The 62,852-nt window shown below is 47.1% G+C and overlaps 1 pseudogene; it reads right to left on the bottom strand.

The window, feature by feature from the left end:
• Nucleotides 1-11,750: 11,750 nt before the first annotated feature.
• Nucleotides 11,751-11,838, bottom strand: LOC133774037 (U6 spliceosomal RNA; annotated as a pseudogene).
• Nucleotides 11,839-62,852: the final 51,014 nt, after the last annotated feature.

Here is a 62,852-nt window from a genome sequence, read left to right as displayed (position 1 = left end):
GAGGAGTGTTTGGGTCCAGAGGAGCAGTCCCCGCCCTCGGGCACCGTGTGAGTCCCGTTCCTCCAGACTGGCCACTGCTGGCCCCACTTCTTCCCCCTGGATCTCTTCCGGCCATGCCAGTGTCCTTCCTTCAGGACTCAGCTTGGTCGCTGGGGCTGTCGTGAGTGACAACTGCTAAAGCAGCTGAGGGCTGGGTTTGGTCCAAAGGTTGGGGTTTGGCCTGTCCCCCAGTGCCTCCCGGCCTGAGCCATTTGACTTCCGGTCTCTGGAATTCAGCCTCCGTCTCTACAAACTGGAGGTCGTCACAGTTTCTGTCCCAATTAGATGAGGGCACATCAAAAAGCTCATGGAAAACAGAATGAAAAGATAAATTTATTTTTTGGTGTGAAAAATATTGACATCCAGGCATAGGTTTTAACTCATCTGCATTTACGTGAGCTTCAGGAAGCCCCCTCTTAGTGAAATCAGGAGTTTTTCTGCCCACCATTTGTAGCTCCAGAGCACCAGGTACCCCCAAGCTGAGGGGATGGGGACTGACATGGTAACCTCTGTGCTGTCTGTGAGAACCTCCTTGCAAATGCGCAGATCTGCAAACATTCCCTTTTATGACTTTATTAAAATAAGTGGCCCAAATGTCCATCGACCCATGAAAAAGCAAATCGTGTTATACACATGTGATGGGATATCTATTTTAAGTTTTATTATTAATTTTTAAAAAAGATTTCTATATTTATTTGAAAGTCAGAGTTACACAGAGAGAGAGAGTCTTCCGTCTGCTGGTTCACTCCCCAGATGGCCGCAACGGTCAGGGCTGGGCCAGGCTGAAGCCAGGAGCCAGGAGCTTCTTCCAAGTCTCCCATGTGGGTGCCAGGGCCCAAGCACTTGGGCTACACCACAGCCCTTCTTTATTATAATTTGAAAGGCAGAGAAACAGAGAGAGACAGGGGTCTTTCACCTACTAGATCACTGCCCAGATGCCCACAACAGCCGGAGCTGGGCCAGGCGCAAGCTAGAAGCCCACACTCAGTGAAGGTCTCCATGTGAGTGGCAGTGACCCGCGGACCAGAGCCATCACCTGCTGCCTGCCAGAGGCCACAGGAGCAGGAAGCTGGTGGGAAGCGGGGCAGGGAGGAGGCAGCCTGAGGATGTCTTCACTGCTGCACCCCAAGGCCGGCCGGGACTGAAGAGACTCCAGCCCGGAATGGAAGCAGCGATACGATGCGGACCAACCTTGAAACACGCTACCTGAAAGAAGCCAGACGCGAAAGGTCATGTATTGTTTGATTCCACTGACGCGAAATATTTAGAGTAGATAAATCCGTAGAGACCTAACAGCGATGGGCGGTTGCCAGAGGCTGGGGGTGGGGGCCAGGGCGTGAACCCGCGAGACAGGTGTGCCGTCTTCCTCTGAGTGGCAGAGGAAGTGGGTGTGCAGCACTGGGGATTACTAACCCCGAAGGGACTGTTCACTTTAAGATGGTGAATGTCATGTCCTGTGAATTCCATCTCAGTAGTTTTTTGTTTTGTTTTGTTTTTTTAAATAAAGAAAGCCAATTAAGTGATGGTGTTTTGAGAGTAGGGTTTGTCGTAGCAGTTAGGACCCAGGTTGGGACACCTGCATCCAACGTCAGGGTGCCTGGGTTTGAGTCCTGGCTCTGCTTCTGATTCCAACTTCCTGCTAATGCACACCCTGGGTGGCAGCAGGTGATAGCTCAAGTACTTGGGCCCCTGCCACCCATGTGGGAGACCCAGACGGAGTTCCTGGTTCCTGGCTTCAGCCTGGCCCAGGTCTGGCTGTTGCAGGCATTTGGGGAATGAGCCAGAAAATGGAAGATCTCCGTCCTCTCTCTCCCTCCCTGTCCTTATGAAATAAACAAAACTTAAATAGAAATTTGAAAAAATAGCTGCAAAAATGAAATTTTCAAAAATTATGAAGTTCATTAGTTGTGTCAAAAATGAAAACTCTGGATAAAATATGTTCCCACATAATTCACTTTTGTTTAAATACTAGAGACAAGGTTAAGTACGAAGACACCGTCATCTCAGATGCAAGCGATTCTCTGTCTGGAACAAAAGATTTCTGGGAACTCGTTACATAAACAGCACCATTTCTAAGCCTTCGGAAAGGCTGCTTGCATTAGTTTGGTGCAGGCCTGGTGGCAAGTCCCAGGGAAGCCCAGAGTGACAGTAGCTTAAGCTCTGTTCCCTTCTCAGACTTAGGAAGCCTGGGCTGGAGCTTCCGCCCACCATGGCTTCCTTGGTGTGGCCCTGTCGCCTGTGATTTCCATTTCCAAGGCCCAGGGATGGCTCCTGGAGCACCAGCCAATTCTGTCGCAGGCCAGGAAGCAGAGAAGATGAAGAGAAGGCCATCCCCCCTTTTTCCAAGGACACTTCGGAGAAACTGTGCCTTCTGCGACACCATACTTGTGAGAAGGGGCTGGGAAGGGCCATCTCTGTCCCCAGCCACGTGTCAGGGCACAGGGACTTGCAGCCATTTTGGTACCACAAGGTCTTTGGCACCCATGGGAAACCTGTGGATTCCCTCTCAGAACAATGCTTTTTAAATAATAAGATTACAAAGGAATCTAATTACATTAAAATATGGCCTTATTGACAAAGTCATGGAGCTCTGAGGACCCCAAAGGAAGACTCCCTTCTACCACATGGACAAAGGGGACCACGACCAGCCACTGGTATGCCGCAGAGGCACCCAAGCAGTGTCACGCCCACTGAGCATCTGAAGGCTGGCTGCGCCTTGCGGGCCAGGTGAGCACTCGGAAGTGGGCCTCTCCCCTCAGCCCGTCCTCCTCCAGCTATGCTAAATGCTTCATAAAACCCAATATTCTGCTCCTAACAAAGGGTAAGCAGACAGGCTGGGGCTGGTGGACCAGATCTGAGCGCGCTCAAGATAGGGGATTAGTTACATGTGGTGGACTTGGGGGAGGGGAGAGAGACAGGGCACAACCGATTTTGACAAAGTCGAGGGAACGTGCTTTGAGGAGGGGTAGGGGACGCAAGGGGTGGGGATGGGAGAGGCAGGACAGCCCCACCTCGGGCCGGGAGCAGCGGTTGTGAGCAGAGGGTATGGGTTTGACTGTTCAGAAGCAGAGGATTAGGATCTTGACACCAAAGGTATGGAAGACACTTGGGCAGTGTCTTTGTACGTAGGTTGGTGTGTAACAATATTTGCTGTCTTTTAATTGTTTAATTTTGCACAATGTGGCATTTCAATATCTATAAAAAATGTCTTATGATCAGACCAGGCAGAAAAAATATTTCAAATGAACTAGAAGGACAAATTTCAAAATTCTCACAGGGGTTTTTCCCAGCAATATGAACAGGGTGGTAGTTACAGGGACTGAAGTTTGTCTGTGATGCACTAGTTCCTTAAAAAAAAAAAAAAAAGAAAGAAAGAAAGAAAAAGACTGGAGGCAAATGTAAACCATACAAAATATAAACTATTTTTAAACGATTTATTTTATTTATTTGAAAGAGAGAGGCAGAGACAGAGAGGTCGGTTTTCCATCCACTGGTTCACTCCCCAGATGGCTGCAATGCCCGGAGCTGTGCCGATCCGAAGCCAGGAGCCAGGAGCTTCTTCTGGGTCTCCCACATGGGTGCAGGGGCCTAAGGACTTGGGCCATCTTCTACTGCTTTCCCAGGCCATAGCAGAGAGCTGGATCGGAGGAGGAGTAGCCGGGACTAGAACCAGCGCCCTTATGGGATGCAGGCACTTCAGACCAGGGCTTTAACCTGCTGTGCCATAGTGCTGGCCCCAACAAAATATAAGCTATTAAGGACAAGCTTCTGTTATGTAGTTCTTTGGCTTTTGCTTCTCTAGTTGAAAATATTTCAAGTTTCAAAATAGTAATTGCCACCTTTTTTTTGTCTTTTGACTTATTTACTTCTTTGAAAGGCAAAGAAACAAAGAAACAAGACAGAGCTCATATTCTCTGGGTCACTTCCCAAATGTCCACAACAGCCAGGGCTGCACCAGGAAAAAGCCAGGTCTCCCACGCGAATGGCAGGGACTCAAGTACTTGGGCCACCTACTGTGTCCAAGTGGCAGGACGTCAGACACAGCAGTGGAGCTGGAACTCCACCCCAGGCTTCCTGGTATAGGACGCAGGCATCCCCAGCGGCATCTTATTCACTGCATCACATGCCTGCCCCTGAAAACACTAGCTATCATTTTTAAAAGTTTAAATGGAGGCTGGCATTGTGGCATAGCAGGATAAGCCATGGCTTGTGATGCCAGCATTCCATGGCAGGGCACTCGTTCAGGTCCTGGCCACTTCGCTTCCAATCCAGCTCCCTGCTAATGTGCCCAGAAAGGAAGTGGAAGATGGCCCAGGTACCTGGGCCCCTGCCACCATGTGGGAGATCAGGATGAAATTTGTAGCTCCTGGCTTTGGCCTGGCCCGGCCCAGCCTATTTTGGCCATCTGGGGAGTGAACCCCTGGATAGAAGCTCTCTCTCTGTCCATCTCTTTGTCTCTCTTCCTTTCAAATAAATAAATAAATAAATCATTTAAAAAAAAAAAGCTTAAGTGCACTTTTATTCTATTCTGGATATGACCTGTCTGGATAGGACCTGGAAACTGGGAGTGAACTGGCGCTTTCCTTAAATGTCCCTTAGTCTGGGATGTGCTCCTGCCTCCTCCCTGTCCAGCCACTGTCCGGATTCCACCCTCATGGAATCACGCCCACCTCCTCCCCAGACGGCCCAGCCTGCCTTGATTTCTCCTTCGGGGGACTTCTATCACAGCTCACTCATTTTAGTGGGTATCCTGGGACTGAATTTAACCTGCCTCTCCCACAAAATTCCCCAGAACCCCTAAAGCCACAGGCACTCAGATGTGGAGCTCCTTTGCCCCCCACCCCTTCCATTCCCACAGCAAACATCACCAGTCCACCTCACCACTGCTTCACACTGAGCTCGGACACAGCCCCAACAGAGAAGAATCCGCAACTGCCAATTGCAGAACGAATCCTCTTCCCACCCTGCCTGTCCTTCTTCCACAGATTCTAAATACCAGTGTTGTTCCCAAGAGAGACTCAGAAGGACCCAGCGTCATCCTGAAAACCCAGGGGTTACAAAAACCTTAGGTCGCTGGCGCCACGGCTCATTTGGCTAATCCTCTGCCTGCGGCGCCGGCACACCGGGTTCTAGTCCCGGTTGGGGCACCGGTTCTGTCACAGTTGCTCCTCTTCCAGGCCAGCTCTCTGCTGTGGCCTGGGAAGGCAGCGGAGGGTGGCCCAAGTGCTTGGGCCCTGTACCCCATGGGAGACCAGGAGGAAGCACCTGGCTTCGGATAGGTGCAGCGCGCTGGCCGTAGCAGCCATTTTGGGGGTGAACCAATGGAAAAAAGGAAGACCTTTCTCTCTCTCTCTCTCTCTCACTAACTCTGCCTGTCAAAAAACAAAACAAAACAAAACAAAAAACCTTAGGTCAAGTTGAAGAAAGCTCAACACACCCAGCGACTGAGCCGAGGGTCTGAAAGTGTGAAAGACATCAGTGTGGGAGCTGGTAAACGGATAATAGGGCAAGAGACTAATGCGATCCCTAGCGCCCTGTTCCCTGGGAGAGCTGAAGCTCAGGTTCAAGGGCACAGACTCTTTGTCATCACTGGGGGAGGAGCAAGCTTTCCCTACGCTCTCTGGAGGCCTTGGGAAAGGCCCAGGGCAGGGCAAGAGGAGCTGGGTCAGGGTCGCTCCCTGGTGTCCTGGCGGGTGGGAGGTGGGGGTGGGGTGGCTGGGCTGGAACCTCAGGCTGAGACTCTTGACCTCTCACTGGACCCCAAGAATCGTCAGAGCCCTGAACAAAATATGCCAAACAAGGTGACTGCCAAAGCCTCTTCGTGACAGCGTCACCAGTGGGTGTCTTGTGTTTTGGTCCCAGCTTCGTCATTTTATCCCCCTACTTTTGAACATTCCCGCAACGAAAAGGGAAGGAAACAGGTCCCAGAGGACAAGCGATGTTTTTGAGAAAGTGGGACTATGGCTCTATATTTGGACTTGGAGGGGGAGAGCAAAGCGTATCACCCACCCAGAAACAGGACCTGGAAACTGGGAGCAAACAGAAAAGTTCTCCAACAAAGAAGCCCCCGCGGTGTCTGGTCACTCATTCATTCATTCACTCTGGCATTCATTTGTTCAGTGATCACGCACCGGGGGGATGAAAGAGAGCGAAGCAGACAGAACCCCTGCCCTCATACAGTGCTGGTCCCGGAGGAGGGGGCGCAGTGTTTAGCAGACGCCCACACAGAGCACTGCTCAGTGACAACAGGGCTCAGGGTCTGGAGGAGAGGCTGTGAGAGCCCCGTGCAAGCGTGGGGAAGCAGTAACTGCACCCCCAGTCCCAGCTCTGGGGCCCCACACCGTCCCTGCTCACTGTGCCCCTGCCAGGCTCTTCCTCCCCAGCCCACCCTGCTAGCCCTCCCACGGCCCTGCTTTCTGCATTCAGTAGCTCCGCCACACACGATTGCTCCCTGTTGCCAAACATCTCAAGGCTGAAGGCCTCCGGCTGGCTCGCCCTGTCCTGAGGAGCTCACCTCCCAGGGTGTTCAGGAGCCCCCCAGTCCCTTGGCTGGGGCTCCTGCCATGGCAGCTCTCTCATGCTCTGCCAGCACCCCCACCCTGCACCTGGGGTGGAGGGCAGAGCTCAGGGTGTCTGCTGCTTCCCTATTTCAGCTCCACAAGCCAACCACGTACCTGAGCAGGAATTTTCATCCACTCGAGCTTTAATTCCCACCATGCTCAGCTCAGCGCTGGCCACACGCACAGCGTCTTCCTGGAGCTCCTTGTGGCTGGCCCACTGCTTCTTAAATGACAGGTGTTTTCAGTCTGTTCCACCTCCGTGTTTGGTGTTTGTGCCGTGAGCTTGGAAAATGTCTTCCTTCCCTGCGGTCTCCCATTTCACCATAGGCAAAGTGGGAGGAACAGCGAGGCCCTTTGTGCACACAGCAAGCCAGGGAGAGGGCACGTGGGACCGTGAGGTAAGGGGCAGAGAAGGAGGTGGGGGCAGTCCCACCTGCCTCGGTCTCCACGCGGAACTGAGAGGCAGCTGGGACCCACGGCGCTCGGCGGCCTTCCTAACCTTGCAGGAGCTACCTGGGGTTGCCTGGAGTTCCCAGACGAAGTCTGGGCCAACCACACACACCACCCAGCCTGAACACTGCAGCCGGCCTTGGAGTGGGGAATAGTGTATGGGACGGGGGCTTGAGCAAGGGACATGTGTGCTAATGTCCCGTAGGGGAGGTTGTCTCGGAGTTGTAGGAGGGAGGTCGAAATGGTGGATTTCTTGACCATTTTGGTGGTTGATGAGGACGTCTGCAGAGAATACTGGTGTCCAGGGCCATCTTGGAAACATCCCAGAACATGTGAGATGCACCAAAGTCATCCGGATTGTCCCATGACCTTGGCCTCCGCAGCTCGGCAGCTCTACCGACCTGACTTCCTGTGCTCGTTCTGTTTTTCCAGCGTATCTTTCCGACAGCCCACCCTGGCCTGTGCTCTCTGACTCTTGCAACCTGAAAAAGGCAACACCTGGGCTCAGTGGCCCATGTCCACCCACTGTGAGAGCAGAGCGCCAGGTCAGCGCGGTCAGAGAGCCCGCCAGAGCTGTGGCTGGCCAACGTGGGAGCCAGGGGTTTGAACTCGGATCTGCTTTATCCCACCGGGCTGAAAACCCCGAGACCCACCGCGTGGAGGGTGCAAGCGAGTTCCACCTGTGACCTGGTTCTCGGCAGGCACACTCACTCTGAACCCAGGCAGAGAGTGGCGAACTGCTGAATCGGCTGGGGCGGGGAAGAGGAAGGGAGGGTGGGGTAGGTGTCAAGGTGAAACCTTCTCTGCTGGGTGCTCCGCGCCGTTTTTCCGAAGCGGAGCTCCGCTGGGAGAACACTTTGTGAAGACACTGTCCTCCAGCAAGGGAGCGGGGGACGTACTTATTTCAGCTCTTGAGAAAAAAACTTTGCAAAAGAAGAACAAGGGTAGTCAGTAGCTTTTTCTTACACACACACACACACACACACAAAACCTCAAATGGGTTCAGGTGAGTCAGGGTGTGTTTGAGGGACTTCCTGTACTCTGGCTCCCACAGCTGGGGTTGAGGGAGCTTCCAGCCTCTCTGAGCTCAGCGCTCATTTGCTCTGCCTGGGGCAGGGCTTAGTACACAGTATGTGTACAATAAATGCTCAGTGAACAAACCTGCCACCCGGTAGCCCGCTAGGCTCCAACAGCTTGCAGGGGTACTGAGGTCATGCGCAGTCCAGCCTAGCACCCTGCGTGGAAGGTGCCCAGGTCTTTAGGAGGTGCGCTCAGGAGCTGTCTCTCCTGGGGTTATATGGGCTGAGCATGGCCTGGCTTCTCTCTCTGCCTCCCTCTGCCCTCCCAGGTGGGGCTGCCTGACCTTCCACTGCAAGCTGAAATAAACCAGCAACCTTCCTAAACAGCTTCTTTTAATTAAGGGAAAGGAATCTGAAGAATACAATGGGTGCTCACTACGCTTGGTTAAAGGAGTGAAAGACAGGGAGGGGGACGTTTGGGGGAAGCAGGACATTTTCTTTTTGGAATTTGTCTCAGAAATATGTGACCAGTGCTTGTCCACAGATGGCAATTAAAGCCAGGATTCTATTTTGTGCACATGACTGCATTTCTCCACCCGAGCTGTGTCTGGGGCACGGAGGGCAAGAACTTTAGAGGGATTTTGGAGCCCCGTGTCTGAGGGGCATGTGTGTCTTAACGCATTTCTGAACTAAATATATGTCCTTGAACCACATGCAAACAGCAAGCATGGCCCAGCACGCCTCCCTGGAACTTAGCTCACTGAGACCACAGCCCACCACGGGCGGGCAAACGCCCCCTCCCTGGGCAGGGGCAGGGCGCTCCCTGTCTGGTTTACTGTTGGTAGCCTGGAGCCCAGGCAACCGGTGGGAACTCAGTCAATATTTGTTGCTTGATTAACTAATTGAGTAAAGGACCTGTGGGCGCCTGAACGCCACAGAATGTCTGCCACAGTGTCCTGAGCTTTGCTCACGCAGGAGCCGCCCGGGTTCTCACCCAAGTCGTCTTGCTGCTGAACTTAGCCATGGCTCCGTCAGACTTTCTCGCCTGATCTTCACCTGCTGCAGACGGGAAATTGGAAGAAAGAAACACTTTTTGCTCTAGCCATAGAATTATGTTTTCTTTATCTTCTAGGAATAAAGACAGGAAAGTAGAGCAAGACTCCCACAAGCATCGCAGACCAAGGCTGGCAGTAGCAGGTGGATGCAATTTTAAATAATAGAGTGTTTCCCAAGAGCACCCGGATGTTATGTAACAAAACCCTGGCCAAGACGTCAAATGCCAACTGATTCATGTCAATTCCTAAGTGTAATCCCAGAACACCTGTCTAAGAAGACAGGGAAGTAATAGTGTTTTTAAAAAACATCTCTACTGGCGTGGATAACATTGAGGGGGAAAAAATGGAGTCCCTAAGGGAGCATTTCCTGCAGCTGAGGCTTCGTGAGCTTTTATATATATATATATATATATTTTTTTTTTTTTTGACAGGCAGAGTGGATAGAGAGAGACAGAGAGAAAGGTCTTCCTTTGCCGTTGGTTTACCCTCCAATGGCCGCCGCGTTCCAATGGCCGCTGTGGCCAGCGCACCACACTGATCCAAAGCCAGGAGCTAGGTGCTTCTCCTGGTCTCACATGTGGGTGCAGGGCCCAAGCACTTGGGCCATCCTCCACTGCACTCCCTGGCCATAGCAGAGAGCTGGCCTGGAAGAGGGGCAACCGGGACAGAATCCAGTGCCCCGACCAGGACTAGAACCCGGTGTGCCGGCACCGCAAGGTGGAGGATTAGCCTATTGAGCCACGGCGCCGGCCCTATATATATTTTTTAAAGATTTACTTTATTTGTTTGACAGACAGAGTTAGAGAGAGTTAGAAACAGAGAGAGAGAGAGAGAGAGAGAGAGAGAGAGTCTTCCATCCGATGGTTCACTCTCCAAATGGCCCCAACGGCCAGAGCTGAGCCGATCCAAAGCCAGGAGCCAGGAGCTTCTTCTGGGTCTCCCAGATGGGTGCAGGGCCCCAAGCACTTGGACCATCCTCCACTGCTTTCCCATGCACATTAGTAGGGAGCTGGATCGGAACGGGAGCAGCTGGGACTTGAACCAACACCCATATGTGGTGTCACGCTGCAGGGCAGGGTTTTAACCTTCTTTGCCACTGCGCAGGCCCTGTCATGAGATTTTTGAGGATTTTGTTCTCCATATCACTTTGGGTGACCAAGGGGTGTCTGGCCATGAGGGGGTGGAGTGGGTACAGACCTTCAGGTTGGAGCCCCCAGCCTGAACCAGTCCCCCCCAGGGTCCCCATGAATGGGACTAGGGCCCTTATAAAAGAGGACTTAGGGTCTCCTCCTCCCTGTGAGGACATGGCACACAGGTGCCATCCCTGAAGCGGAGAGCAGCCCTCTGCAGCCCCCAAATCTGCAGACACCTGATGTTGGGGCAGCCCGACCTCCAGCACCGGGACTCCTGGCTGCTGCTGCTGTTTGTAGACTGCCAGACCGCTGGGGCCTGGCTGTAGCTGCCCAACCAGACTAGGAAACCCCTCTTCCCCCAGACCCCACTAGCACAGCCGGTGACAACAGAGGAGCTGTGACAGGCTGAGCAGAACCCAGGGAATAGGTGGGGCCCTGCGACTTGGCCTGGCCCAGCCCAGCAGTCGGGGACAACCAGGAGGGACGGGCACCACCCAGCTCCACAGGGACACAATGGAACATGCTGGAATCCCCCACACCCACAGGGTGTCCAGTGCCCTCCTGGGCCCCAACCTTCAAGAGTTCTGATGGTGCCCAGGGGACTGACAGCTCATGGACAGTCACCACGGGGGGCCCCCTCAAGGGGACTCCCCCATTAGGACTGGTAACCCATACAATCCAACTGCTCTTCTCCCCTGGAGGTAGACTCCGACTGCTATGGCTGGGGGACAGTGAGCCGCCATCGCTGGGTGGCTCAGCGGAGAAGGAAGGCCTGTCCCCCAGCAGCCTCTGTTTTCTGCTCAAGTGTCAGCATCGGCCCGGGCCCCCTGGCCTGCTGCCCCCACTGGCCTCTAGAGAGTCCTCTAAGCCGCAGGGGCCCAGGAAAGCCCACCTGAAAACTCGGCCCCCAGTCTCCCACTCCCGTCAGGCTCTCTCTCCAAAGGACCTGCCCCTTTCTTGAAAATCAGGAGGTGCAGGTGCTGTGGGGCTGGAGTGGGACCCCCTACTGCCCTTTCTCCTGGTGCTCCTTGCTGGCTCTCAGCCTGCCCACTGTTTGCTCACTGAGCCCACCTGGTCATGCAGCGGGGGAGCCTAGGCTGTGGGGCCCACGCCAGAGGCCAAGGCTTCCACCACCCCTGCAGCTTCCTCTGCTACTGGCCCACCCTGTTCCTGTCTGCCCTCCAGGTGGGAGCAGACAGAAGCCCTGGTCTGGGGACCGGCACTGTGGCACAGTGGGTGGAGCCTCCTCCTGCTGCGCCGGCATCCTTCAGGAGTGCCTGTTTGAGTCCTGGCTGCTCCACTTCTGATCCAGCTCCCTGCTAATGTGCAGAGGATGGCCCAAGTCTTTGGGCCCCTGCACCCACATGGGAGACCCTGATGGAGTTCCCAGGCTTCTGGATTGAGCCTGGCTCAGACCCAGCTGTTGCAGCCATTTGGGGAGTGGACCAATGGAAGATCTGTCTGTGTCTGTCTTTCTCTCTAACCCTAGCTTTCAAGTAAATAAATAATTTTTTTTTTAGGGGCCATGCTATTCTTCTCTGTATTATTCCAATTTTACTATATGTGCTGCCGAAGCGAGCACGTAAATAAATAAATCTTTAAAAATGAAAGGAAGGAAGGCAGAAAAAAGAGTGAACCCTAGTCCGACGTAGCCCTGCTGTTGTCGGGCCCTGAGAGGTCGCAGCTGTCCCGAGAAGCCAGTGAGCGATGTCAGAGGTTGGGATGTAGCAACTGTGGAGCTGGAGAGGAAGGAAGAGAGAAGGGGAGAAGCGCTGGTGGTCGGGGACTGAGGACTCACGAGGGGGTGAGTGTGGGCCACCCGCTCTGGTCCACGCTCTGCTCTTGTGGGCCTGAGGTTCCTAATACATGCAGTCAGCACAGGGGAGGAGGCAGGGCCCAGGAATGAGCCTGCTGTAAGAGGGAGCAGTGGGTAAAGTCTGCAGCCATCTGGGGCCCGGGCTGGGGAGCTGCTAGATGCCGAGGGCTGTGGACAGGGACAGCAGGGCGACAGGCAGCTGTCCCAAAGACGCTTGTTGTCGGTTCCTGAGCCATGGTTTGTGCAACTCATCCGTAGTTAGGTTCCAGGCTCTGCCTTGGGCATCGGGATGCAGCGGCAAACAAAGGCCCTGTCCTGGTGTGGTGCCGTCTTCCTGGTGGAGGAGTTGTGAAGCCAGCAAAGAGGAAGTAAGTGTGTAGAAGTCAGAGGACAAGGCAAGCCCGGTGTGCGCTGGGAAGTGAGATAAAGCAAGGCAAGGTGGTGGTGGCAGGAGGCAGGAGCCTGCTCAACGGGGCGTGGTGGGGAGGGCCTCGCTCAGGGAAGCAACTTTGAAGCAGAGGCTAATTATTATTATTATTAAAAAAATTTTTTTTAAAGATGTATTTATTCATTTGAAAGTCAGAGCTACACAGAGAGAGGAGAGGCAGAGAGAGAGAGGTCCTCCATCCAATGGTTCACTCCCCAGTTGGCCACAACTGCACTGATCCGAAGCCAGGAGCCAGGACCCAAGGACCTGGGTCATCCTCCACTACCCTCCCAGGCAACAGCAGAGAGCCTAATCGAAAGAGGAGCAGCCGGGACCAGAACCAGCTCCCATAAGGGATGCTGGCACTTCAGGCCAGGGCGTTAACCCACTGAGCCACAGCGCCAGCCCCTATTATTAAAAAAGTTTTAATCAGTTTTTAACAAATTCCATATAGTTAGTAGATAGAATTCTAAGAATATGATTCTCCCTCCCTCCCCCGCTCTCCCGTCACCCTCCCTCCCTCTCCTTTTCTTTGCTTTTTTAGTTTTTGTTTTTGACAGGCAGAGTGGATAGTGAGAGAGAGAGAGAGAGACAGAGAGAAAGGTCTTCCTTTTTGCTGTTGGTTCACCCCCCAATGGCCGCTGCAGCCGGCGTATCACGCTGATCTGAAGCCAGGAGCCAGGTGCTTCTCCTGGTCTCCCATGCGGGTGCAGGGCCCAAGGACTTGGGCCATCCTCCACTGCCTTCCCGGACCATAGCAGAGAGCTGGCCTGGAAGAGGGACAACTGGGATAGAATCCGGCGCCCCAACCGGAACTAGAACCCGGTGTGCCGGTGCCGCAAGGTGGAGGATTAGCCTGTTAAGCCACAGCACCGGCTGCTTTTTTAGTTTTTGAGATGACATCTTTTAAATTTAAATTACGGTGAAAATGCCTAATGCTTCACCAAGTGAAAAGCACAAGGGCCCTGGTTTAGCGGGGCTGTGCAGTACTGGAATGGAGACGACCATTGCTACGCTGCTGTTAATACGCTCCCGCTGACTCAGCGCCTAGCGTGCCTCAGGTCCTGTCTGTACGTGATGCCGCTTCTGGAGGCAAGGGTCAGGCTGGCCCTGGCTGCTCACGCCAGGCCCATCTCCGCTGACCACAGTGAAAATTCTGAAATTCTGCCGCCCACAAAGCTCCTTGTCGCCTGTGTCGGGGGACGCGGCTGCTCCTGCCCAGGTGCTCCCCGGGCCCTCGAGGAGGAACCCAGCTGCACCTCTCAGAGACCCGGAGTCTGGCCCTTGCCCTGGGCAGTCATGAGGCTGGGGAGCAGGTGAGACCTTCTGACTGCCCCACGCCGGTCAGAGGCGAGCACACAAGGGAGCTGCTGCCTCCTGCTGATAACAAACCTCTGTGGACGCCTCCCCTGTCAGGGGGCGCCGAGTCCCAGCCCAGCTGTCCCCGTAGGAAGTCACCGGGGCTCCAGGCATGTGGACTGGGATCTCTTTCTCATCCTGCATAAGCGTCTCATTTGGCCAGGCCGGGCCCGGCTCACTCACTAGACCACAGCTGGAGTATTCTGGGGGAATATGTTTTATGGCAAAATCTAAATCTTGCTTCCTTCTGTTTTATGTGGGACATGTTCCCTAAAGGGGAAAAAAAAGCTGGAATAACTAGTGTCATTACTCTTTTTCTACTTGTATTTTCCAGCCCAGAGCCATCTGTCATCAGAAAGCAGTTTACTTTTCCCCACTTGGGTGAGTTCCACATCCAGAGGAGGAGACTGGACAGGGGACAGCAGTGACCTCTGGATGCCCTCGGCAAGGGGTCTGGGGAGGGAGTGCTCAGCCCACCATGGCTGGGTGGGAGAGCCGAGGTGGAGCCTGCAGAAGGCCCCCTGGGCAGCGTGCTGCCGGGTCTGCCCCGTTTGCACGGGCAGTGAGCCGTGGCCAGGTGGCAGATGGCAATCTCTGCTCCTGCTCCCTCGCTGTGTGGGGGTAAGGGCGCACAGCAGGGGAAAAGACAGTGAAATTCTGCCGCTGTGGGCTGCCAATCTCATCCATGGCCTGGTGGATTGGGAGCACACATGGTGGGAGCTAGCACAAAAACGTTGCAATGGAGATTTTTTTTCACCCAAATGAATATGGAGTCCCCATGAGATCAAAGAGACCAGATTTTGACCTCGTTGCTCCGTAGGAGCTGAGCTGAAATCACTGCCTTGGACAGGTGAGAATGGGAGAGTGCACCAATTCGGGCTACTCGGCTTGTGCCATGCCAGGAATCACACCCTGGGACTTGGGGGTGGATGGACTTTACTGCAATACTCTGAGCTACATTTCCAGGTGACCCTGGTGGTTGTCTGTGGTCCTGGTGGCTGGAACCACAAAGGCTTCGTCCCCTGGACGGAGCAAGAGGCTTGGGCCCTTGTCTGGCACAGGGCGTGCTGATCAGAACTCTATGACTCTATGTGGGAGCCCACCGAGAGATTCAGGGCAGCAGCACAGGGTGGGCCTCCTATCTGTAGAAAGATAGCCCTGGATATGTGGGAGGTGGGTTTTCGGGGGGACACTGCCCTCCAGCTCACCGATGAGGAGCCTACTGCTGTGACCCAGACGGCAGGTGATGAGCGAGGTCGAAGTTCTGCAGCAGTGGGAGGGATGCCTGCCACCACAAAGCTCCTTGGAAAATATCCAGGGACCAGAGGCAGAGCAGCGGGGAGGAAGTACCCCTTGGGCTAAGTCGCCATATTGATTACTTTTTCCTCATGTTCCTTCCTAGGGCAGGGCTATCGATCCGGGCACTGTGCTGCCCTCTCTATCCTTGGCTGACTCCCCACAGTTGGCTGGACCGTGCCTCCAGTGTTACGGGAGCAGGGGTCTCCCAGCCTCCCGGCCAGAGGCCACTCAGGACCAGGGCTGATGTGCGGGGAACCTACTGGCACCCACTATAAGACACATCCTCCAGCATCAGCCAGATCGCTAACGACTGTGACAATTTGACTTCTACGTGCACATTCCCCCTCTTCTCTCTTTTAACTGGCTCAGAGTTAGATGAAGCAAACAAGGCTAAAACTTAGTAGAGCCCAAATTTAATATTATTTGGTGCCTCGGCCTCAAACCCCAGCCTCTAACCTCCATTAAACTGGGTTGAGTCACGGGCAATGTGGCTTTGGCCTAGGCTTGAGGTCAATGTACCCACCTTATTGCCCCTAAGTCCAACTCTGGAATCAGAGGGGTAAGGGTTAACGTGGGAGAAGGTGTTAAGGAAGCCGTGTCCCCTCAAAGGACGGCAGGCCAATGAGTGTCCGTAAAATTGATCCATTAGACAACATCTTCAGGAAGACGTGAGGGGAGGGAGAATCCTGTGGGGGGTGAACCAAGAGGGCCCTGGACAGGAAGGGACCGATGAAAGAGCCATTGGAGTGGAACAGGCTGGGGACACAGCATCTGGGTTCCCTGACTCAGGAACCGAGTGGCAGTGGTGAGTGCTCGGGAGGAGGGGACATCAGGCATGGCTGAGCCAAGGGAGAGACAGCTCTGGAAAGTTCTAGAAGCAGGTGTTGTTCGTGCTTTGCAGCACAGCCCCTTGCTTTGCCATCCAGGAGGATCCCTGGAGCTAACCAAATAGAAGAGACCAATAAAGCTGGGGTAATAGAAGCCATAAAGAGCTCAAAGTTTGATTTGTTTGACAAATACGTAATGAGTACCACTGTACATCAGATAACACGGTGATGAGCTGAGCGGCTGTGGCTCCAACCTTGGGAACTCACCAGAGCTTCTCCAGTCTTGTTCTGCTCCATGTTCCCTCTCCGGGGGTGCTTGTCAGTGCGGAGTGTGTCTGTGTTGACTTAGAAAAGTGAGCCGCAATGCTCTGATAGGGAGGCTAGACTCCAGCAATGAGAATTTGCTCCATTAACCAGGAATGGAAATTCTGTCTAAGCAGTGTCCTTTCAGTCTTCCTTTGGCCCGATTGCAAAAGCCTTTGAATACCTCTGTGTGCGTAGGCCCCCACAGGAGTGTGGCTACACTGGCTGTGGCCAGTGCTCAGCTCCTGGTGAGCGCTAGATAAATGTCACCTGTCATTTCCTCCCCCAGCCCTGTGCTCCTGAGGAAGACTCAGAGCCACGTGACAGCACACAAGGGCCTGACTTGGGCCCTCACCTCATTTGGAAAGGAAAGCACAGGGCCGCCGCTGCCAGCCAAAGCTTGAGTGACAGCAACGAGCCACCTGCCTTCCCTGGGCCTGTTTCCATATGTGGAGTCCTTGGGCTTGACCACGCTCGGTGGGCCCCAGCCCCAGCTGTGTGCCAGAATCACCTGGGGAGCTTTGAAAAGCAAAGGAACTGGGCTCTACCTCTGGAGATGCTGAGTCACCCATTCTGGCAGAGCCCCGAAGCCAGGTGAACCCCGGAAGCCCGTCCCCGCCCACCAGAGGGCATGGGCTCGCAAACAGAGCAGCTGCAGACTCCTCGGCAGCTTTCACACTGGCATCTGGACGGTTGCTGGGCTTTGCCCCCTGGAGAAGCCCAGTGGGCAGTGAACCACAGGAAGCACCAGCTTCCTCCGTCTGGGCTGAGGAAGTGGCTCAGCCCCGTCCGGGGATGCTCCTGGCACCTGTGTGGGGGAGCTGTGCACCTGTAGGGTGGCAGGGTCTGCGGTCCAGAGCCTTGGCAGAAAGTGCGTCATAGAGCTCCAGGACCGGGTCACCCCAGGACCAGGTCATCCCGAGGGCTTTGAAGAAGCATTTCTACACTTGATCTTAGCTGACAGGCCGAGAAGCGATGACGAAGCATTTCTTCTCCCAGCTGGCTGACCACACTTCACTCGGGATCCGGGGCCTTCCCCTGCTTCCCGTGGAGGCACTTGTGTCCCCTGTGCAGACTCTGCCTGGCAGTCTACACTCGCTGCCTCCCGGCGCCCAGCTCCCAGGCCTAGGTCCTCTGTGTGGTCCTCAGAAGGCTCTGGGGACCCTCTCGGAGCCCCTCTGCCAATGCCACTCTGCTCCAGGGAGGAGGGTGTGGTGCCTGCCCCAGCCCTGCAGGCCCCTCTGGGCTCCCATGCAGCCCTGAAGGCTGACACCCCCCGTAGCCAGGCGGGGAGCAGCTGGGGCCGTGAGCTAGCAGGAAAGCCCCATGCTGGCCTTCAGATAATGCAGGCAAGAAGGTGGCACCGAGGAGGCTCCAGGCCCCTGCGGAGGAAGCTGGGTGCTTGGTGGGCACAGAGTCCCACTCAACCCTGTTGGTCCCAGGAAACCGGGCTCCATTGCAGGGATATTTCATGGGGACCCAAGTGCAGGGAGATCTGTGCAGTTCAGCTTCCGAACAACAGAGCTCTTCCCAGAGATCTTCCCCAGAACCCCCTCCTGGGCTCAAGCTCCTACAATTGCTCTTCGGGAACCTATTTTCTCTGCCTCTCTGCGCTCTTTGATTTTTTTTTACCCATACTTTCTACCCCTGCTTAGCACAGATTCTGTCTTGACAGTGCCACTGTTCAGTCCCTCAGGCTCCAGCCAATCCAGTGAAATGTGAACAGCCCCTCTCCAGCTGGCGCTGCTGCCCCGACAGTCAGATGGCCTCGGGTGAGGTGCCCTGCTCAGTGCAAGCCCCTGGCTCCCTCTAGGAGGGATCATGGGGACAGAGCTTTTTAAGTGCTTGGTAGGCCCGATAGCATCCTCCTCTCAAGGGGTCTTGCAGCCTGCTCCATGCTGAGTGAGATGGGGACCAGGGAGGGCAACAGACTGAGTATAAACATCCCTATCAGGGATTCTCCTATGAGGTGAGCCAGACTTGCCTGGTGTTGTGAGGCGGGTCCCCAGTGTTGCCATCATGCCTGGCACAGGGGTACAGGTCCACCTGGCTTGTGTTGGAAGGTGAGTGGCCGACAAGAGATACCACAGAGGGCAGAAAAGTTTTCCTGTGACTGCTGCCTTGGCCCAGGGACTTCTCTGCAGTGCTGTGCACGTGGTCCCCGCTGGGCAAGGCTGGTCCGTCAGCAACTCCAGCTTTGGGGCCTCGAGCTTGGCACAGGTGCTGCCTCCCCTGGAAGGCAGTGCAGGCCCAGCTCAGGAGCTGCCCGGGCTGTTGGGCTGGACGGTAGTCTCTTTGAGGAGCCACGGGACAAGCATGAAATGGGTGCGGATTCCTGACTACTGGGGTGTGATGGGGGTGTTCCTCAAGCCGCCTCTGATTGGCTTGGCCGCATTCGCCGGTCAGCTTTATTTCCCCAGGGCCATTTTGGAAGGCCCTTGGCCAGAAGGCTCTGGGAGGTCATGAGGCTGTGCTAACAAAAGCTCTCCAGGAGGCAGGCCCCCAGCTCTGCCCTGCTTACACTGATGGAAAAACTCGGAGGTCATTTGACTCCTGCAAAATAGCCCTCTGAGGAGGCTGCTGACTCCCGGCTAACCACTAAAGACCCGAGCCTGCATTCCACGCCGGCTGGAGCGGTGGCCACAGAAATTGCCTGGTAACGGGCAGCAGCCCGCTCTGCTGAACACCATGCATTTGAATAGGTTGCTGAGCGGCTGAGCAGCAGATGACCTTGAGCTGCTTGGCTTGGGATTTCAGGTGCCTTTAAGACAAAGCTCACACAAAGTGGAGGCTGGGGAGAGATGCAGAGGGCAAGGAGGTCAGCCGTGGAGGGGGATCCGGTTCCGGGCACCTGACCCGGCCCCCACCCCACCCGCAGGACTCTAGGGGGAAAGGCAGGGCGGCCGTACAGGCTGCTGTCAGGTGGGAGTGGGCTTCTGCCCCGCTTACCTTCTGGGCATCTCAGGCTCTAGCCAGTCCTAGGAGCCACAGCGCTCCATCCTTCCAGGTGCCCAGGCTGTGGGGACCAAGCCTGAATGGTCCCCTCAGCCTGGCCTGGGCCCCAGAAGAGGCCTGAGACAGGTGGTAGGCTGGAATCTGGCCCTCTCTGTTGCTTCCAGGACACATACCTTTCCCCACAGGTGACGGCTGCGCTACGTTTTAAGGGAGCAGATTTGCCATCATTCCCATGGCCATGTCTCTATTTTGTTTTTGCGTTGTAGCTTTTCACTATGCATATCCCGAAGGTAGACGTTGTGGGCACACAGTATCTTTCCCTTGAGAATCTCCGAAGCGGAAAACCAGGTCAAAGACTATGAGGCTTTTTGTGACGCCTGCTAAATTACTTTCCAAAGTCGCTGTTAGCTCTTAAACAGCTTTCTGCTTTAGCGGTAGTTAAAGGTGTACAGCGGCATCCATGTTTTAAGTTGAGTTTCTTGCTTTACTTGTGAGACTGCATGTTTTCTTGTGTTTGCTTATTGATCGTGTTTGCCTTTTCTCACGGGTGTTTTCTCACCCCTGGCCCATACCTCCCGTGGAAGTTCAGCGGGTTTCTATTGCATGTGCACCTGATGTTTACGCGCTGTGAACTTTGCTGTGCAGAGTTACGAGCTGTGAGGCTGTTGCTTGCCTACGACTTCACCTGGCTGTCTAATGAGCCATCCGATGTAATGCGGAAAGATGGAACCCCTAGACCTCCCTCCCTGAACCTGCGGTCCCTTCTCTGATGCTCTCCACCTTCGGAGATGGCACTGCAGTGCACCCCGGCCCCCAGCCTGAGAGCCCTGCTGGAGTCTCTGTTTCCCTCAGACCCCATTTGTCATGCACCAGCCAGGCCCCTCCCCTAGCCTTCCCTACACCTGTCCTCTCTCCCTCTCGGTGATGCCTGCTGCCCCCAGGAGTTCTCTCACCTGTGTGTGTGGCTTCTCCAGTTCCAGAGTCTAGAACGTAAGTTCCGTGAGGCCAGGGCCCTTGTCTGCCTTTTCCATCCCTGTAGGCCCTGTGTCCACAGCAGAGTCCATCTCTCAGTGGGAGTTAAACGAATACATGTAGGATGAGCGAATGAATGAACTTTGCCCTGTTCATCTACGTAGATGGAGGAAGGAGACTGACCAGAGGGCTTGGAGGAAGACCCTCTATGGCTGGGGAGATGGACAGGAATAGGTATACAGCAGGGCTCTACCACTTACTATAGGGTCTGGGAAAGTTACTTAACCATCTCTGGGCCCCAGTTCACTCAGCTTTTTATTTTTTTAAAGATTTGTTTATTTATTTGAAAGGAGCAGTGATGGAGAGAAAGAGAGAGAGAGAGAGAGAGAGAGAGAGAGAGAGAGAGAGATCTTCCATCTGCTGGTTCATTTCCCAAATGGTTGCTATGACGAAGGTTGGGCCAGGCTAAAGCCAGGAGTCAGGGACCAGGAACTCCATGCGGGTTTCCTACATGGGTGGCAACCACTCAGACACTTAGGCCGTCTTCCACTGCTTTCCCAGGCACATGAGCAGAAGCTGGACAGAAGCGGAGCAGCCACAACACCGGCCCCATTTACTCATCTTGAAAAATAATAACAACGTCATCTTCACAAGGTTGGAAGATGCATCAAATGACATGGGAAAAGTGCTTAAAAGTAGACTGATTGTAAGAAAGCACTTGATAAACATCAAGCCTATTTAACGCTTCTTTATGATTGTTTTTCCCTGTGATTTCTGAGCTGAGGAATGAGTCTTTTCAGTAAAGCCTAATTCACACTAAATTATATATTGTAGTTCTTACAGGACACTTTAAAAATATTTTAAAATATTTATTGTTTAATTTGTTTGGAACTTATTTTGATGTAGTAAAGTAAGTGCGCTTCTAAATGGAACAGCATTGGTCTGGATGCTTGGTCCAGCAGTTTAAGAACCTTTTAGGTGGCCAGCACTGTGGTACAGCAGGTTAAAGCCCTGGCCTGAAGTGCCGACATTCCATATGGGCGCCGGTTCTAGTCCCGGCTGCTCCACTTCCGATCCAGTTCTCTGCTATGGCCTGGGAAAGCAGTAGAAGATGGCCCAAGTCCTTGGGCCCCTGCACCTGCTTGGGAGACCCAGAAGAAGCTCCTGGCTCCTGGCTTTGGATTGGTGCAGCTCCAGCCATTGCTGCCATCTGGAGAGTGAACCAACAGATGGACTTCTCTCTCTGTCTCTACCTCTCTCTGTAACTCTGTCTTTCAAATAAATAAAATATAAATGTAAAAAAATAAATAAAATAAATCTTTTAAAATTAAAAAAATATTTTTGACAGGCAGAGTGGACAGTGAGAGAGAGAGAGAGAGAGAGAGAGAGAGAAAGGTCTTCCTTTACCATTGGTTTACCCTCCAATGGCCGCTGCGGCTAGTGTACCGCGCTGATCCGAAGCCAGGAGCCAGGCGCTTCTCCTGGTCTCCCATGTGGGTGCAGGGCCCAAGTACTTGGGCCATCCTCCACTGCACTCCTGGGCCATAGCAGAGAGCTGGCCTGGAAGAGGGGCAACCGGGACAGAATCCGGTGCCCCGACCGGGACTAGAACCCAGTGTGCTGGCGTCGCAAGGTGGAGGATTAGCCTATTGAGCTGCGGTGCCAGCTAAAATAAATCTTAAAAACAAAAAGAACCTGTTAGGACACTTGAATGTTCCATATTGCAGGGCCTTGGTTCCAATTCTGGCTCCACTCCCAACTCTAGCTTCCTGCTAAGTACTGTGCACCCTGGGAGGCAACAGGTGATGGCTACAAGAGTTGGGTCCCGGCCACTCACATAGGAGACCCAGGTTGAGCTCTGGATGTGGCTGTTGCAGGCATTTGGGGAGTGAACTGGAGAATGAGTTTTTTTTTTCTCTCTCTCTCCCCCCATCTTTCTCTCTCTCTCTCTCTGCTTCTGCTTTTCAACTAAATAATTAATAAATGATTAATTTTAGGAAGTAGTATAGTATGGCACCATTTGTTAACTAATCTTTCCCGTTTGTTATGCTTTATCATATGTTCATCAAGGTTGTTTTTTTCTGACTTTCAAGTCTGTCTCCCTGACCCTTTTTGAGTCATAGCTGTGCCGTTGCACTGGGCAGGTGAGATGCCCGACCTCACCCAAGGCATGAGAGTTTCATTCTCTGCTCACAGATTCAGAAATGTGCCATCTGTTTGACACACAGAGTTGTTTTGGGCCCAGTCCCTCACAAGACTACATGCCCTTTTTGCCCTTGGATTCCTGGAGGCATCATAACATCCTGATATAAATGTCTCCTTTTTACTTGAGCCAATTTAAACTGCTTTCTATATCTCGTGATTCAAAGAACCCAAAGGTAAACTTCACCTTTATAACAATCCAAGGAATATTCACAGCCAACCAGGTTGCATTCCTATGGGCCATGGAGGTTACAATGTTGTCCCTAACGTGTCACAAAGCATCTGCCAACATGTCAGCAAACCCAGGGCAGCTTTCAAGACCTCTGCATGCCAGGCAGACATCCCTACCCGGCCACTGCCGTGATGGGGGAAGGTGACCCCATGCCACACGTACAGATTCGGACAAAAACCCGAGTGGAGACTGCCCTGACCTGTTCAAGGGTCTACTAGCTCAACAAGCTGTGATAAGACCAAAGAATCACTGTATGCGAAACTCCTCGCAGAATAAACATAAAATGCACCATCAGAATTGTCATGGCCTTGTTCCATTCCAAAATGGATGTGGCGGAGTGGCATACAAATTAAATATTCATAATAAAATTCAAAAATAACCTTTACATTTGAGGATTTAACTGTGTTTTGAGGTCATCATTGAGAAGATCATTTTTCAACCTCAAAAGCACTCAGCATTGAGACTTCTCTGTAACTGTGCTGATCTCAAATGATACCCCACCTCTTGCTTTATTTGCAAGATCCTTGATGGTAGTTTGGTTTTGCCAAGTTTAGCTGGCTCCTGCTTTGGGGGATATGTCGTTGCCATTTTTTAGACTTCAAGCTTACAAGAGAAAGCCTGTTGTCATCAGTGTATTCTGGGTTCCATTTTCAACCGGCATTGCTGTCTAGAGAAGGCAAGAGGACCGAGGGAAGGAAGAAGATGGCTAGGGGGACAGCGGGCTCACAGAACCTGGGAGTTGACCCTGCAGGCAGAGGGAAGGGTGACTCAGCCGGATGCTCCCTCCAGACAGGAAAACCCTGCAAGCTTGCGTATTTCCCTTCAGCCCTGCACCTGTGGGGATCTCCTGGCTGGCACGCAGTCACCTGGTGTCCCCAGCACAGGACACCCTGGGGCCTTTTTCCAACTCAATCAAATGCCAGTGGGTGTGGCCACCTTCCAGTTACAGACAGAGCTAATAACAAAAGTCACTCCTCCTTTCCTTGTGCACACTTGACAGCATTTCAAAATGCTTGCACGCTGCTAAGAGGCCGGCCATAAGCACAGGGTCAAGCCTTGTGGATTTATTCAGTAGGACACAAATGGATTTAGGAAGTGAGCGCCCCGGCTTGCTGACAGCCACTGTGTGCTGCTCCACGTTTCCTGCTGGCCCTCCTTGTCTGTGCCATACTCCTCCGGCTGAGTCACCCTTCCCTCTACCAGGAGTTCCTGGGCTGGTTACATCCCCACTCCGGCCCCCTTCCTGCTTTCTGGGGGGTGACGATAGGAACTCACCTCAGTGCATGCTCAGGGAATAATGGAGACCCAGATGATGGGCTGGGACCACTACAAATGTTACAAATTAAGCTAGAGATGCAGAAACAGCTCTCTGGGTCAGGCCAGGAAATTCCTCCTGTGCCCATCCTCCCTGCCTCACAGGGGCTCACCAAGCAATGGCTGCTCCACGTGGGACAGGGTGATCTCACTCAAAGCAGCCTGTGCCTGCACTTGTCAGGAAATGCCAGTCTCCTGGTCTTAACCACCTGGTTATTCAAACATTTAGAGCGATGATTTACATCCATTCTGTTTCGAGTCCCCCTGGATTCAAATGAGTTTCTGCTTAAAGAATCTTTTTTCCATGACTTGCAGATTTGGTTGGAGATGATCAGTTCTTCCAGGAAACAAAGGGTAAGTGACAGGTTTATGTGATGTCCCAAGCTGGTCCCACCCTATGATTCAGTGCTGGGTGAAAGCCAAGTCAACAATGAGCAAAATAATCCACCTCCAAATTAAATTTTCAGTGGTTCTCTCCGGACTTCCAAGTATGCATGATGATGTAGTAATTGCCAAAGTGGATCATCCATGCCTGTTGGGTACCTTAGGACCAGTCTTGGATTCCTTAAATCTAATGGGCCTTTGGAATATCCAGCTAACTTGGGCAGAAATTGATTACCATTTTTGTGAGTAGCTGGTGTATGCTACAGGCCAGGCCAGGCTGTGATCGTGGGAATTCCCGAGTCATTTCTCAATTGAGTCTTCCTAAGGAAGATTGATTCTAAGAGGCTCCTTACCCCTTGAGGCATCCTAAGTCTCCCTGGAGACTCAGAATCTTCAGCAGCGATTCCTCACATTCCCGTGAGCCTTTTCCTGTGAAAGCCACAAAGAACTGGAAGGAGGATCTGGGATCTGGGGTCTCTTTTCTTCCTTGCACCAAGCCTCATGTTGAGTTTCCAGGAGCCCCTGACGAAGGTTTAATGACCTGCACCTCGGAATGCACTAGGGGGCGGAGAGTGCTTCCTAGTGTGGTCCAGGCTGATGTCCTTTCCCTTTACTGACATTGTTTCAAGTGTTTCTATGAGGTCATTACCTTCCATCAATGTTCTTGACTGCATTGCTCATCTACTGATGCAAAACTAACTACTCACAGAACCAACAAAGATTTATTATTTCTCACAAGTCTGTGGGCTGGTTGGGCTCAGCTGGGCAGTTCTTCTGCTCTGCATTTAGTTGGCAGAAGCCACTTATGTGGCTGCATTTAGCTGGGAGCTTAGCTGGGGCTGGAATCCCAAGGTGGCTTCAATTATAGCTCTGGTTCCTCAGCTGCGGTGGTTAGAAGGGCAGGGAACTGTCTGGGCTCTCCCTCTCCACAGCTTCTCATCATTCATTGGTCTGGCTTGAGTTTATTCACATGGTGGCTGAATCTCAAAAGGCCAAAGACGGACACCATTGGATCTTGTACAGCATGGGTCTGGGATTGACTGAACATCACTTCCTCCATATCCTTTTGGTCAAATCCCACATGAAGTCATTCCTAGTTCAAGGGGATGTGAGGAGAGGCACGTGGTCAAAGAGAGTGGAGGAATTATTGGCACCATCTTCTGAAATAATGTACCACATTCATGAAAGGAAGGAAGACAGTGAAAAGATCCATTTTGTGTGGCTCAGATAACATACGAGTTGCCCTTTCTTGTGTTAAAATTGTCTCATGTGGACCCGCAGAAGCATGCAGAACTCCTTTTATTGATTTTAGTATATTCTCATTAAGATTAAAGCACAGCACAATTCAAACATGCAATGACAGAAAGCAGATCAGTGTTTGCCTGGAGCTTGGAGTAGAAACAAGAGCTGAGAGCAAAGGGGCGTGGGAACCTTGGCAGGGTGGGGGAGGGGGTGGAAACCAGCTGTACCTTGAGTATGGTGGTGGTTACATGGGTGTATGCATTTGTCACAGTGCACTCAGCTACACACTTAGAACTCCTACCTTGGTGGCTTTGAGTGAAAAACAATCCAATCCTCTGTACTATGGGAGGCTGTTTGAAATGTGGTTAAATACAGTGGTGTTAGGGGTATCTATATTTACAAACAATAGTAAATTCCTTCGGGGAGGGAAAGGAAGCACTGAGCTAAAGGGGATGTTTTGTGAGTTCCAAAGCAGGATGCGCGTAAACTGTGACCATGTCCTCCTGCTGTAATTGTGCTTAAAAAACATTTGCTATCATTTTCATAATGATGTGTAGGTGATTCTTAGTATTTCATAGATTATTGAAGAGTGACTACCTCCTGCTTTCTGGAGTACAGGAAGGGCTGGGCAGACCCAAACAACCAAGTGTGTGGGTCACTCGTGTTAGGCCGTCTTGGAATTAAACCGATGCCAGCCTTGGAGAGAATTAGTTGGTGATCTTTATAGACTGCTCCAGGGATGGTCTTGCTCCAGGAGTCAAGATCCTGCAAAGCAGGTAATCCCAACAGAGTCTGCACAATATGTGGGGTCTGAACAGTGTCAGGGAGCCCGGTTGTGGAGGACCTGGGGTGAGGTGGGCAGACGGGTGTGTTAAGCTTTACCTGACAAAGACATTCCACTTGTGCACCTGGAGACAGCGCCAGGGACTGCCAAGCTCTGAGATCCAGCTCTGGGAAAAGAGATTGTCTTGGGAGGACAAGAGAGGGGACGATGTTTAGATTTTCTTAGGAAGTACAGAGCGGCTGGTGCTGTGGTATAGCGGGTGAAGCCTCTGTTTGCAGTGCCGGCATCCCATATGGGTGCCGGTTCAAGGCCTGGCTGCTCCATTTCCGATCCAGCTCTCTGCTGTGGCCTGGGAAAGCAGTAAAAGATGGCTCAAGTCCTTGGGCGCCTGCACCCATGTAGGAAACCCAGAGGAAGCTCCTGGCTCCTGCCTTTGGATCGGCACAGCTCTGGCCATTGCAGCCATGTGGGGAGTGAACCAGCAGATGGAAGATACCTCTTTCTCTCTGCCTCTGCCTCTCTGTAACTCTGCCTTTCAAATAAATAAATAAATTCCTTTTAAAGTACAGAGCACAGAATTCCCATGTTGGAACAGCAATGTGCTTGCTCCAGGAATGGGAAGGGACAGAGACTTTCCCTCGAGGGTGAGTAGCGGTGCAGACGAGGTGATCGGCTCAGGGAGCCTGTGGTTGGGAAGGGCCGCCCTTGCTCTGTCATATTGCTATACATGCCAGGGGATTGATGCAGGAGATCTTTGTGAAAGAACTCTGCAAATGAACATGCACTTGGGAAAACAAGCGTTAAGCAGAAGTTACTGTTTGGCTAGAACTCACTGTATCCACATCAGCAGTGAACTCAATTTATTGTAGCCTTGTCAGCAAAGCACAACGAACCCAGGCTGCTGACCTTTGGACTGCACTGGGTAGCAATCTCAGTTTCCATCAGAAATCCACTTGAACTTTTAATTAGGACGGTCAGGCCCAGGGCAAGCCCTCTCTAGGGCTGCATCTCCAAGGGCAGTAAATGAAGTACACGCTGTCAAGGAAGTGGCAGATGGGCCCTCAGCGTGATGGCTTTGCTCCATCAGGGAATCTTCACAGCCTTCCTCCCCCCCCCATAACAATGAAATCCATTTCTTACGAGGGTATTCGGCTGAAGGGCTCTTGGAAAGGATCTGGCTAAATATGTATATGTTGATCATCATTAAATTACGGGTTGTGGACACGTTTTTAATTTTACCTTCCTACAGATTTTTGGATTGCAATAGTCTAGCCCTAAGCCAAAGGAATAAAAAAGCCCAAAGGTAGACTTCAGGCAATGCTCCCCGGAGAGCCTCTCCCCAGCGAGGACCAGCATTATTCGAGTGAAGCCATTTGTGAGACGATGCTACCGGACTTGCCCCTGGTAGGAGCCAAGAAAACCCCCCCACCCTGGGGAGTGTGGGGTGCGTAGAGCCGTGGGTTCCATCTTGTGCCCTCCACAAGTCCTACACCTGCATGAACATCCATGGACAGCTTCCCCTTCTTTTATGCCCCTTGATTCTCACTTTCCTCTCACATTCAATTTTCTGGTCAACGTTCTTGGTTCAGAGTCAAGGGCACCCTTGGAGGAAAAGGCTTGGGATAAAATCCCCCTCGCAGAGCCACTCTCACGGTGCTTCTGGTTTCCAAGTGCTTATAAACTGTCAAGTGACTCAGAAACACCGAGGACGGATCCTGATAGAACCCAGAGGGAAGGGATGACTTCATCCAAAGCCGACCCAAGGAAGACGACGCATCTGTCACGGCCTTGACAGTGTTCCCTGCTGAACGCGAGCTCCTGGAAGCGGGATGTGGGTCAGGGCTCTGCACACATTGGGCCCCTCCTCCCCGAGCTCTCTGCCTCCAGAGGCCAGAGGGAGGATGAAGAGAGGGAGAGGGAAGTCAGCAACACGCCAGGCAGCTCGCCTCCATCCTGCAATGGGAACTGGCTGCCCCTGAGGAAAACTGACTCGGCAAGGTACCTCCAGGACATCCCTCTCTCTCCGGATCTGGGGCAAGCCTGCTGGTCATCCTCGCCTGGCCTAGACCGGCCTCCTGCAGCCCACCCGGAAACCAGTCAGCCCTTCTTCCTTCCTTGGTCATGGCCATGGTCCCCCACAGTGGCCACTCCAGGCTTAAAGAGGCCCAGCTGGTCTGTGGTCACCTTGACGCTATGCAGCTGGACACAGGGACTAACGAGCACTTGGGCTTCCATTTCCCAGTCTTATTGCACAGTCCTGGCAGCCTGGAAAGGCCAAGTGCTTCCCCTTCTGGCAGGATAACAGATAGACTGCAACCACACCGCGAGTCGGCGTTCTCCACTGCACATGGAAGATGCCAGAGCGTGGGGTCGGTAGCAAGCCAACGTATGGATGGCTATTCTGTGACTCACGGAACCTCCAGGAAGGCCAGAAATCAAGCCGGAAACCCAGACCCCCAGGTCGTCTTCTCCACGGCTGAGTGCAGACTTTGGTGTCTGGGTTGGACCACCACTGCCAGGGCACACTGCTGCCCCTGAGAAAATGATGCCCCGCTGAGTACACCCCACCCCTAGGAACGGTTCCCGCAGATGCATCTGATTGGTGAGGCTCAGCTCACATGCTGATAGTCTAGCTGCAAGAGATCCTGGGAAACATAGTTCTGGCCTGAAAGTTCCCAAAAATAGGAAAGGTATTTATCCAAACAATGCTAGGCAAAATGACACAGGTCCATCCTACATTTAGTCTGTGTTTTCTCAAAATGCACATGATCTCTGAGAAGACCCCTCATACATTTGGATCTATAAAAATTTCCACCAAAATAAACTTATCTTTTCATTTCATTTTTCACAAACTTCTTGAAGAACCCCCGTGTGTGGGAGGTTTTTCAATTTGCTGTTTGCTGCTCTTTGGAAAAGGTGAGATGGTACAGTTGGTGTGTATGTTGGTTTCCTGTTGCTGTTGTAATGACTCACCACAGGCTTAGTGGCTTAAAACAACACGAATGCATCCTCTTAGAGTCCTGAGCTCAGATTCTTGAAATCAGTTGCACTGGGCTGTAAGCAAGGTGTCAGCAGGTGGGCGTTCCCTCTGGAGGCCCTGGAAGACTGTCTGTTCCCTGTCTGTTCTGGCTTCCAGTGCCATTGGCATTCCTTGGTTCCCGGCTCCCACCCTGTATGGTCCTTTCTTGCTTTCAACACCACCTCTGCTACTCTCTCCACTCTCCCTGGCCCCCTCATAGTAGGACCTTTGTAATAGCATCATCCCGACTCAGGTAATTGAGGATGATCACCTCGCCTCTAGTCCTTAACTTATCGGCACCGTCCTTTTTGCCACACGGGTTCCAGGCATGTAGGATGTGGCCACTTGTGGGGCCATTGTGTAGTCTGCTGCAGTGTGTCTCTGAGGAAGGCTAGCCGGCCTCTGGAGCAGGGTGGGGTCAGCCTGGAGAAATCGACACGGGTCGGAGCCAGGCTCCATCCTTGCCAGTATCCCGGCCTTGGAAATGTTGGCTCAGGACCATCGGACACCCATGGTGTTGTTGAATAAACTCAAATGCCAATCCATTCATTTATTCCTCTGCAGTGGGCACTGTTCCTTTAGAAGGGTCTGCCTGGTGTCCGAGTGCCCATGTGGCCAAATGTACAATCCAGAGGCTGTTTGGTGAGCTGAACTCAAGCAAACAGTGGGAGATGTTCCCTGACATAGTGGGGAGGCCAGTGAGGAATCCCAGACCAGCAACAGAGCTCCTCTCCCATTGGCCAGGTGCTGTGTTTTTTTCCATAGGTGCATCTGGAGACAACTGCTAACCACTGGCTTTGTCCCCCTTGCCACGTGAGCCAGGATTCCAGGGTCATCAAATCTTCCTTGCCTCATACTCCATGTTTAATGAATCCATCAACAAAGGCCATCTCTTACTCTTCCTAAATATTTCCCATGTTCCTGAACCTCCTCTCCCACCCTGTAGTCCAACCCATCTCACCTGGGTCACTGTAGTCACCACCTAAGGAGCCTGGCTGTCCCTGCCTTGGTCCCAACCTGTCAAATTCTCCACCCTGCTATCGGACAGATCTTTTTTTGGGTATCTTCTGGTCCTGGCCATCCCTCACGGACCGCTCTCCACCGGCTTTGCACCATCGTCTGCACAAAGCCCCAGGTGTTGTGCACAGCATGGCGACAGGAGGGAGTGCCAGGAGGCTGTGAGAGCCAGCAGCTGCGAGCAGAGTCTGACCCGTGGGAAGCGGAGGGCAAGAATGGGGCTCGAGGTGTCCCAGGCTGCCGACCGAGGAAGGTTCAGCACAGCCAAGGTGGGGTCCACAGCCGAAGTCACACCAGAGCAGTTCCCTGCCTTGGGGAAGCCTGGCTCTGGCGTAGCAGCTGGAGCTTTTTGGCCGATTTTGCCGCCTGCAGTTACAGGTGCACAGGTACATTCTCCTGGGCGCCACACCTCGGATCCTCACCACGCCCACAGCTCACCTCTGCTGCTCCAACACACTTACTCCCTCCCATCTGAGTCTGCGCTGATGCTATTTGCCTGCCCATTGCTCATCTTCTCACCTCCCCGTGCTCTTTTCCTTCCCCCCACGGAACTCTGGTCTCTGCTGAAACGGCCCCTCATTCAGGAGGCCGCCTTATCCCTCCGCCGTGCACTTCCATAGCCCCGGGACCTTCACCTGTACGACTCATCTCGTGTGTGTACTGTCTAACTCGTTCCCCAGACTCCAGCAGGGCAGCGGACTCTTTTACCTACTGCCATAGCTCCCACCCCTGGCGTGTAGCACGTGCTCAGAGTCACTGTTGAGCGGCAGGGGAAACGCAGTGCCTCGCAGGACAGTCCAGTCTGCACACACTTCAGGGAGGGCGAGGGGTCTACCACAGGGGCTCTGAAAGGGGAGCTCAGGAACCAATTGGCAGAGCCCCCAGGCACCTGGGACTGTGTGAGCTCAATGCTACGAGTACCTACTGTGGAGCATCTCTTAGAGTCTAATGAGGGTTTACAATGAGTTTGGGGGGAAAGGCTCCCAGGAAATCCGGCTCCTCTGGCAGGCACAGGCTCGCTATTATTAAGGGTGATGGCCATCGTATTTTGCTGATATGGCGGAGGCACTAACCAATCAGAATAGGGAGTTCAACCTGAACATCTCCGGGAACTGAATGCAGACAGAGTAGCCCTGCCGTTTAGACTGGAATCGTACCACACCTGTCCTGAGACACGACCAGCAAAGAGATTCTGCCCTCGTCCCTGTCCCTGTCCCGTCTGTGGGCTGGCCCAGGAGGTACCTGATCTTCCTCACGGTAGTGGCTTCCTGCATCAGTGTCTTGTGAGCACCTTGGCTCCAGCACCACGGAGTCATGCTAAGGTCTGGAACCTGGGCCATGGTGTCCCCCTTCTTTAGGCGCCCCCTTCCTCTCCACGCTGGACCTCTGTGCTCCCTGGCGCTGTGAGGGCTGCCGCCCACACCTGTGCGCTGATCTCGGGGTGGGGTGGGGGTGGGGGTGGGATGGGTGGCGGGGTGTCTCCGAGTCAGCCTCCAGAGCCGTCTTCCACGAAGCTGCCTCTGATAGCTGAGTCGTGGGGAGCAGCGAACAACAAGCTGGCGACAGAGCTGGCATGAGAACTCGGCGGCAGGCCTGGGGCGGACAGGGCAGCTGGGGACTGCGGCCAGGCACTCCGCAATTAGGACGAGGACTCAGGAGAAGGTGCTGAAAGCTGGAGCCTGGACTGGTAGGAAATGGCAAGTCAGGCGTCGTGTGTTTCATTCTCACTGAAAAGGCGCCTCGGAGACTGTGCAGTTGTGTTTTAAAGGCACCATGTGTGGGGCCAGCACTGCGGTGCAGCGGGTAAAGCCACCGCGTACAATCCCATATGGGCTCCAGTTCGAATCCAGCTGCTCCACTTCGGATCCAGCTCCCTGCTAATGGTTTGGGAAAAGCAGCAGCAGATGGCTCAAGTGCCTGGGCTCAAGTGCACCCATGTGGGAGACCTGGAAGAAGCTCCTGGTTCCTGGCTTCTGTCTGGCCCACCTCTGAGGATGGTTACCGGAGGAGTGAACCAGTGGATGGAGGATATCTCTCTCCCTTTCTCTCTGTGACTTCCAAATAAATTAATTAAATAAAAAGAAAGACACCATCTGTGTCAGCTGGAGGGGAGCCAGGAGCCCTCTCCTAATTACCAGTCATGTCAGCATGTATCCTCCGGCATGAATTTTGTGCAGTATGTCTTAACCCCAGACATGTGCCAGACATGGGGGAGCAGCGAGTGAGTCTTCAACTTATGGCATCAGTTTGCATCTTGGTCAAAGCAGGAGGCAGCCCGGGACAGCCCGGGACTCAGCTCTGCCCGGCTGTAGGGCTGGGTGTGAGCCCCCTGTCCGGTCTCGCTGAAATTTGAAGCTGTAGGGAATTCCTGAATGGCTGCTTCCTGCTAGGAAGGTGGAGCCTACATTTCCACACCAGCACCGTCAGGTGAAGGGACTGGCTCCACAGCACGCGGTCCAGGAGGCGGGGTCGCAAAGCCCCCTGCAGAATCATCTCCTGGGGACCAAAGGCGGTGCCTGCAGGGCCAGCAGCTCGCGGGCCAGGCCCGGCCTCGGCGAGCAAGTGCAGGGGATGGCTTCCTGTGCCTCCCACGCAGCTTTCAATTTTTAGGAAGTGCCACAGAGGAAGGCAAAGCAGATGAGCACATTTGTCTTTGGACCTCATGGTTTTTCTGTTAGTTCAGAATCTTAGGTTTGTGGCCAGCTCGAGCTGTGAGGCGAGCCCGGGCCTGCGTGCTCTCCGAGAGGGAGCTTCATGGCTTCCAGCTGCGGCCCCACAGCTCCTGAGGGCTCCTCAGCCAGGCCCCCAGGAGGATGGGCTGTCCTGACCGCCCAGCTTCCAGCTCTGCACCCCCAAGGCCAGCAGTGAGCCAAGGAGGCCCAGCAGATCCGGAAAAGGGCAAGCGGCCTCCTTGGGCGGCTCAAGAGCATTGTGAACGCAGGAGCCGGGCGCCCCCTCGTGGGAAGAGGTTGCTCCTAGCCGTGGGGAAGGACCCACCACACTCCAAGAGCAGCCCCCACAAAGGGGAAGAGCCTGGGAACACTTCCTCCCCCTGACCCCAGACTGGGGGTAGAGAGAGAGAAAATAGTGCCATTAGTCTGTACTAACGTCAACGTGATTCCCAGCCCCAGCGCTATGATGGCTGATGTTTAAATCATCACACCTTGCATCTCACAGGTGCAGGACCTGCCTTACTGCCCTGTACGAGCAAGGCCTCCAGCACTAACTTCACACACAGGCAACCCATGCCCTGGAAAGACACCCTGGAAGAAATCTTGGGAAATGAAGTGAATTTTATACAACCACACACCAGAGGGCAGAGACTGTGGGGAGCCACTCACATGAGGTACCTGGAGCTGGCAGAAGCACAGAGCTAGACCCTGGGATGGTGGTTGCCAGGGGCTGGGAGACAGCAATGGGAGTTGTTGTCTGATGGCTGTGAGTTTCAGTTTTACAAGATGACAGTGTCCTGGCACTTCAGGTGGTGACAGCCTGGCAGTGGAGGTCCCTGGACTGCAGCAAGTGTAGCTCTGTGGCGAGGGATAACAATGGGGGTGGGGGGATCACACACGTGTGGGGACAAGGAGTACATGGGGACTGTGCTTTCTGCTCAGTTTTGTTGTGAACCCAAAACCACTGTACAAAATAAAGGGTTTTTTTGGCGTTCTCAATTTTTTTAACATAAAATACTTAAAAATATAACAAAAACCATTACTACCTGTTCTATTTATGACATTTCTACATCTATGACACTCATGGGTTCCTGAATTACAATTCCCTCTAGCCCACCTTCTCTCTGCCTTTTGGTTTTTTGCTTTATTTTTAATTGTGGTAAAATGCACATAATAGCAAATTTGCCACCTTTCCTCAAATAGAGTTTTGAAAATATTAAGTGTATTCACTTGTCACACAGCCATCACCACCATCAATGTCCAGAACACTTTTTGTCATTATTAAAGAAAATTTAGAAATGTCATAAATAGAACATATAGTAATGTTTTTGTTACATTTCTTTTATGTTAAGAAAAAAATTGAAATTTCCAAAAAACTACATAATGTGCCCAAGAAGAAAAATGCTCATCTCCATAAAACTCATGCATATTTTAAAATATCAATATCTTTTTTAAAAAATGGTTTATTTAATTTATCTGAAAGCCAGAGTTACAGAGAGAGAGAGAGAGAGAGAGAGAGAGAGAGAGATCCTCTATCCACTGGTTCACTCCCCAAATAGCACAATGGCCAGGCCGTGTGCGATGCCGGTATTGCAAGCAGAGGCTTAACCCATTACGCCACAACACTGGCCCGTAGGTGTCAATATCTTAATGGTTGATGGATTGAGGCTGGAAACTTGCCCTACTTGTGGTGACGAGGAGCTGGGGCCCATGGGAGGTCTTTGGGTCACTGGGGACATCCCCTCAGAGGGTGGGTCTCCTGAGGGAGTTGGGTAAGTTCCAGTTCAGTCCAGCTCTTCTCTCTGCTTCCTGGCTCGCCACATGATTGTTCTACACTCACCAGATAACGGGGCCGCCTGGTCCTGAACTGTAACCTCCAGACTGTAGGCGGAAATAAGCCATTTTCCCCACAAGAAGCTCCTCTGGGTGTCTTAGGTAAGTGATGAAAAGCAGACTAATGCAGCAAGCATGGGGGAGGGGGTGTGGCCTCCTCCAGAACCCTCCGTGTGTTCAGCTGTCTGCAGTCTCACTGAACCCTACCTTTTAGGTTTTTATTTGGGTTCATCACATAGGCATGATGGCATGATTGAGTAAATGCTTGACCACTGGTGACCAAATTCACTTTTGGCTTCTGTCCCCTCCCCAGAGGTGGGAGCTGGGGCTGAAAGTGCCAACTCTCAAATCCTGCCCTGGTCTTTTCTGGGGCCAGTCCTGTGCTGCAGCTACCTAGGGTCTCCCAGCCAGCTCACAAGCATACAAAAAGACATTTCTGGGGGCCGGCACAGTGGCACAGTAGGTTAATCCTCTGCCTGCAGCGCCAGCTCCTCTTCTGATCCCGTGAGTGCGTTCTCCATCCACTGATCTACTCCTCACATGCCGGCAATGGCAGTGGAAGAATGGCCCGAGTGCTTGGGCCCCTGAACCCATGGGGGAGACCTGTCGGGTCAGCCCAGCTCTGGCCATTGTGGCTGTCTAGGGAGTGAACCAGCTGATGGAAGATCTCTCCCTCTCTCTGCCTCTCTGTAACTCTTTCAAACGAATAATAAATCTTTATATATAAAAAGCCTGTTCTACAATTGTCCAACAATGGAAGTAATTTTTAAAAATTGAAATAAAATGCTATAAATTATAATTAGGAAGTGTTCTTATTAAGAAAATGAAAAAAAAAAATAAAACAGAACTCATAGTGCTCCAACTTTTTTAATCCACAGAAAGCATTTATCTTGGATCCCTTTAAATAATAAACATTCACCTGTGATGAAATGGTGGCCTGCCAGTCATTCACTGATAATTAATGGTAGAAAACTTGGGGTGGTGCACCAAAACTTAAAATGTACTGAACTACAGTAAATGCAAAATCAGAAAATGAGCCAGTGTATCTCAAGGCATGCATTTAGTTACTAGGCAGAAATACTCAATTTCAAAGCCAAATTTAAGTACAGTTTTTAAAGAACTTTAAAATGTGCCTGTTGGGTCACATTTATTGAATGAAGTTATTTAAAAGTTGGAAATGTGTTCCCTTTGAATACTAATGAAGATAATTATGACATTTTACATAAGTGAGTCAAATTCAGTATTTCACAAAATTAAAAAATATTTTAAAAAGTCTGAAACTTAAAAGAAAGATGACAACTATTTCTAACCGTGTTTGAAGGGTGCAGCATGCTGTGGTAGGAAGGCTGTGGTCTTGTCGAAGTCCCTGCGTTTTCTTGTGAGATAAAAGGTCTACAGCCCAGTAAATTATTACTAAAAGTTCCAACATGAGATGGCTCCAGAGGAGGACGCGTGGTAAAAGTGCTTGGTAAAGACAGTCTCCGTTGTTTCTCTAGGTATCGTTCAGCTAACTTCTCATAGTGCCTGTAAAGAGAGCAAAAAAGAAAAGAAAAACTCAAATGCTCAGTATTTGATTTTTTTCCAAGTGATTGCTAAGTGGCTTGCATTTTTTAAAAAAGTAACCATAAAAGGAAGTGGACTGTCCATTAAATAGTGTTTTGACACTGAAGATGCTATCATACGTAAGTGAAGTTTTTAAATTGTCCCAGAGTAGTCCATACATAGTTCCTGGGGGTTACTCATAGCAAGTAGTCGACTCTGACAAAGGAAGAGGGAAGGACGTGGTTATTGGGGTAAAGCTGATCAGGTACTATTCGCTGCCTTCTGGAAAAACTCTCCTTCCAAGATTCTTGAGGACGCCCTTAGAAATGTTTGTATTCAAGCGGCATTATGTGAGATAGGAATGTGAGCATTTTCTTGACTAATACCCATTTCACAAGGTATAAATATATCAAAACATCATGCTGTATGCTTTGAATGTCTATGGGATTTTTTTAAAAGCTATAAATATTCCTGTTTGGGAAACCAGCTTGGAGATTTAAAACACCGTCTCTCAAAGACACGTGCAAGCATTTCCTGTCACTGTCCTGTGCATTTCAGCCATTTTACCCATTTCCTGAGAGCAGTTAAGCTTTTTGCATTGAGGGGTAACTCAGAGCAACAACCTCTAGGGAACAAGGAGAGACGCGGTGGTGACTGGAGGAACTAAAGCAGGGCAGAGACAGCTAGTTCATAGCATTGACAGGAGGGCATCACGGCTGAAGCTGCCGCCTCTGCCTCCCACACATTCCCTTGGGAAGAGTGAGATCTTATTTCTAACCACTCTGATTTTACTTCTCTTCCTCTCTGTTAATCTTTCCCCATTTTAAGAGTAGAGAAACACGGATAGCTGGTCTCAAGCCGCCCTCTAGTGGTTGTACCAATGGTCGCAATCAAGGCCAGTGTCAGATTGTACTAGCAGTAGGCCCTATGGGTTTCAGTTGTGATTCTCCCCAAAACAGGTACAGCCGTTAATACTTAAATTGTTCTGAGCTAAAATTTTAATGGTAAGCTCACTTACCAACATATTTCTCTAAAATGTTATCTCCTTGAATTTCATTTCTTACTAATCTCAGGAACCTGTCTCAGCAGCAAATTCGTGAACTTAATTTATTTTCTGGTTGATGGACTTACACAGTGAATTCAGATGAGAATGGTTTTCCAGGGTCTATTTCTCCGGAATGAATTTGTTTATATCTCTCCAGTTCTTGTCGGGTTAACTCTAGCGAACATTTCGCTTTGGCTAAATCGGCTTTGATATCCTGAATACTGTATTTCCTGTGTCTCTGGGAGGAAGATCTCTCTCTTGAATGCTGTGTAATTTCTTCAAATGATGCTTGTGACCAGAGACAATTTAAAAGATACATGTTTGAAATCACCACAATCTGGATAATTATTGTTATTTCCCTTTAGTCAGTGATTCAGAGAGGAATTTCACAAGTATGAACAAGCAAAACTTTAACATTTTTATCTTCACTACCCAGTGAATTAATTTTAAATTGCAATGAAAACTGGATCATTCTTATGTTACTATTCATGCAATGTGATCATCAAATAGTGGAATCAATTTAAACATTAAAACTTGACCAACGTCCTTTAACAACACGTCACAGACACTGTGGAACTTCCAAATTACAACTTTTGTGTGGACTGGAGGAGCAATAGCACCTCCCCATATGAAAGCTTGGTGATAGGAACTGCCTTTTCTTCTGAATGAAAACTACTTTTCAAGCTGTGTTGTCATTCTTTGAGGATTTCCACAAAACATTAAACAACTGCAGTAGCAACAATACAACGTGCTGGAATGTCAGTGCAGCTGGAGAGGAAAGAAAGACTTTCCTTCAGAGAACCATTATCTGATTTGTTTTAAGTGAGCAGTGTGGCAGATGTAGAGCATGTTTATAAATCCTTTGGCATTTCTTCCACGAAGCTCCCTTTCCTGAATAGAAGCTGGCTGCAGTCACTGGCTTCTCGTGAATCCACAGTGGCCCAGAGGCTGAGTGCGTTTCGCTGGGTTAGAATACGTGGTGCTGCTTCCCGGGAAGCTCCTCCTCAGAATCCAGCCATCATTTCGTAAGGGAACACATGCAACAGGGCCAGTCATCATCCCTGGAGTCTAACAGACCTCCCCAGCTAAAGACCCAACCAAAGCTAGCTTCGAGGACCAATCATGTGAATTCACGAGCTGCAGGATGATTTTAGTCTCCAGTTTCAAATCACTCTGGATGATGTGAAATGGAGGAGAAATGGATGGCCCTAAATTGCAGAATGTGAACAGAATGTTGCACTGAGACCCTTAAGTACGTTTGAAAGAGAGAGACACAGAGAAAGTGACAGAGGTAAGCTACCATTTGTTACGTTCAGTCCCCAATGCCTGCAGCAGCCAGGGCTGGGGCCAAGAACCAGAAATTCATGCCAGCTCTCACACACAGGCGGCATGGACCTGTGCCTCCCAGGATCTGCAGGAATCAGGTGCCAGGGCCAGGAATCAAACGCAGGCATGCCAACATGGATGTGAACCTCTTAACTGCCAGGCCAAATATGGAAAAAAAAAATCACACTTGCCAAAACTTATCAACATGACGTAAAGCTGTGATTTAGAGCAGGGATAAATATATGTGGGAGCATACATCATTGTTATTTTTCTTTTTAATACTTAATTTTTTCATGTTAATGTGATATTAATACAAAGGGAACAGAGTCAAGGTATAGTTCTAAAATATTTACAGTGGCTGTGTTGTTAGGCTGGTGCTGTGGCACCGTGGGTTAAAGCCCCGGTCTGCGGCGCCAGCATACCATGTGGGTGATGGTTTGAGTCCCGGTTGCTCCACTTCCAATCCAGCTCTCTGCTATGGCCTGGGAAAGAAGAAGATGGCCCAAGCCTTTAGGCCCCTGCGCCCCCTGTGGGAGACCCTCAGGAAGTTCCTGGCTCCTGGCTTCAGATCAGCTTGGCTCTGGCCATTGCGGTCATTCGGGGAGTGAGCCAGTGGATGGAAGACCTCTCTTTCTCTTTCTCTCTCTCTCTCTCTGGCTCTGCCTCTCTCTGTAACTCTGTCTTTCAAATAAATAATATAAATCTTTAAAAAAAAGATAAAGTGGTTGTGTTGGAACTAAACGTTCCAATGGCCTAAGTGAAATGGATAAACTTGTACACATGCAGGCACATTATGCTTGGAATATTTGTTGCAACTCTCAAGGCAAAATATGTATTTCTTCCCTGTCATTGGTTCTTTCACATTCTATTCTCATTTATTATTATTACATTTATCATGAAGCTAAACAAGAAAGAAACCCTGGGGATTGCTAATTTTTTTTTAAGCAACTTCCTTTATGTTCATCCTGGCTCAGAAGATCTCATGATATACGATGATGTTAGTTTTTCAGGTGATATGCTACTTGGAAGACAGAAGAGACATTTAAGTTGATTAAGAAAGAAAAATTTTAGAAGTTGTTTTCTGAACTATAATTAGATAGCAGATTCCAGACAAAATTTCACACAGATGCATGATTTTTATGAGCATTTTATAAATTGAAAAATTAATACATCAGATAAAATTGATAAAGGGAAAAATACAGAATTATTAGCATTTTTTTAGAATTGAACATCTTTTTTGGAGTTGAACTTTATTCTTTCACCAAAGCCAGAAACTCTACTTGTAATATGACTAACTCATTCTTCCATTAAAATTTTATTTTATTTATTTGAAAGAGAGATAACAAATTTTCCTCTGCTGGCTTATTCCATAAATTCTTGCTACTCAGTGCAGGTCTCCCCCCATGATTGGCAGGGATTGAAATACTTGAACTGTAACCTGCTGCCTCCCAAGGTTCGTGTTAGCTGGAACCTGGAATTTAGCACAGAGCTGGGACATAAGTCCAGGCATTCAAAATGGAATGTGGGCATCCCAAGTGGTGTCTCAACCTCTGAGCCAAATGTCTATCACATCCTGTATCCTTCTAAAACTTTCCATTTGTTGCTGCAATTCTTCATTTGGATATGCTTTTAGTGTTTTGTCATGTGTGCCAGAATGTCCATTTGCATGCTTTAAACATGTCACGGTCATATCAACTCCTGATCTTCTTTTGACTGTAACTATGTCTCTGTGCCTTACTTTTTTTTTTCAGATTTTATTTATTTATTTGAAAGGTAGAGTATACAGACAGTAAGAGGGAGAGACAGAGAGAGAGGTCTTCCATCTGCTGGTTCACTCCCCAAATGGCTGCAATGGCTGGAGCTGAGCCAATCTGAAGCCAGGAGCCAGGAGCTTCTTCTGAGTCTCTCACACAGGTACAAGGCCCAAGCACTTGGGCCACTTTCTGCTACTTTCCTGGGCCATAGCAGAGAGCGGGATCAGAAGAGGAGCAGCCAGGACTAGAACCGGCACCCATATGGTGGCAGAGGATTAGCCTACTGCACCACAGCACTGGCCCCCGTGCCTTACTTTTTAGTCTATGTGTCATCAAAACTCTCACTTGTATTTAAAAAAAAGTTTATGGACTGATTTACCATTTTCATAATATAATCATTTCCCTTAAATGAAATTTAAAGGTTACTGGTTGGCATATTCTGGGGACCCAGAGACAAAATGAGAAGGGAAGACATTTCCAAGGCTAGGTTCTTTTATTTTCAAGAGATGCCTGAACTACTACAGAGATGGGTATTAAAAATGCATTTTTATGCTCCCAGTCAAGTATGTTATTTGTGAAAGTAGAGGGTATATCCTCTCTTTCAAAGTCCTTATTCATTCTGTTTGTTGAGATTTTTATTCTGAATACAAAATGTAAAGATTAACTTGGTCAGTTTGAAGTGAATATGCCTTTTCTGTCAGCCTGCATATTTAAAAAATTATCTTTATGCAAGCACATATGGATAAAGAAAAATAATCGAGTAAGAGGTTTATATAAATGGAATCCCAGACCATATTTAGGAATTTGTTTGCTTCTGTTTCAAGCACAATGACTGGCTATATCATATTATAGACTCTAAAAAAAGTTTTATAATTAGTGAAATATTCTAATTAACATGCTATGTTGAATATTAAACTAGAAAATTCAATTTTGACATACCCGTGGCTCGGTACTTTCAAGTCTATCAAGCTCTTTTTGCTGTTTATCCAGTAGAGAGTAACTGAGAGCCCACGGGTTTTGGACCATTAGTGTAGTGCTGTTCATACAACGACTTCCTGGACATGTCCTGTGTTGGTTGTATTTTTATAGAAGAGTCTGGAATGGCAGAAACACTGTGTCCATTATTTGAACCATATGCTATGATTCTTTGGTGTGGGGAAGCCCCAGACCCAAAAAGCTTTCAGGGCCAGTATACTGAGGCCTGTGTCCAATGTCTAATCCAGTTGGTTTTATATTGGCTTACAGATTTGCCATTTGCATGGCAGATCTATGTATTCCAATATACTATTTAACAGTTAAATGAAACTATTCATCTTTATCAATTAAAAACTTAATTTAGGCTTACTCTTTAGTTGAGTATTTACTTCTTTAAGACATATTTAGAAATGTTCAAAATGTCGGGTTGGTGCCGTGGCTTAACAGGCTAATCCTCCGCCTTGCGGCGCCAGCACACCGGGTTCTAGTCCCGGTCGGGGCACCGGATTCTGTCTCGGTTGCCCCTCTTCCAGGCCAGCTCTCTGGTGTGGCCAGGGAGTGCAGTGGAGGATGGCTCAAGTCCTTGGGCCCTGCACCCGCATGGGAGACTAAACTATAAATGATTCATTATCTACCCTACTTGATACTCAATTGTGGGAGAGAGCCTTACATCATCATAATGTGAACAGTTCTTACTTATTTTACATAATAATTATTTATTGAGTCCCTGCTAAGGACTAGACATCAGGAGCTAAATAATGTAAATACATTTCTACACATAATGCTTGAGCTAAGATTTAAAGGCTGCTAAAAAAAAAAAAAAAACAAAAAAACGAAAAACAAAGACAAGAGTTAAAGGCTGAAGTTAGAAATATTAAAAGGCAGAGGGGACAGGAAAAAGTGACAGTGTGCAAGACAGTAGCAAGAGAGGCAGAGAAGCAGCAAAGAGAGGAGCGATTTTCCTATAAAGCAGAAACTGGCGAGGGAGTCAGTACCAAGCCGTCTAGTGATGCCATGGCACAGGGCAGACGGAGATTTTGAAATCTTTACAACGTGTGTAATTAAGATGCCTGGGCCTCAGTGTTTTGAAGAGTGGCTCGTGGTCGTGTTGCCACTGGAGGGAGATCACTGTAAGTGTGAGGAGGATGAACTGGAAGGGCGTGCGGGTATACGAGGGATACCCATTAAAAGGCAAGCATAGGCCTGTGCCACGGCTCAATAGGCTAATCCTCTGCCTGTGGCGCCGGCACACCAAGTTCTAGTCCCGGTCGGGGTGCCAGATTCTGTCCCGGTTGCCCCTCTTCCAGGCCAGCTCTCTGCTGTGGCCCGGGAAGGCAGTGGAGGATGGCCCAAGTCCTTGGGCCCTGCATCCACATGGGAGACCAGGAGAAGCACCTGGCTCCTGACTTCGGATCAGCGCGGTGTGCCAGCCACAGCGGTCATTGGGGGGTGAACCAACGGAAAAAAGGCAAGCATGCAAAATAGACATGATCTGAATTGAGGGAGGCTCCCAGAATTAGTTAGGGTGTAAGATAAAGGAACCTGTCATAAATGGTCTGTTAAACTTTTACTAATGTTTATAAGAAAGGCAGAGTGACGCAGTGGGGTAGAGAAATTTCCACCTTCTGGTTCACTCCCCAGACGCCTGCAAACGCCAGGTCATGGCAAAGCTGCAGGAAAGCGTCGAACTTTCCAGTCTCCCACGTGGGTTGCAGGCATCCGAGGACTTGAGCCATCACCTGCTGCCTCCCTAGGGAGCACATGACCACGGAGCTGAATAGGAAGAGTGGGGACTCCACCGGAGCCCTCCAGTGTGAGACCCAGGCATCCCAAAACGTGTTTTAACCCAACACAAAGCCTAGCCCTACAGTGATTTTGCATTAAAGGAATAAGTGGACAAAACTGGGTCCCTGGAGGATGAGATTCTGCTCCTTACTTTATAAAAGGTATTCAAAGAGAGAAATGGAAGCACATCCATGCACTGTGTAATCTGCTTGTTTACTTTTATGTTTTTGTTTCACATCCTGCTGTGTCGAGGGAACTCATTTAGGCATTCTGTTTCATAAGCACCGCTTACTGCATCTACCGAGGTCATGAAGAAGTAAGAGAAAACACTTCACTGTAATTTTAAATATTCATATGTGTGAATGACCATGGCTCTTCCAAGAATTATAAAAGTTAACACGCCCGAGTGCCAAGGTCTGGATTCCAGCTCCATCAGTTAGTATTTCTCTCATCTTGAGCAAATTCACTTCCTGCACGGCAGTTTCTTCATCTGTAAAATGATAGTGTCTATGTGACTTGAAAGTTGGAAGGATTAAATTAGGGAATATACATGAAGAACTCAGAAGGATATAGGACACAAATGATCTATATTTTCTATTAGCATTATTGTTACTGATTTCATGTTCAAATGAAATTTGACCATTTAGACAGGTGGCACGCAGGTGGACGTGTCCTGTACAAATTGGATTGAATCCTTCTTCCCGTGGTTGAAAATGGCAGCGAATTCAGAGCAGGAGGCTCAGGATACATCTGCTCCGTCCGGCACAAAGCCTCCATTAATTCTATTATTCCCCAGCTTGCACTTTATTTTCTCTGCGTCCTACCCAGAGGGGCGATGATCATGAAATAAATTGTATGCAGCCTCCCTAGACTGAGAAGCACATACCTTCCATGACCACTAAACAGGCTAAGGCCACTGAACTGAAAATACCACAGTCTGTTGCTAAATCAAGTTTCTGAAATCGATTCATTGCTGCCTTACTTTGGCAAGCTGAAGGTTGAGTAGGGCTCCACGGTTTGGTCTACAAGAAAAGCTGTGCCTTCAAGTTGGAAAGGAGCGATAAAGGGAGAAATTCCAGTTCTGGTTGTGTCATAAAGGAAAATAAACTTAATTTCTTTTTCCCATAGCAAGTAAAGCATGGGTACTTTATAGAACAAGTGTCTTCTGCAAAACTAAGTGCGTTGAATTGTGTGCTTGTTTAAAAAGAAGTTAGGATAAAAGTCTTATGCTAAAGCTTTATGTTTATGTAGAAGTCTCAAAGAAGAAATAAGTGGTATGGTATAAAGTACTTAATTTTATCCTAACATTGGTTAGAATAAAACATTTTCATTCTATACAAAGATAGGTGACGTCAATATTAGAAATTTTCCTTTAGGCAAATTCATAGCAAATTCTCCACTTTACACAGATTATGTGTCATGCAGATAAATAAAAAGCAATATGAAATTAAGGACTAGATTTTCTACATAAAATAGATGAGAAGGGGCTGGCACTGTGGTGTAGCAGGTAAAGCTGCTGCCTGCAGTACCAGCATCCCATATGGGCGCTGGTTCGAGTCCCAGCTGCTCCACTTCTGATCAGCTCTCCACTGTGGCCTGGGAAAGCAGTAGAAGATGGCCCAAGTCCTTGGGCTCCTGCACCCACGTGGGAGACCTGGGGGAGGCTCCTAGCTCCTGGCTTCGGATCGGCGCAGTTCCGGCCATTTCAGCCATTTGGGGAGTGAACCATCGGATGGAAGACCTCTCTCTCTCTCTCTGCCTCTCCTTCTCTCTGTGTAACTCTGACTTTCAAATGAATAAATAAATATTTTAAAAAGATAGATGAGAAGTACTGAAAATATAAGATCTATAAAAGTCAAAGTGTAACAGAAAGCCTTGTAAAAAAGGGAAATTAGGAACTGGGTCTGAATAGGTGAGGATAGACAAACAGGAAGTAAGAGCTAGGAAAGGCAGCCTAAGTAAAGGTGGAGATATGGGGAGATTGAGCAAAAATCCCTGACAGTTTGCTAAAATGCAAAGACAGGGGAGTGAACATTTATGTATACACAACTACTCAGAAATAAATGTTCATAGCATTATTAATAAAAGCCAAAAACCGGGGAAAAGGCTAAATGTTCACAAACTGATTAATGGATAGTTCACAAGACAGAATTTTATGCTAAGATATGCATTACTTTATTACTATAAAATATAACATATCCTAATGTAATTCTAATAAATATATAATAGAAGATTATTTGACAATAAAACAAAGAAATATTGATGGACGCCACAACCTGGAGGAACACTACAAATGCTATGCTAAGTGGAAGTAGCTGGTCATGAAGGGCTACATCCTGTAGGGTTCTCTCTATATAATATGTCCAGAACAGCAAATCTTTATAGAGACCAAACATAGGATGGTGATTGCATAGAACTGGGAAGACAGAAGAACTGCAGGGGTGATGACTAAGTGGTACAGGATTTCTTTTCAAGGAGATAAAAGTGCTCTAAGTTGACTGTGGTTGTGGTTACAGAATTCTGAGAATACATTAGGAATGGGACACCGAATTTCATTAGTTTAAATGAGAGAAATCTATGGCGTGTGAAATAGACGAGGGTCCTTTTGTGGGAAAATAGGGTTCAGGGCCAAGTTGACATTGATGTAAACAGTTTTGGAAATGCATGCTTAGTTTTTTATAGTAACAATTCCCATGAACTACTGTATGAAGCCTCTCTGTAACTCAAATATTTGTTCTGAAAAATCCTGTGCAGGATCTAGATGGTTTTCTTAATTTTCTATTTTAGGTGTACACATTATACATGATCTGCACATTTCTACCCTGTTTTAAGATATATGAAAAAAAAGGGAAGGGAAGCAAATGCCCCATTTCCAGATAGATTTTTTATTAGCTGAAAACTTTTGCATTATGGGGAAAAGTATAATGGCCTTTCTGTCAGAATTATTCTGAAAGCAATTAAAAATATTTATCTGTCTCCACAAAAGTGAAGGTAATAAATAAGAACATTTTCTTGAGCATTCCATTAAACGCTATCTTCCCATTAAATCTGGTATGATGGCAATGGAGCTATCACTAAAAATATTAAAAAGAAAATAAAGCTTTCAATTTCTAAGAGGAATAATGCATAATTCTCAACTTTCCTAAGAGTAAATACTGTTTCTGAAAATAATGTAACTGTAAAAAAAAAAAGGCGGAATGGAAGACTGACTTTAAGAAATAAATGCATTACAAGATGAAATTGTACTAAAATTAATTATAACAAAAATACAAAAGAAATTCATGTTTACTAAAATTCCTATCCTAAAACACCTATATTATTTAATTGGCTACAGAATTACTATTGATATGTTAAAGTTTCATATTTACTTGTCTCCCAGTTTCCCTTAATTTCTTATTTGCATTCTGTCTCTCATCATCTAAGATATGGCAATAATTCATTAAAATCGCCAATGAAATGTCAGTCTCAGAAGGGCTTTCTTCAGCATCAGGCAGTTGATTTAAAGATTGAGTGCCAAGTACCTGCTAAAACACTTCTGTTACTATATCATAGGTCACATTATGAAACTGTGATAATAAAATTTAATGGTCCTAGATTTGTGATGGTTTGACCTATGGATTTTTCAAACTAATGATGGTGTGGAAGTAACAGAAGTTCTACATAAAAAAATACATCCATTTTTTCACTAGCCCACTTTATGGGCTGTTAGTGTGCCATACGTTACTCTCTCATGATGTTGGGTAGCAGCAATGATACACAACTGCCAGTCAACCACACAATCACAGGTAAATAACAAACACTCTACAGTGTACTGTGTTGTTCAGATAGGACGGTGGGTAGGTAAGTCAAAAATTTTTGACTTATCAATGACTATCGTTGACTTAACAGTATCTTCTACTTAACAATGTCTATCAGGATATAATTCTGTCGAATGCCATAGAACAAATGTGCTTTGAAAACCAGCACATCATTGATTCACCTTCTTCTCTCATGTATACACATTCCCATTTTTCACTGAACTAAGCAGAGTACTAATTTCTTGCTTAATAAATTTTATGTGGTTAGATAATAGATTTAGCCCAGTATTGATTCCTTCCCTGATGAATTTGCAACATTTAATAACTCACTGAAGTATCAGAAAGACTTCTTGAATAAGACCCAGAAACAGGCAATAAAAGCAAAAATAGACAAATGGGATTACATCAAGCTAAGAAGCTTCTCTACAGCAAAGAAAACAATTAAAGTGAAGAGGCCACTGACAGAAAACTATGTGTCCGATAAAAGATTAGTATCCAGAATATATAGTAAGCTCAAGAAACTCAACAACAAAACAAAAACAACAGCAAAACAAACAATCCAGTTAAAATATGGACAAAGGATATTAACAGGCATTTTTCAAAAGATGAAATACAAATGGCCAACAAACACATGAAAAAATTCTCAAGATCACCAGCCTTCAGGGAATTGCAAATCAAAACCACAATGAGGTATCACCTCACTCCAGTTAGAAAGGCTAGAAAGGCTACTATTGAAAAATCAAAAAGTAACATGCTGGCAAGGATGTGGAAAAAAAGATACCCTACTGTATTGTTGATGGGAATGCAAATTGGTACAACCATTATTGGAAAAAGAGTGGAGATTCCTCAGAAGACTAAAAGTAGCTATACCACAGGACCCAGCTATCACACTCCTGGGAAGATATCCAAAGGAAATGAAATCAGCATACAAAAGGGTGACCTGTACTCCCATGTTTATAGCAGCTCAATTCACAACAGCTAAGACATGGAATCAATCTAGATGTCCATAAACTGATGGTTGGGTAAATAAAATGTGACATATGTACATACATGATGGAATATTAGTCATAAAAAAGAAAGAGATTGGCTGGCGCCATGGCTCACTAGGCTAATCCTCCGCCTGCAGCACTTGGCACCCTGGGTTCCAGTCCCAGTTGGGGCACCAGATTCTGTCCTGGTTGCTCCTTTTCCAGTCCAGCTCTCTGCTGTGGCCTGGGATACAGTGGAGGATGGCCCAGGTCCTTGGGCCCTGCACCTGCATGGGAGACCAGGAGGAAGCACCTGGCTCCTGGCTTCAGATTGGCGCAGCGCACCGGCCGTGGCGGCCATTTCGGGGGTGAACCAATGGAAAAAGGAAGACCTTTCCCTCTGTCTCTCTCTCTCACTGTCTAACTCTGCCTGTCAAAAAAAAAAAAAAAAAAAAAAAAAAAAAAAAGAAAAGAAAGAAAGAGATTGACACTTGCAACAAAATGGATGCAACTGGAGATCAGTATGCTATGTGAAATAAACGAGACCCAAAAAGACAAGTATCACATGCTTTCTCTTATTTGTGGCAATTAATATAGAGAGAGTATAAAAACTGTGTGCATATCATATCATTTGGTATATAATTAGAAATATTGCTTCACTGAGTCAAACTATGTAAAAAACAATATACTCTTCTTTCTCACATTAAAAGAATGGAGGGGGGGAGGAAGAGGTCAGTGAGGACTCCTGGAGTACTAGCAATGTTTTGTTCATTTTTGGAGTGTTGGTTATGAGTGTGATCAGAGGACAAAAACATATTTATCTGTACACTTATGTGCATTTTTTCATTTATATACTGTATTTCAATAAAATGCTTTGTTGTTAAAGATTTTTATTCATTTATTTGAAAGTTACAGAGAAAGGGAGTGACAGAGACCTTCCATCTGCTGTTCACTCCCCAAGTGGCTTTAACGGTCAGGGCAGAGTCAAGCTGAAGCCAGGAGCCAGGAGCATCTTCCAGTTCTCCCAGGTGGGAGGTAGGGGCACACGCACTTGGGCCAGCTTCCACTGCTTTTCCAGGCCATTAGTGAGCAGCTGGGACATGAACTGGTGCCCCCATATGGGATGCCAGCATTGCAGGTGGTGGCTTTATCTGCTATGCCACAAAGCCAGCCCCTCAATACATTTTTTTTTAGTAAGCATGAAATATGACTGGAGCTGGTGCCGGTAAATCCTACAGTGTTGAACGCTCGTTTTTCATTTAACCTTAAATGAACATCCTGGCACTTTCAACCCTTGCTCAAGTCCTTCCAATAAATTCAGTTCTCAGGAGTGAAATTCCAATGAATATCAAGGCCCTAGCAGACTTGTCTCCACCTTTTTTTTTTTTTTTTTTTTGTATTTGACAGGTAGAGTTATAGACAGTGAGAGAGAGAGAGAGAGAGAGAGAGAAAGGTCTTCCTTTCATTGGTTCACTCCCAAATGGCCACTACGGGTGCAGGGGCCCAAGCACTTGGGCCATCCTCCACTGCTCTCCCGGGCCACAGCAGAGAGCTGGACTTTAAGAGGAGCAACTAGGACTAGAACCGGCACCCATATGGGATGCTGGCACCACAGGCAGAGGATTAACCAAGTGAGCCACGGCGCCGGCCGTCCTCCACCTTCTTTCCTAAACTCAGTTCCTACAACCCTGTCTTCTACTCACTGCATTACGGCTATCTGTGAATCTTACCAGCTCTCATGAGTCTGAAAATGGGGGTACAATGCCTAAACAGCAAGTCACAGACAGCAGCATTTATCTTTGTATTGTACAAAGTTATAGCATTAATTCTCATAGTACAACTCATTAAGGATAGAGGTCCTACATGTGGAGCATGTAAAAAAAACAATTTCAAGCTTGGGACTTCAGGCTATCAAAACATGGAAGTACTTTAAAACATCAGATTTAAGCCTGCTATTTTTATTTTATTTTTTTTTTAATTTTTTCTTTCTTTAATTATTTGTGTTTTTATTAACATAAGGAGAACAGATTTTATGTCATTTATAGGAAAAATTATAAGAATATAATGGTACTTCCCTCTCTCAATCATTTTCTTTTTTCTTTTTTTTTTTAACTTTTATTTAATGAATATAAATTTCCAGTGTACAGCTTATGGATTACAATGTCTTCCCCCTCCCATAACTTCCCTCCCACCCGCAACCCTCCCCTCTCCCGCTCCCTCTCCCCTTCCATTTGCATCAAGATTCATTTTCAATTCTCTTTATATACAGAAGATCAATTTAGTATAAAGATTTCAACAGTTTGCACCCACATAGAAACACAAAGTGAAACATACTGTTTGAGTACTAGTTATAGCATTAAATCACAATGTACAGCACATTAAGGACAGAGATCCCACATGAGGAGCAAGTGCATAGTGGCTCCTGTTGTTGACCCAACAAATTGACACTCTAGTTTATGGCGCCAGTAACCACCCTAGGCTGTCGTCATGAGTTGCCAAGGCTATGGAAGCCTGCTATTTTTAAAATCTCTCATTCTTAAGCTGGTAAATTTTTTTTTAAAATATGGATATAAAAATGGCTATATGTATGTCAAAGAAGGGGAAATATTGATACCCTGATTTGATGAGTACACACTATACACATATACTGAAATTTCATACTACATGCCATTAAATATATACAATCGCTGTTAATAAAACTTAAAAATCAAATAATTCAAAACAGCCTATCAGTTTAGTAAAATATGTAGTTAAGATTTCTTAAGTATGATTATGTTTCAAATGTCTGTAACTAAAACAAAGAAGTGCACATATACCAATGTAATCTGTAATCAGAAGAACAAATCATGACCCTGAAAGGATAAATTGGGAAAGCTGATGGTTCCTGCACCACAGCAGAATCTGTTATACTACCGTGCTACAACTGCCATGTTCTTTGGTGTTTCCTGCACTTTAGGGAGTACACAATTATGACGGCACTTAAGTTGAAGGTCTATTTCTTTTCTCAGCAGAGAAAGTTTTCTGAACTGATCAGTTTGGATAAACAATTGTAGAAGACTAATTAATAACAATAGTCATAATTTTTCCATACCCATGTGAGCTACTAGCATGCCCACACTTCTTATATCCCCTCATTTATTTATCTTTTAAAAATACTTAGATATTTTTAAAGGCAAAGTGACAGAGAGAGGGGGAGAGTTACCAATGAGGAAACTGGACAGAATTCACTTCAAGTGCCCTCACGGTATTCTCACTCAAATAGAAGATTAGGTTATTGCTGCTCCAGAGATTACTGGAAGCAGGATGGTGTGCTGGGATTGGGATAAAGGATAGCCATTCGTTTCTCCTTTCCATAACTCTCAATATATTACATGGGCATTAATTATTCAAATGACATTAATTTGGGTATTGAAGCATTGCCTTATATTAGGATAGCTAAGATTTTATAAAGTAGAGGTTTCATAAAAAGCAATGCTTTCCCTCTTTGCTGTTAGAGCCTGAACTCTTCCCAGCAGCTCTCCTTCTAAAGTTCCCTAATGGGAATCCTACCCCCTTGCCGTGGTCAGCGTGGTCATCACCTGAGAGCTTGACAGAAATGCAGAATCCTACAGTCAGTGAAACAGAATGTGCATTTTAACAAGGTTCCCTGGTGATGCTTAAAGTTGGAAAAGTTCCAGTCTTTCCTGAGTCTGCTTCCATATTCCTTTTCCTTAACTTGCCCGTGGGGAAGCTAGCCTCAACTTCATCGCTGTAAAAATCCCCAAGGGGAAACGGTGTAAGAAGTCACTAAGATGTTGTCAGGGACTTTTCCTCAGACTGTCGACTTTCTTGACTTCTTCATATTTTATATGAAACCAAGTTATATACATGAGTTGCTGACCATGTACAGATTTTCCTCTCATTATATACAACTGCTGCTTTTATCTACTGCCTGTACTTGCTACCTTTCTTCTTCCTAATTTCCCCCTTTTAAATACTCTTTTCTTTATCCTATTTCCTGACTTTACTCAGATCCTAGATTATCTTGCAATGGAATTAATAATTCAGCTCCCTTAGGGGAACACACAACTTACTGCTGACAATTGGTAGGGTATACAACTTGTCACCATTTCACTTCCCTTTTTCCTTACTATGAATTTAAAAGGTGACTTTCTTTGTTACTAAAAGCAGTACTCAAGTTTAGGTAAATATTCTGCCAAATTACTTTAAAGAGTAAAATGCTTGGGGCTGGCGCTGCGGCATAGTGGGTAAAGCCACTGCCTGCAGTGCTGGCAGCTCATATGGGTGCTGGTTCGAGTTCTGGCTGCTCCACTTCCAATCCAGCTCTCTGCTATGGCCTGGGAAAGCAGTAGAAGATGGCTCATGTCTTTGGGCCCCTGCACCTGTGTGGGAGGCCCAGAAGAAGCTCCTGTCTCCTGGCTTCAGATTGGTGCAGCTCCAGCTGTTGTGACCCTCTAGGGGAGTGTACCAGCGGATGGAAGACCTCTCTATCTTTATGTGCCTCTCTGTAACTCTGCAATTTAAATAAATAAATTTTTTTTTAAAAAAAGGAATACAGTTCTTACCTTCTTCTGGTCTACTCCCTCTTTCATCTGCTACCATGGATTCATCAGCGGATTTCTTCTGAGAAGTTTTCTGTTACAAATTAACGTCAGTAATCATTTGCATAAAGACTTCCTAGTTATGTTCTAATAAAGTAATCTGAATTTCCCTTTTTAAAAGCAATTACATAAGAGTAAGGCAAGCATGTAATGAAAACAAAAGCATTTCCATAGGAAGCCTCACGCGTGTTCTTGAGATCAAGCTTACCTTTTATCTTCATGGGACTTTGATGATGTCAAGAGCATGGAAGGCCAGAGGAAACAGTATAATTGTTGAAAACCCAGCATACATATTTTAATAAGGAAATAACTCCAATACTCAATTCTACTCTGCATTCCCCAGGATAACAGAGTATCTTAAGACATTAATCAAAATAAATTCTGTAGTAACTATACTTGTTCTAATACAGAATTAAATGTTTAAAAATATTTCTAGATATGAATTATTTTGGTGTTAAAGACATTTGGCATGATAGGAAACCACTGAAGATGTCATTTTGAATTAAACAGAACATCACGGAAGTTGCCTGTAAATGCCTACATGTCCTTTATATTTATTTGAGAGAGAGAAAGAGATAAAGAGTAGGTATGTCTTCATTCACAAGTTCACTCTCCAAATGCCCACAATGGATGAGGATGGGATATAACAAAATTGGGGGCCAGGAACCCCATCTTGGTCTATGATGTGGGAGGTGGGGAGCCATCACTTGTTGCCTAACAGGGTGCACATTATCAGGAAACTAGAATGGTACAAGGAACAGGGATGTGAAACCAGGCACTGTGAATTCGCTTTCAGCATTGTAACTGAGCTCTTAAATACTAGGTGAAATGCTTGTCCCCTAAATATTATTTCATAAAATGTCTAAAATCAGGAAAAGTGGTTGAATTAAATGGTAAGATATTAAGTAAAATATTTCTTAATATTATGCTTGAATAGTAGTAAATAAATACTCATTTTAGATATTGTATGCAACTATTGCACATAATAAATATGGTCTAAATGGTACAGCAAGCTTAATTAAAAGAGATGAACAAGAGCATTTCTTGATTAAGCTTATAACTATATACCAGGCTCAAAATATGAAAATATAAAAAATACTAATGATGATGGCTATCCCACTATATGCCTCATGCTCATTCCTTTAAAAGTAATGATAAAGAGATGTCTGAATTCCTGTGCTTCAGACAGGCACCTGCCAATCCACAGGCTCCATAATAACCTTCACTTGCCCTGTGAGATCTGCATAAGGACCTCACTGCATGCTGAGCTCTGGGGCTGGGGCTGTTGCTTCTATAAGTCCCAGGGACATCAGTGCTCCCGCCTGTGGCCTGGAGATGGACCTACCCGCATTCCTCTGCTCCAGGCTTGCACCTGCAGCATAACCCCCAGAATAACCTGAAATCAGTATATGAGAAATGAGTGAGGCATCCTGTGAATCCTGTACTCACTGAAGCTAGTGCCTAGGACTGGGCTCCTTCGAGGAGAGGAGCTCAGCTGAGTGTATGCCAACAGACAAGCAGAAACCCCCTCTCAGATTAAAAAAAAAAAATGGGGATTTACCACGCCAAACCTGGGTGTGTCACCTCAGACACACCCTTCACCCTGGAACACTGAACAGAGCTCCTTGGCCACTCCCACCACATGCCTCTAGTTATTCCCTGAAAGCAGACACTCCACTAATCCAATCATAGTCCAAAGATAAAAGCCATCACAGTGAAAAATCAAAAGAAACCAACAAGTATCCCCACAAATGCAGAATAACAAATGTACGAATCCAAGAAACAAGAACAAGGAAGGCAACATGACACCCATAAAAGAACACAACACCTCAATACTAGATTCAGTGAGTCAATACATCATTAGTGAAGATGATGAGACTGAAGAAATTCCAGAAATGGAATTCAGAAAATTGATCATAGGATTACTTAGAAATAATCAGAAGCAAATACATGAACTAATGAAATCTATATATGACATGAAAGAAAATTTTTCAGATGGCTTCTCCACTGAATTCTACCAAAAATTTAAAAAAAGAACAAACTCCAATTCTTCTCAAGCTATTCAAAACAATCAAAAATGAAGGAATCATCCCAAATTCTTTCCATGAAGCCAGCATTACCTTAATTTCTAAACCTGAAAAAGATGCAACTGGAAAGACAACTACAGACAAATCTCTCTGATGAAGATAGATGCAAAAATCCTCAACAAAATAGTAGCCAACTGAATCCAAGAACACATCACAAAGATCATCCACCTGGATGAACAGGGATTAATTCCTGGGATGCAGGGATGGTTCAACATTCGAAAATCAATGTGATACATAATATTAACAAATTGAAGAACAAAAACCATACAATTATCTCAATAGACTCAGAGGAAGGATTTGACAAAATACAACACTCTTTCATGATGAAAACTTTAAACAAACTGAGAATAGAAGGAACATTTCTCAACACAATCAAGGCAATTTGCAACAAACCTATGGCCAACATCCTACTGAATGGGGAAAAGCTGGAAGCAATCCCACTGAGATCCAGAACCAGACAAGGGTGCCAATTCTCACCATTGCTATTCAATATAGTCCTGGAAGTTCTTCCCAGAGCCATTAGACAAGAAAAAGAAATCAAAGGGATACAAATCAGGAGGGACGAAGTCAAACTATCCCTATTTGTAGATGACATGATCCTACACATAGGGGATCCAAAAGACTCCACTAAGAGACTATTGGAACTCATAGAAGAGTTTGGTATAATAGCAGGATATAAAATCAACACAAAAAATCAGCAGCCTTTGTATACACAGACAATGTCACAGCTGAGAAAGAGCTTCTAAGATCAATCCCATTTACAATAGGAACCAAAAAAACCCCAAATACCTTGGAATAAAAGGATGTAAAAATCTCTGATAAGAATTACAAAACATTAAAGAAAAAATAGAAGACAGAATAAAATGGAAAAATCTTCCATGTTCATGGATTGGAAGAATCAATATCATCAAAATGTTCATACTTCTGAAAGTAATTTATAGATTCAATGTGATATCAATCTAAATACCAAGGACATTCTTCTCAGATATAGAAAAAATGATGCTGAAATTTGCATGGAAACACAGGAGACCCTGAATACCTAAAGCAATCTTATATAACAAAAACAAAGCCAGAGGCATCACAATACCAGATTTCAAGACATACTATATGGCAGTTATAATCAAAACAGCCCAGTACTGGTACAAAAACAGATGGATAGACCAATGGAACAGCATAGAAACACCCAGAATCAATCGAAGCCTCTACAACCAACTTATTTTTACAAAGCAGCTAAAACCAATCCCTGGAGCACAGATAATCTCTTCAATAAATGGTGCTGCAAAAACTGGATCTCCACAGGCAGAAGCATGAAGCAAGACCTTTACCTTACACATTACACCAAAATCCACTTAAAATAGTCTAAAGACCTAAATCTACAACCTGACACTATCAAATTATTACAGAGAATATTGGGGAACTCCCACAAGATATCAGCATAGACAAATAGTTCTTAGAAAAGACCCTAGAAGTATAGGCAATCAGAGCCAAAATTGACAAATGGAATTACATCAACTTGAGAAGTTTCTGCACTGCAAAAGAAACAATCAGCAAAGTGAAGAGATAACTGACAGAATGGGAGAAATTATTTGCAAACTCTACAACCAATAAAGGATTAATAACCAGAATATATAGACATCAAGAAACTCAACAACAATCCAGTTAAGAAATGGGCAAAGTACTTAAATAGACTTTTTCAGAAAAGGAAATCCAAATGGCCAACAGACACATGAAAAAAATGCTCAGGATTGCTAGCCATCAGAGAAATGCAGATCAAAACCACAATTAAGTTTCACCTCATCCTCATTAGAATGGCTTTCATACAGAAATCAACAAACAACAAATGCTGGAGAGGATGTGGAGAAAAAGGTACTCTAATCCACTGTTGGTGGGAATGTAAACTGGTAAAACCGCTATGGAAGACAGTGTGGAGATACCTCAGAGGTCTTAATTTAGACCCACCATATGACCCAGCCATCTCACTCCTGGGAATATACCCAAGGAAATGAAATCAGCATATGAAAGAGCTATCTGTGCCTCCATGTTTATTGCAGCTCAATTCACAATAACAAAGACATGAAATCAACCCAAATGCCTGTCAACTAAAGACTGGATAAAGAAATTATGGTCTACCTATACCAAAGAATACTACACAGCAGTAAAAAAAAAATGAAGTCCAGTCATTTACAACTAAATGGATGAAACTGGAAAACATCATACTTAGTGAAATAAGCCAGTCCCAAAGAGACAAATTTTATATGTTCTCCCTGAGCTGTGATAATAGAGCACCTAAAAGACAACACGTACAAATGAAACTGACACTTACAGAAGCAGTGATTTGGAACAGCTCTTCTCCTAACTGTTGAGGAACAGCTTCTTGTTCTATATTTTTGTTTATCTTTTCCTTTATAATACCTTCCTTATCCTTTTTTCTTTCATACAATTCATTGAATGCTATACACAATGTAGAATTAATCATATATGTATAAAGATAATTGGAAATACATATTAGTAAAGAATAAGAGAATAGGAAAGGGAAGAGGAAGGAGGGTGGGAGGATGGGTGGGAGGATGGGCACAGTGGGAAGAATTACCAGATCCTAAAGTTGTATTTGTGAAATGTATAAAGTTTACCCAGACTAAGTGGGATTTATCCCTGGTATGCAGGGATGGTTCAATGTTCGCAAATCAATCAATGTGATACACCATATTAACAGACTGCAGAAGAAAAACCATATGATTATCTCAATAGATGCAGAAAAAGCATTTGATAAAATACCACACCCTTTCATGATGAAAACCCTAAGCAAACTGGGTATGGAAGGAACATTCCTCAATACAATCAAAGCAATTTATGAAAAACCCACGGCCAGCATCGTATTGAATGGGGAAAAGTTGGAAGGATTTCCACTGAGATCTGGTACCAGACAGGATTGTCCACTCTCACCACTGCTATTCAATATACTTCTGGAAGTTTTAGCCAGAGCTATTAGGCAAGAAAAAGAAATTAGAGGGATACAAATTGGGGAGGAAGAACTCAAACTATCCCTCTTTGCAGAGGATATGCTTCTTTATTTAGGGGACCCAAAGAACTCTACTAAGAGACTACTGGAACTCATCGAAGAGTTTGGCAAAGTAGCAGGATATAAAATCAATGCACAAAAATCAACAGCCTTTGTATACACAGGCAATGCCACAGCTGAGAAACAACTTCTAAGATCAATCCCATTCACAATAGCTACCAAAACAATCAAATACCTTGGAATAAACTTAACCAAGGACGTTAAGGATCTCTATGATGAAAATTACAAAATCTTAAAGAAAGAAATAGAAGAGGATATCAAAAAATGGAAAAATCTTCCATATTCATGGATTGGAAGAATCAATATTGCATTTTTAATATTTGTTGGAATCTTTATTTAGTGCATCAGTAAGCCTTTGAGTATAATGAAAATTAAAATATATATTATCTAAAAATAATGAAATATTTAGTTGACAATATAAAAAGGCAGTAATGGGCTGGTGCTGCAGCTCAATAGGCTAATCTTCCACCTGCGGCACTGGCACACCAGGTTCTAGTCTAGGTTGGGGCGCCGGATTCTGTCCCAGTTGCTCCTCTTCCTGTCCAACTCTCTGCTATGGCCCGGGAAGGCAGTGGAGGATGGCCCAAGTCCTTGGGCTCTGCACCCGCATGGGAGACCAGGAGAAGCACCTGGTTCCTGGCTTCGGATAAGCGCGGTGCGCCGGCTGCAGCGCACCGGCCGCAGCGGCCATTGGAGGGTGAACCAACGGGAAAAAAAAAAAAAGGAAGACCTTTCTCTCTGTCTCTCTCTCTCACTGTCCACTCTGCCTGTCAAAATAAATAAATAAATAAATAAAAAGGCAGTAATGAACCTTAAAAACATTTAGTGCATGGGCAAAAAGAAATTTGATAGAAGTAATTAGTTTTTAGAGATGGTGGACACAGAGGGTATCACTGAAAGACTCCAATAGAATGGGAAAAGGAAGGGAAAGAGAAAGGAAAAAAGAAGTAAGTGGAGGGGGGGGAGGAGAAGGAAGGGAAGAAGGAAGCAGGTGCTCAGAGGGAAGGTGGGCAGGCATAAGTAATCAGATATTTTGTGCCCTTTCAAATACATTATGGAAAACAAATGCAAGATGAGTTTTCCTAACATTACCTACAAATTTATCTCTTGCTAGTTACCCACTGGCAACATTCCCATCCTTTCCATTATTCCTTTTTGGCTAAGAGCATTTCTCCAGGAGACATGAAAAAGATCTTCTCTCCATTTGTAATCCTCTGAAGGCAGTTGGATTGGTTCCTAGTGCTTGAAGCTGCTGCAGCCATGCAGCAATAACTAGGAAGACCTAACCAACAAAATGAGGATGTCACAGGATAGAAACAGAGTGACGCCCTGCATGTCGAGGATTTTTTGCTTCTGGATTTCTTATTCAGATAATATCTATTGTTTACATTATGTGAGTCATGTGTTCTATTACTTACCAGCAACACTTGTTCTGTAGCAATACAAAGTGTAATCCCTGTACTAGCGACATTAACCTCACTTGGAAATGTCACAGAACTAAAAGTGTCCAGTCCCTGAGTGATTCTGATACATCTACAGTTTGAGAATCACCATTCTCATTTCAAAGACCAGGAACAGATTACTAGGAAGATGTTCATTTCATGCCTCTAACCCTATTCCAAAAGGAGGATCTATGAGGTCACTGTGGAGAACAGACTTCAGTTTTTTTAAAAAAATTTTTGATTATTTATTTATTTGACAGGTAGATTTACAAAGAGAGAGAGAGAGAGAGAGAGAGAGAGAGAAAGGTCTTCTGTTGGTTCACTCCCCATATGGCCACAACGGCCGGAGCTACGCCGATCCAAAGCCAGGAGCCAGGTGCTTCCTCCTGGTCTCCCATGCAGGTGCAGGGCCTAAGCATTTGGGCCATCCTCCACTGCCCTCCTGGGCTACAGCAGAGAGCTGGACTGGAAGAGGAGCAACCGGTACTAGAACCCAGTGCCCATATGGGATGCTGGCGCCACAGGTGGAGGATTAACCTAGTGTGCTAGGTGCTGGCCCCCAGACTTCAGCTTAAAAGATCTATGCTTAAGGCTCAGAAACTTCAAACAAGATATCTATGGAGACAATATAAAATATTGAGGAGGCTGTGGTTTATCCTCCTAAGAATAATTATTCATGAGATATATTGAAAGTTTAGCTATTGAGAGGAGAGGAAAGTATTAAGTTCTGCCAGTGGCTCAAGAATAGGCATGTCCCTCAACACTGCTTCATCATGCAAAAGCTAATTTCACAGCCATTCCTATTACCCTTTCTATAGTAATATTCTAACTACTTCACATGTAATCCTAAAACTTGGTCCTAGGGCCGGCGCCGTGGCTCACTTGGCTAATCCTCCACCTGCGGCACCAGCATCCCATATAGGCGCCAGTTGCCATATAGGCCCGGTTGCTCCTCTTCCAGTCCATCTCTCTGCTGTGGCCTGGGAAGGCAGTGAAGGATGGCCCAAGTGCTTGGGCCCCTGCACCTGCATGGGAGACCAGGAGGAAGCACTTGGCTCCTGGCTTTGGATCGGTGCAGCGCCGACCATAGCAGCCATTTAGGGGGTGAACCAATGGAAGGAAGATCTTTCTGTCTCTCTCCCTCCCTCCCACTGTCTAATTCTATCTGTAAAATTAAAAAAAAAAACTTGGTCCTCACTGCTGAATTTATATATCAGTAGCTGGCAGCACTTATGTTTTTTAAGCATGGCCATACATTCTGAATTTAAAACATTTGAAACACATTTAATGGTTATGTCTGACATTAGATTTTTAAGTACAGCAATAAACTCTTACTGCTTTCCTGACTGAGGAACATGTAATATAATTACCACTGTGTATTTTGAATGTCACAGTGATTCATTATCTCCCACAAGGAACTTTTTCAAAACAGCTAGCAGGCTACATCACATATTTTGAATATAAATTTAAACCAAATGTCATCAAAGTGCTTGAAATGCCTTTTAGAATTAACTGAAATTCAGGCACACTCTCTGAAGTGATTTGAAATCTCTTCCAAATATACAGGTTGTTGAAAGCAATAGCTACCACTGTGCTAACTGAGCTGTTACACAACTATAAGTGACACTTGTAGCTCAGGAATACACCAAGACCTGCATACAGGCAATCTTTAATTCTTTCTATTGACGGTTACTGGGCTAAAATGTGACATAATTCAGCCAGACCTCCTTTACTTGTGCTAATGGTACCCCAGGATGCAAAATCACCTGTGAGCATATAAAGTGCCAATCTTTGTGCTACATAAATTCAAACACATCACCTCACATAACTTTAAGAAGAGGAAACCAGAACTCAAAAATGATAGTTTTCTTATGATTTTAGAATGAGTAACATTTAGGTCATTTTTTTTTTTGACAGTGTCTTGGCTTTCCATGCCTAAAATACTCTCATAGGCTCTTCAACCAGATACGAATGCCTTAAGGGCTGATTCTGAGGCCAGAGTGCTATTTAGGACATCCGCCATTCTATGAGTCTGCTGTGTATCCCGCTTCCCATGTTGGATCATTCTCTCCCTTTTTTGTTCTATCAGTTAGTATTTTCAGACACTAGTCTTGTTTATGTGATCCCTTTGACTCTTAGACCTATCAGTGTGATCAATTGTGAACAGAAATTGATCAAATGGACTAGTGAGATGGCATTGGTACATGCCACCTTGACGGGATTGAATTGGAATCCCCTGGTATGTTTCTAACTCTATTGTTTGGAGCAAGTCAGCTTGAGCATGTCCCAAATTGTACATCTCTTCCCTCTCTTATTCCCACTATTATATTTAACAGGGATCACTTTTCAGTTAAGTTTCAACACTTAAGAATAACTGTGTATTAATTACAGAATTCAACCAATAGTATTAAATAGAACTGACAAAAAATACTAAGAGGGATAACGTATTAAGTTGTTCATCAACAGTCAGGGCAAGGGCTGATCAAGTCACCGTTTCTCATAGTGTCCATTTCACTTTAACAGGTTTCCTTTTTGGTGCTCGGTTAGTTGTCACTGATCAGGGAGAACATATGATATTTGTCCCTTTGGGACTAGCTTATTTCACTCAGCATAAATTTTTCCAGATTCCTCCATTTTGTTGCAAATGACTGGATTTCATTGTTTTTGACTGCTGTATAGTATTCCATAGAGTACATATCCCATAATTTCTTTATCCAGTCTACTGTTGATGACCTAATGAAAGATCTCTGCGAGTGAGATCCCAGTGGAAAGAACAGGCCATCAAAGAAGGAGGTACCTTTCTCTGAAGGGAGGAGAGAACTTCCACTTTGACTATGACCTTGTCTAAATATGATAAGAGTCAGTGAACTCAAAAGGCTTTCATAGCTTTGGCAACTCATGACAAAAGCCTAGGGTGATTACTGATGCCATAAACAAGAGTGTCAATTTGTTAAGTCAACAACAGGAGTCACTGTGCACTTACTCCTCATGTAGGATCTCTGTCCTTAATGTGCTGTACATTGTGATTTAATGCTATAACTAGTACTCAAACAGTATTTTTCACTTTGTGTTTCTATGTGGGTGCAAACTGTTGAAATCTTTACTTAATATATACTAAACTGATCTTCTGTATATAAAGAGAATTGAAAATGAATCTTGAAGTGAATGGAAGGGGAGAGGGAGCGGGAGATGAGTGGGTTGTGGGTGGGAGGGAAGTTATCGGGGTGGGGGAAGCTATTGCAATCCATAAGCTGTACTTTGGAAGTTTATATGCACTAAATAAAAGTTTAAAAAAATTATATTTACTAAATAAAAGTTTTAAAAAAAAGGATGAGTAACATTCAGATGTTTCTGATTATAGAATGTTGCTTCTTTGTATAGCATGTTAGGCTTTGCTTACAGTAATTTGCTTAATTCTTTGAGCCATTTTGTGCTATGAGAAGTCTGTCTCAGTGTGTATGAATCAGACCTTTTCCATGTTTCATGGTAAATTTTAGAAGGAGTTGTCCCACTGTGGGCCACTCCTTTACAAAACCAG

The sequence above is a fragment of the Lepus europaeus genome, chromosome 14 (genome assembly GCF_033115175.1).
Source record: "Lepus europaeus isolate LE1 chromosome 14, mLepTim1.pri, whole genome shotgun sequence".
NCBI classification, from domain to species: Eukaryota; Metazoa; Chordata; class Mammalia; order Lagomorpha; family Leporidae; genus Lepus; species Lepus europaeus.
This window is presented reverse-complemented; position numbering and strand designations above follow the sequence as displayed.